Below are 70,831 nucleotides of genomic sequence, written 5' to 3'. Positions count from 1 at the left end.
CGGTCTATTTGCATATTAGGGTTATATATATATATATATATATATATATATATATATATATAAAACCTAGAAAGTCAGGTCACTGCTTAAAAATGTTAGCAGAAAAACACACAAAACTACACAATAAAAAAACAAGGACAGCAGAGAAGCTATCAGCAAAGCCCCAGCTGTCATTTACAAGATGTGAGTAAATAAATAATCTAGCTTTGTGTAAATTCTTATTTTTTAAATCCTCACCTGAGGATATTTGTTCCATTGATTTTAAGAGAGAGTGGAAGAGAGAGAAAAAGACAGAGAGAAACACAATGTGAGAGAAACACATTGATTGGTTGTCTCCTGCATGTCCCCGACCAGGGCCCAGAGAGGAAGGAGCCTGCAACCAAGCCCTTGACCAGAATTGAACCCGAGACCGTTCTGTCCACAGGCTGATGCTCTACCCACTGAGCCAAACTGACCAGAGCTAGCTTTGCTTCATTTCAACCAAAAAGAGATAGTGCCCTGAACATGACTGTACCAAAAACAATCAAGAAAGAATTGCAACAGAATGGAAATCGTGCAAGCAGAAGTTCCTTAGCAGCTACAATGATTTCCCAAAAAGGATGAATATGCTAACCTAATTTGGAATTGATGTGTGCGGTACTTTTCCTCTGCCCTGGGGATGGTTCAGACGACCCTGGAAATATGGATGGAGGAAGGAGACTGCGAGGTGAGTTTTGGATTGTATATAAATGGGAGTGTTCTCCCAACAACGTGCCCTAAAATTTCTTGATTCCTCTGAACACCTGGTGTTTCTTCCCACCAACAGGCTACTGTCAAGGTAAAGTAAGCCTGTGTGCTCTGATCAGCATCACCTGACTTGCTTTCCCCATCAGAATCCCTACATGGAAGTGTCTCCAGAATGAAAGATGACAGAGTTCATTCTCTTAACCACATTTCTAACCTGGCCACGAATGCTTATCATTGTGGTTATCACTGTGGCAGCCTGCTATCTCTCCTGCTCTTCCAGCCCCTTGTAGCACTAGAGGTGGAGATGGCCCCAAGAAGGAACTAAAGCAAGATGTTCAACAGCCCTAAACGGATTATCTTAGCAACAACAAGTTAATTCCTCTGTCCACCCCACCTTTTCCCATTCCCCGGAGGCACACACTTGCAATAGTACTTCTAGCACTTTCTCCCAGTACTTACCTCCATACTTCTAAATAAAATAACTAAACAGACAAAAATGTCTTCCCTTATGGAGCTACAGTCTAGTTGAGAAAAGATATATGAAAAATAAATCAAATATATAGTATGATGAGGTGGGGGGGGGTGGGAACAAAGCATGGGAGTGGAATATCAACATCGTGGAATGGAGCAGAAACGTTATATACGATGGCCTGGAAAGGCCTTACTTAGATGTGTCTTGTGAGAAAAGACCCAAAGGAGGTGAAGGAGCTGATTCCTGGGGTAAGAGACCTCCAGGTTTCCATTAGTGACCAATTAATGCGAATCCCACCTGTGGCGGAGGTGTGTCTGGTCAGTTCATTGAACAGCAATGAGGCCAGTGAGGCTGGAGTGGAGCCAGCAAGTGAGATATGAATGAGAAAGACAACCATTGTAGATAGCAACTTCAAAAATGGCCAAGTAATCTCCTATAGGACCGACATTTCTATATATAATAGTTGTAAATTCTGGGGAAATTTAAAATTTTTTATTTAAATAAATAAACATTTACCTGAAGGCACTGAAGAGGAAACACACACACACACACACACACACACACACACACACACACATGCGTGCGCAAAAAAAAAGCCTATTAGTTAACATGTGGGGGAAGAGAACTGGGTGAGTTTCCATTTTCAGATCTTTTAGTCTAAAGGCAGGCCTCCTAAAGCTAAATAGAAAATCCTCATTCTTTCTCTGACAAAGGACCAGAGAACAACCAGCAGCTAGAAAGTGATGGGGAAATGTCAGGGGGAAAGAGTGTCCTAGAAAAGGATCCTTAAATTCTGCATAGAAACTCCTCTCAGATCCTTGGATGATGCCTGAATCACACATACATGAAACAGATTTAAACAACCTGGCTACAGACAAAAATCTGAACTGAGATTTGAAATTCAGTCTGCATTTGCATCCAATCAGTTAATTGCCTGCTTGAAAAACACCTCCATACTTTTCAGAGAACTATAACAGAACCTAGAATCTCTACAACATAGTCTTCACAACGTACAAGATATAATCCCATATTGTTTGACAAGCAAAGAAACAGATAAATGGTGCCCATTATAAAAAGAAAAATACAACACGATCAATACTATAAGTTGACCCATATGTTGTAATTAGCAGAAAAAGATTTTAAAACAGTTATAGTAACCACACTCATTGATGTAAAGAAAAATACTTATAATGAACAAACAGATAGGAAATCTCAGCAGATAAACAAAAACTATAAAAATAAATCAAGTAGAAATTCTAAAATTGAAAAACACAATATCTAAAATTATATATTAACAGTAGATGAATGATGACAGAGGAGTCAGTGAACTTGAAACTAGATCAATAGAAATTATCCAACCTGAAACACAGAGAAAAAGTGGGGGAAAAATAGAACGGAACCTCAGGAACTTGTGGGGAAATATTAAAATGTCTAACATACATTGAATCATGGTTGTAGAAAAAGAGAGAAATAATGGGGCAGAAAAATATTTGCCAAAAATGACTGAAAATTTTCCAAAATTTGGCAAAGCACATAAACGTAAAGATTTAAGAAACTCAACAAACCCCGAATAGGATAAATATGAAGAAAACTATGCCTAGGCAAATCATTATCAAGTTGCTGAAAACCCAAGATAAACAGAAAAGCAGCCAGAGAAAAATGACCAGTTATACACAGGGGAACCACCGGCTTCTCATCCATTATTTTGAAGAGCAGGCGACATTTTCCGTGTCTGAAAGAAAAGAAAAATCTGGCAGCTCAGAATTCTATACCCAATGAAGAGAGTCTTCAAGAACTGAGACAAAAGAGCTCATGGCCAGAAGACCTACACTACAAAACAAATGACGTGCTTTGGGTTGAAGAGAAATGATAACAGATGGGAACTTGGGTCTTCAGTGAAAAAAACTGCACCTCGAGGCCCAGTGCACTTCCTGGTTGCCGATCAGACAGCTATGTGGTGGGAGGGCGGCACATCCCTGAGGCCACGGGAGCTTCACATTCTGGAGCCTGCCAGACCTCACCCAGTGCATGGCCACTTGGCCCGGCCTGGTTTGCATCCTTGATGATAAACTGTAATTATAAGTATAGCACTTTCCTGAGTCCTGTGAGTCATTGCAGTGAATCATCGTACCTGAGGGGGCCAGGGGACCTCCCAAATTTGTAGCAGGTTGATCAGAAGTGAGGGTGACCTGGGTACCCCCGTGCTTGTGGCTCGTACTTTAGGGGGTAGTGGGAACCTCAGAATTTGTAACCATTAGATTGGTGGCCTTATAAAAAGGAGAGTGGGATCTCTCTAGGGGGGCCTTCTTGCTGTGGGCTCAGATGTCCTTTTCTCAGAGTGTGAGTGTGTGTGTGTGTGTGTGTGTGTGTGTGTGTGTGTGTAGAGAGAGAGAGAGAGAGAGATCTCACTCTACTTTTTATCAGGCACCAATCTATTGGGAGGCTCACGGGGGAGTCTGTTTCCTGACCTGTGCACCTTCCAGAGCTGCATGCTGTGGCTCATGCCCCTTCATCCACCTTCAAAGCCGCAGCATAACCTCTTCAAACCTCTCTCTGCTTTGTCATCACGTTCCTCTCCTCTTCTGGTCAAATCTCCCAGTGCCTCCTTCTTTTTTAAAAATGTATTTTTATTGATTTCAGAGAGGAAGGGAGAGGGAGAGAAATATAGAAACACCAATGATGAGAGGGATCAAGTCAGCAACCAGGGCATGTGCCCTGACCTGAAATCAAACCGTAACCTCTTGGTTTGTAGGTTGATGCTCAACCACTGAGCCACACCGGCCGCGCCCAAGTACCTATTTCTTAGCACAACTCTCCTGCTGCTCTCAACTCCCCTGGTCTCAGCCAAACCCAGGACAAGCCAGCCGCTGTTCTTATGTCCCCACAAAGAATGGATGGGTCCCTCCCCGGCCTCTGATGCATCTTACACACACTTCTATTTTAACATTTAAGACATTGTTGTCACCACTCACATGACTGTCCTGCTGGACGCCTCAGGGCAGGACCCGTGTCCTGTCTCTCTGTTACGAGTTTGACACCCAGCACATAGTAGGGGCTTACCGTTTGTTACAAAAAAACAAGGAGAATCTGAAAAACTCATATCCATCCTTCAAAGCTCTGCTCAGACTAGGCCCTGGAGCCTTTCCTGATTGGCACAGACTGAGTTCCTAGTAACCTGTCCCTCCTGTACAGTCTCGGGGGCAGGGACAGGACCTGCTTCTTCCCAGCAACCCCATTCAGCACAGACCAGGCCTCCAGCGGCGGTCAGTAAAGGCAGAACTGGATTGCCCTTTGCGTCTGAGACCACAAGGAGGGCACCGTGACCTGACTGGTCAGCCGCCCGTGTCACCAGGCTGAAACCACCACGGACTGGCATGCTGGGTGTTTGCTGAGGAAGGGAACCCTGAAATAATCCAGCTTTAAAAGGAAGCACACCCAACAGGTATCCTATTTATATGAAAATCAGCTCCGTTTTTAGGTGTCTGCCCTCCTGCCTCACCTCCCCAAGGTGGGCCCAGCCTCCCTCCCATGGGTCCCTCCACACCCCACCCAGTAATCATGGCCCTACCTGCCCCCACCCCTCCCCTGTTTGCTCTCTGGGGTTTCCCTCGATTGCAGGGTGTGAGCTTCCAGACGCCCCAGAGGCCTGCCTCATGCCTGACCCCAGACTCCCTCCCTCTCGGACCTGCCCTCCTAGTCCCTGAGTTCCCAAAGAGCAGGCAGAGCCAGGGCCCTGGGCCCAGGTGGGGAGGGCAGGACAGGAGTCCATCTGCTCTGGGCCCCCCACACCCAAAAACTGAGTCAGAGCAGGCAGATTGCCGCTGGGTGCCCAGGAGCCAGGCCCTGGTCCTCCCAGGGCTCTGGCAAACCAGCAGGACCCCACTCCCCAGTTCGACAAAAGTTGGGGTCCACTTGGCACGGGCTTTGGAGTCAGGCACCCGGTCCTGCTCCAGGCTCCACCAAGGCTGCCAGCGTTCAGACAACTCGCCTCCCGCCCTAACCTCTCCCAGGCTCGGACCCTCCGGGCTGAACAGACACATCCACCCGCTGAGCTGTCTGTTGAGAGTAGCACCGTGAGGCTGGGCCCCCCACCCTTGGCCAGCCTCTCTGGCATGAGGCTGCCTGGGAAACCCCAGAGGGTAAGGGATTCACATTGCAGAACAGCAGCCAGATGTTTCCCTTGTGCTTATCAAGTAGCAACCCCCAGGCCCCCCAGCCTTGGCCATAAGCCCCTCTCCAATCTCACCCTCACCCTCACCCACTCCATCAGCTCCCTGCCCCAGAGACCCCTGCGGCACCTGCTCTCTGGCAAGGTTCCCGCTGCTCATGGAGGCCCGTGGGGCAGGGGTGCCGGGGAACCCTCCACATCCAGCAGCTCCTCCAGCCTGAAACCAGATTCTGGGCAGAGAGCAGGGCAAGCCCTGGGTGGGGGTTCGTGGGAAACTTCGGAGCCTCCCTCAGCTCAGCGCTCAGGCAGGCACCCAGCTCACCACAGCTGCGGTGCAGAGAGCCAGGCCTCTGCTGCAGGGGCAGTAAACTGAGAAGCCTGCAGCTATAAATGTGAAGTGGCCAACCGCAGGACGCTGCCATGGCCCCATGGGGCCTGCTGCCAGCCGCCCTGGGAGCCGCAGGGCCCCGGCCAAGCCTCCCAGCAGCCAGACCTGCCTGCTGCGTGTCCCCATGTAAAAGTAAGCTTTAATATATGAAAAACATCATTTTATTAGGTAGGATGAATCAATATTGTCAAGATGTCATCTCTCACCTAAACCAATCTATAAATCTTTTCCTCCAATTCATTCATTCATTCAGTCATTTATTCAATATTTATTGAGCAACCACTATGTACCAGGTGTGTTCTAGGCACAAAAAACAGATAAAAATCTTGGCCCTTGTGGAACTTACACGCTTAAAGGAGGAGGAGAGACACATAAAATAAAGGACTAAAGGAGTAAATTATATAGTATTTTAGAAGATGAAAAGCCCAATAAAGGAAAATCAGGGACAGTATAGAGAGTGTGGGGCAGGCAGGGGAACCGTAGTCTAAAATAGGCTGAGAAGGAACATTGAGCAGAGATTTAGAGGAGGCAGGAGTGTTCTCTGCCCGCTCTAGGAACGCTGAGGAGAGAGTGCAGCTAATCAGAGCGAGTCCCTCAGACAGTTGGCACTGCCTGCCCACATTTTTCATTGTCACAACCAGGAGTGAGAGGGTGCAGGGTTGCCATTGGCATCTGGTGAATAGAAGCCAAGATGGTGCTGAATACCCCACAGTGCACAGAACTGCGCCCGTCAAAAAGGAATTTTTAGGTCCCAATGCCAATAGTGCTGAGGTCAAGAAACCCAAGAGAGAGAAATAAACAGTAGTAGGAGAGAGAGAGCCAGAGGGGTAAAGGCCAAGCAGGGTTTTTTTGGAACTAGAGAAAGCTGATTCAGAAATTCTTATGGAAAAATATGTGAGAATAGCAAAGGGGAATAAATTAAAAAGGATAAATAGTAACTAGCTTCACCAGAGCTTAACATAGACTATAAATTCCTGTGACAAATGACTAATTTCCTTAATATATAAAGAGTTCTTACAAATTAATAAGAAAAGGCCTTTAAAAAACACTCAAAATGAGAAAAAGACAGGGAGTTTACAAAAAAAGATACACAAATGGATTATGAATATGTGAAAAATGTTCAATGTTATTTGCAAATCATGAGATGGCATTTTGCAACTATCAGATTAGCAGAGACTGAGAAGTTTGATCGCACACAGAGTTGCTAAGGGTGTGGGAGAGTAAGGTCTCAGGCACAGTTCTTGAGAATATATCCTGGCACTACATCTTTGGAGAGCAGTTTGGCAATATCTGTCTCATATGTAAATACACATACTCCCTAATCCAGCACTTCATTTTAGGAAAGTATTGTCCTCACATAGGTACACATGGATGCAAACACAGATGTGTTTATTACAGTACTTGTGGCCCGGTGCACGAATTTGTGCACATTAAATGGAAATTAATTAGAAGAAATATTTTAATATCACTATTCACCCTTTCTCAATAATAGAAGTGTCAACCAAATTCACTATCGATAATGACAGATGGAAACACATGCTTGTGATTGGCGCCAGCAAGAGCTTTATATGTATCACGCATGCGGGCATCAACTTAGCCTTTTATAGATGTAGAATAAACTTGCTTAATTAGGCCTGCTTTCTGATTTAGCTAAACTTTTTCCAGCCCAGTGAAGCACCCCAAATTCTCTTTCAGGTAATTGTCAGCAACACAGCAGTAAATATCAACACAAAGCAGATTATTATTGTAGATCACGCAGGGAGAACAAAGGGTGAAATATTTAACTGCAGCAGTGTTTGACTATATTCTGCACAATGAGAAAACCTGAAGTCATTTTCAAGGTCCACCATTTCTTACTTCTTTTCAGTGAGGTCAAGTTTCTAACCTTTCTAAATCTCCGTTTTCTGGCCAATGAAAAGAAAATAGAATTCCCCAGGTATCCTATCTACCTACTCTAGGACTTTTGTGAGGATCAAATGAGGCACTGGAAAACAATTCACAGACATTTGGTTAAAGTGTAAAATGTTTCTACCTGTGTTCCTGGGCTGAAGAAACTCCAAGGAGGCTAGTTGTTAGGGACGTCATTACCCGGCACCCACAGTGACCATTCCTGGGCTGGGCTAGGCTGGGCTGGGCTGTCGGCCGCATTTTGTGTCATGGGGTCTTGGCAGCAGTGGCTGCAATTTGGTGGAGTGTCACTTTAGGGGTGGTGGCAGGGCCTGTGTCCCACTTGGGGGAAGCCGAGTGTTGGTTTGTCAGCACCAGGTCCCTGGTGCTGGCCAGTGTGGGTGATGGCAGCTCCTGCTTGAGCGTCTGCCCCTGGTGGTCAGTGTGCGTCATAGTCAGACGATAGGAGGGACACTTACCATATTAGCCTTTTATATATATAGATTAGCAAAAGGCTGGAAACTACCCAAATGCCCATCAGTAGGCACTTGTTTCTTATATGGTATAGACTCACAATGGAATGCTACGCAGCTCTTAAAAAGACCGAGGCTTACTCGTGGGCATACATCCAAGAACAATGAAAACATGTCCTCAAAGAAACTTGTTCAGACAATTTAATAACATCTTTCTTCATAATAGCCCCCAACTGGAACAACCCGAATGCCCATCACAGGAGAACAAACAAATTGCGGCATATCCATACAATGGAACGCTCCTGAGCAACAATATTAAAAGGAATGAATGGATACACACTACAACAGGAACGGATTTCAAAAGCATTTTGTTAATCATACACAAAAGAGTAGGTACGGTAGGGTTCCCTTCACATGAAGTTTAACAGGCAGAACTAAGCCATGGAAACAGCAATCAGAACAGCGGCTGCCTGGGGAAGGCGCAGGTTCCTGGAAGGGGCAGGAGAAGTTCAGGGGGGAAGGGGATGGAAATGGGGTGCTGCTGACACAATGGACACAGTTGTCTACGTCACGGAATTGCTCACAGGAACTGCATTTAATCCTGGCTCCGTTTAACAACAAAGTTTATTGACTTAAAACAGAACCCACCCTAGTCAAACTTCCTATGTCCTGAAATGGAAGGACCTCCAAATAAATTTAGCAGGGTTGGGGTGGGGGCATGGGGTGGGCGGTGGAAACAAGGGCAGGAGGTGTGTACGGTGTGCTCCCATCTGTAACAGAGGATGTGTACCTACTGCAGAAGCTCACACACGTGTACCGTCGCTGGGAGGACGCGGAAGGCACTGCTGACGGTGCCTGTCTTCCTGGAGGAGGGAGGCCTTAGGTCTGAAGTGGGAGGGACCTGTCTCAGTACTTTTTGTACTGTTAACATTTCTTTTACCCTGCTCATGGTTTTTTAAATATAAACATTAGGGGGCGGGGGCGTGGATCCAGCTGTGCCTGGCCGTGCCACGGCTGCTGATCACGGGCGCTCGGAGGGTGCGAGCAGTGAGGGGACTCCCGCAGGGCGGCCTGCCTGGGGCTCCGGGGGTGGGGGGAGTGGGGCAGGGAGATGGATAAACTGACCTTCATCTCTGGATGCCTCTTTCTCGATGGCCGCTGATATCTTCGCCATCGCCAGCAGCGCCAACCCCGACTGGATTAAAGCCGGGAGTCCGCACCGTGGGCCTTGTGCGACAGTGTCAAACCGTCCATGGACGAGACCTAACGTGCATCCCACCTGGGCTTCCCCGGGAGTGGGTCCCCACACTGTTTTTTATCATCATGGGAGTCATTTCATTGACTGTCACATGTGGTTTGCTGGTGGCTTCCCACTGGCGGAGAGAAGCTACACAATATGCTGGATGGATAGCATTCCCTGGAATGATCCTTTTCTGTGTGGCTGCCCTGATATTTCCAATAGGATTTTACATCCAAGAAGTCGGAGGTCAACCTTATAAATTACCCAACAACACAGTAGTTGGGTCATCGTATGTACTTTTTGTCTTATCAATTTTTTTTTTAAATTGATAGGACTTGTGTTTGCAGGCAAAGTTTATCAGGCTGATGAATGTCTCAATTGCTTGACATTTTTATTATTTTTTATTTTACTTAAATTTTTTATTTTTGGATGGTGGGGAGGACAAAGGCAAGGCATCTGAGTAGTCCTCACTTAGAAAGATGTTAGGTGAAACTGATGCTGAAAAAAAAAAGAAAAAAAGCTTTGATTTGTTCTCACTATGCACTTTGGATTTTTTTTTTTTAAGAGAGCCTTTTCCATAATCACATACAGACAATATTGACTAACCTCCGGAGCATATTTTCAGGCCGTCAGGTGAGGAAGAATGCTTTCTGCTGAAAAGCATGGGGCCCTTTGTGCCTCTGTGGCTCCATATTTAACGTCTAATGATTCACTTGAGGAAAAAAATTCAAAGTATTTATGAATCATGGTGGACCAGAGGGATACAAGAGAAGTTCCTGTGGGGCTGGCCTCACCTCCTAAGAAATGAGTGTTCATAGCTTCCTTGTAGTCGCATGAGCCTGTGGCACCAGAGGGGACTGCCATTGCGTTACTGCACCAAGAAGCCAATAGATCAAAACTTGTTGGCTAAAATGTATGTAAAAATTCTGAAATTCCCTATACTCTGTGTACAAAAAAAAATAAATTAATTAAACACTAAGAAACATGTTACTGGGGTGGGTGGGGGAAGTGTTCCTAATATTTATATAAATATATATAATCTATATTTTTGCTGAAAGAAAATTAGTTTAAGCCTGGCTAGTGTGGCTCAGTGGTTGAGCATTGACCCAGGAACCAAGAGGTCACCTGTTTGATTTCCCCATCAGGGCACATGCCCGGTATTCGGGCTTGATCCCCAGTAGGGGGGTGTGCAGGAGGCAGCCTATCTGTGATGTTTCTCTATTATCGATGTTTCTATCCCCCTATCTCTCTCCATTCCTCTCTCTCTCAAAACAAAACAAAACAAAAAACAAAATATATTTTTTTAAAATTAGTTTAAGTCTCTTGATAGGCTAACAGGATGTTCTGAGATTGAATTTGAGTATTCCCCTGCCCTCCGGAGCTGAAGCAGGGCCTACATGTTGCTCTGGACAGGCCAGGGGTCACGGCCTGTGTCTCTGAGGGTGGAGGGGGTGTTTGGACAAGCAGATCCAGGAGAACATTCCTTGGGCTGGGAAGTGAGAACGAGAGCCCTGAATCACGAAACCAGGGGAAAGAAACGGAATATCTGATTGCAAGGATTTCAGCCTGAAATGAGAAGCTTTCTGTGAAGGAATGTGAAAACCCATCCCATGGTGAGGAAGATTCCTCTTGATGGATTTAAAATATGAAAAGACGCCTCCCTGGTGGGTTGGGGGACAAAGCATTTAAGAGGCTGTGGGAGTAGGGGGAGAGGGTTCTTAGGTAAGATTAGGATGCAAGGTCTGGTTCTTAATTGATCTTTTGGTCTTTATTTCTACAAACAGGAATGTGCCATTAAGGGCCTTACCCAGGAATGCCCGTATTGATTGTGAGAATTGGACTGCGCTACTGACATGATTCCCTGCTTGGAGTCCAGAGCAAACACCTCGCTATCCATTATTTTCGTTGGTGTGTGAGATGGTAGGGAGGAGAGAGAACTTCACGTGTCCCAGGAGGTGCCCGGCTCCCTGGTTCTGCCAGAGGAGGAGGTGCAGGCCCTTCCCTAAGGAAGTTCTCAGTTCAGAGGGCCAGGGAAGGATCCCAATTGGGGGATCAGAGGGGAAGGAACCCTGGGTCCTGATCTTTGGGATGCATAGGATGCGTGTGGGTTCCTGACAACACAGTTGAGAGCAGTCCTGGTTAGGATTCTGTGTTCAGCCAACCTTGGGCCCAAATGTCTGATCCAGATGCCTTAGAGCCGTGGTCAGCAAACTGCAGCTCGCGAGCCACATGAGGCTCTTTGGCCCCTTGAGTGTGGCTCTTCCACAAAATACCACGGCCTGGGGGAGTCTATTTTGAAGAAGTGGTGTTAGAAGAAGTTTAAGTTTAAAAAATTTGGCTCTCAAAATAAATTTCAATCGTTGTACTGTTGATATTTGGCTCTGTTGACCAATGAGTTTGCCGACCACTGCTTAGAGCAAGCATGTCAAACTCGCGGCCCCCAGGCCACATCGTTTATTTGGCCCATGTTAGCCTTTGAGTTTGACATGCTTGCCTTAGAGAGAACTGAAGGGCCTTAGGCTGAACCACTTTACAAAGTGTAAGAGGCAAGATAGGTCCTTAGGAAAAGATCTGAAGGTGTTTTCAGCAAATGGCTAAGACCCAGATGGACATAGGGTGGGCTGTGCAACAGAGTCCCCCTGAGACAGCGTGGGGACTGCATCTGGCCCAAGCAGATGGAGGATCAGATGGGGTAAGAGAGACAAGACTTTCACATTCTCTGGTCCAGCCCCTTCCTGATAGAAACTGAGGCCCAGAGAGTGGACTGACTTGTGTCAGATGTCGGGAACAAGCTCAGTTCATGACTCAGACTCTAGCCTCCCAATCCAGTGGGTCTCCTGGGGAGTCCTGGCCTGGGGAACAGGAAGCAGAGCTGAAGCGAAGCCCTTGACCAGACAACCATGTACTCTCTTCCCTCCTAGGAACATGTTTCTACTGAGTTCCACGGAAAGGGAGCCACTCAGGCAGCCTGGAGTAAGGGCTCCTCTGAAAGGGTCATAGCACCCGAGCAGGGACATTACCTACCCAATAGCTCCCCCTCTTTTTTCCTATCAGAACCCAGGTTTTGTAGTGTGTGGAAATCTCTTCATTTCAGGAAACATAGGCCAGTTCCCCAAGCCCAAGAAATGAGTCCTAATTGACTTCATGGTATTCCAATAGCATTTCAATTACCCTTTGTCAGTGACTGGTTAAGGGTGGGCATATGACCTAGTATCTGGCCAATAAGACATGAAGGGAATTCTGTAGGTGCTTCTGAGAAAGATTTCTCTTTCCTAATAAAAGGGAAAGATGAAGCAGACACTGTCTTGCCCCCACCCCACGCCTCTTTCTTCCTGCCTTCAATATAGACGTGTATGTAGCCATGAGGGTCAAGCATGACAGTAGAGAAAGGCAAAACACCCTTAGAATGGCAGAGTGGATGGTAAAGCCCAAGCCCTTGGTGGCCTGAGTGAGCAGCTGGATCAACATCAGCAGCTGTCTACCTCCAGAATTCTTGTTAAGTAGACATTAAATGCCCTTATGGTTTAAGCTACTGTTAGCTGGGTTTCTCTCTTACTGGTAGCCAAAAGCAATCCTGATTGGCACTGGCCATAACTGTTAGTGTAACTCCAACCAACTTCCAGAGAAGTTGTATAGAAATAGCCTTTGGTCAGCCTCCCCAGCCGTGGGATCTGCTCTCCTGAAGCGCCCACCCAGCTTGCTTGACAGCCCTCAAGCACATGGAGTCCGGTAGAGTCCTCCACCCATTGCTCCATCCCCACCGGGCGTGGCTGTGAAGGCCAGTCAGCAAAGGGAAGGCTTTCCCCAGGGGAGCTCAAACTCTAGAAGGACGAACTCCAAAGGGACGCTGCTCTAGGAAGTTCACAGCTGTATCCACTCTGAGCCTTCAGGTGAGGGAGGACCTAGATCCCCGACTGTGTTCCCAAAGAAGCCATCCTTCCCATACCTGGAGTGTGATCCCAACTGTGTGGGGTGGCAGGAAGACCAAGTCCCAGAAGAGCCAAGCTGACCTGCCTGGGAGAACAGGGGGTGCCAGAGGGCCCCAGCAAGGAGATCCCAGTGAATGTTGGCCCAGACAACAAAGGGACCTAGGAGTTGAAGGAGGTGCTCTAGAGAGCTGGGAAAGGACTCTGAACTGTCAGTTCAATGGAGCAAGGTAAGGAGGGGAGCTGATTGGCCAGTGGTGTACCATGGGTGATGTCATCCGGAAGTTATCAGTTCAAATCCCTCATCCTTGGGTGTTGGCTTTATACTCCTGGCGGTTCCAGGAGGCTCTGAGTCCCACTCTCACTCCAGCAGCAGGAAGCTTCCAGGACCAGACGGTCTGTCCCTGGGCTGGGTTGTCCCTTCCAAGTGACGGGAGTGATCTGAGGCAGCTCAAGGTCAGCAGCAAGAGGTGCAGGCTCTGGAAGGTCATTTTTCACCTCCCAAGCTGGGATCTGATCCCCATTTAGATGACCCTGAGACTAAGCAAGTGGACATCAGAACCCAGTGTGGGGCCAGCTCAAGGCTGAGCTGGGACAAGAGCTGTCCTCCTGGTCCCTGTGCAGCTTGCCCCTCTCAGAGGTAGTGGCAGGTCCCCCAGAAAGATGGAAGCCAGCTGCATCTTGGGAGGTTCCCTTTATTTCCAAACCTACCCTCCAGCCACCGGTTCCCAGCTAGAAGCCGAGCCTGGGTCTCTGTGGGGTGAGGGCATCATCAAGTCACTTTGGGGTGTCAACCCCAAAGCTCTGCTGTACGGTGTTCCAGAAGCTTCAGGAGTCCTCAGGAAGGCGGGGCTATGGCTCTTCCTAAGTGTAACTAGATCGTAGCCCAGTCAGGGAAATGCTCCAGGTCAAATATGACCCGTCCCCAGGTGTTGATCGCCAGAAACACACAGAGGATTCCAATTATGTTCATCATTGATCCTGCTTTCACCTGGGGAAGATCAGGGCCAAGAGTCAGCACCCGCAGGTCAGCGGGATTCAGAACAGAGGTGAAAGGGACACTGGGAACTAGTGCTCTTGGAGAAGGGGCTGCAGGCTGGTTTGCTGGGCCCTCATCCCTGGGCCATGCTCTGTGCTCACCCTACCCCACAGACAGAGCAATTTCATAGCCAGTGTCATCGGTGCTCAAGCATCCCTGGGAAACAGGCATGATGGCGGGTTGTCTGCCTGCTTGAACATTTTCAACACTGGGCCTTATGGAGGGATATGAGGCAACACCCCAGGCCACTCAGAGAAATATTGGGGGAGCCCAGGTCTGACTTTAGGGCCTGTGCTCACCCCAGCACCTTTGCGTCCCCAGAGCATCTGCTGGTTTCTCGAGAACCTCCCTGGCTCTTTCTGATGCCAGGTCTTTCTTCTCGCTCACTAGCCACTGCTTCAAGCCCTGTGCAGTTTTTTCACTGGGGATTGGAAATGAGTTTGTGGTTCATGGTTTCTTATTAAGAATGCTCCACAGACTCCCAAAGATACCCAGCGGAGGCTCTGAGATCACTCACACCTGACCTGCCTGAGGGAGGACCCTCCCTTCCTGCCTGTCCCCCTCTGAGACCGGCCCCTTCTACTGGCAGAGGCGATAGAGCCCAAGTAGAACCTAAGAGAGTTCCTCCTCCAGCTGCATCTGTTTCCAAAGCCCCATCTCTCCCAGGCACTGCCTCTCCCTGTCCCCGCTTCTATGTCTGCAGACACCTCTGTCGGTCAATCTCTGTCATTGGTATCCACCCCCTCGACCCATCTCAGCCTTGTCCCTCCTGCCAGTCCTTATGGGTTCTTGCTAGTTGGTGAAGTCCATCTTGGCCATGTGGGACCCAAACCCCTTCCAAGTGCTCAGCGAGGGCTCCCCTGGTGGCTGCTCAGCCAACTCCAGGTGGGAGATTCTATCACCCACCTCTCAGCTTTGGGAGACAGAAAAGTAAGGTGATTTCAAAAAAGAGAGAAAAACTGCACATAAATGCAAATAATGAGGATGGGGCTGGACTTTGGGTGGTATTCCCAAATTACATGACATCACAAGTCATTAATAAATAGGGTGTCCCTCATGACAAAAGCATCAGAGCTGATAGGAGTAAATAGAAGCAGCTACATTACCATGTCAGAAACCTTGAGGTGTCCGTAGGCAAACACGATGGCGTTGGGTGGGGTGGCCACAGGCAACATGAAGGCAAAGGACGCACTCAGGGTGCAGGGGAGCATGACGTACAGCGGGTTGAGGCCAATGGAACGTGACTGGGGGGAAACACAGCACTGCAGTGTCACATATACAAGCCCTGGGACCATCACTCTGAAAGCATCCCCCTCATGTACTGTGCGAGTTCCCACCTCCACGCCTTGGTCCTTCTGGGGGCTCTACCCTCTGCCATGCCTCTGGTGATAACTCTGCTGGACCCCAAAGGCTGAGCTCAGAGCCATCTCCCCGGGAGGCCTTTCTGAACCCCCTCTATTCATTCAACACATAGCTCTAGGGCACCTACCTCGTGCCAAAGACCATGCTGGCCACTTAGACTGCACTGAATCTGGAAGTGTTACTGTAGCCCACCTTGCACACACCTGTGTGCCCTGCCACAGACCGCCAGAGCCTAGAGGGCAGGGACCACATCCACCTATAGATACATTGGTGTATGCATGTGTTGTTGTACACATTTGGGATCATTTTGAATATGGAATTTGGTATCCATCTTTTTTACTCTGCAGCTTAATATTCAGCCACATGTAGCAAACAGCACCCAGCATAGAGTAGACAGACATTCATTAAATATTTGCTAAATAAATGAATTATATCATAATATAACTCATAATATTTGTTAATACCTATCAAAATTAATAATTAGCATGCAGACTTACAAACACACGAGGGCAGACACATATGCAAAGATGTCCATTGCAACATCATAACAGCAAAACACACAGGAAACTGACTCAGTGGCCATCAGCAGCAGGATGGTTAAATAAAATATGTATATACACAATGACTAGTTCGCAGCTGTAAGGAAAAACTGACTGGTCTTATGTGCTAGCATGGAAAGATCTCCAAGACCTATTGTTAGATTTTTAAAGATTTAAGGTGCAGAACAGGATCATAGAATGATACCATTTGTTTAAAAAATGTGTGTGTGTATATAATACATCTACAAAGATACCTGAGAAGTTAATAACAGAAGTTGTCTCTAGGAGGAAGCTAGAGGCGAGGCCCTATACTCTTTGGTATTATTTGACATTTGTATTACATTTTCAACTTTAAAAAATTTTAGTCCCGGCCGGATGGCTAAGTTGGTTGGAACATTGTCCCCTACCCCCAAAAAAGATTGCAGATTCAATTCCCAGTCAGGACACATACCTAGGTTGCAGGTTTGATCCCCAATTGGGGAATGTATAGGGGGGCAGCCAATCAATGTTTCTCTCTCACATCAATGTTTCTCTCTCTCTGTCTCCTTTCCTTCCTCTCTCAAATCAATAAACATATCCTTGGGTGAGGATTTTAAAAATTATGCACATTTCCATTTTTTTAACTGCCCTTTAAGACTCTGATTTTTAAAAATTGGTTTGATAATATTTCATTGTATGAGTATAGAACTTATTTCATCAATCCCCTATTATGGAAATATTTTATCATAAATAATTCTGTGACATGCATCTTTATAATACAGTTGACCCTTGAACAAGATGGTTTGAATGTGCGGGTCTACTTACATGTGGATTTTTTTAAAATAAATGTACAGCCCTGGCCGGTTTGGCTCAGTGGATGGAGCGTCAGCCTGCGAACTGAGGGGTCCCAGGTTCCATTCTGGTCAAGGGCACAGGCCCGGGTTGTGGGCTCAATCCCCATTGGGGAGCTTGCAGGAGGCAGCCAATCAATGATTCTCTCTCATCATTGATGTTTATATCTCTCTCTCCCTCTTCCTTCCTCTCTGAAATCAATAAAAATATATTTTTAAAAATATTAAAAATAAATGTACAGTAAACCCTCCATATCCCCAGGTTTCCCACCTGTTGTGGATCAAATGGGAATCCACAATGTGGAGGGCCAAACATATGCATCGCTCTACGCCATTTTATACAAGGGACCTGAGCATCTAAGGTGTTGGTACCTGAGGGAGGTCCTGGATCCAATCCCTCGTGGATACTGAGGGGCTGTAGTTAAGTTCTGGGGAGTCCAAAGTTATACATGGACTTTCTATTGTGCAGTGTTATTCAACAATCAACTGTATATGCTTGTAGACATCTCCGATGGTTTCCTAAGACATGTTCTCAGCCTTGAATTGCTCAGTCAAAGGGTGTGAGAACAGGTTTCAGGTTAGGGCTCCTGTGGGTCAACAGGTCTCTGGAAAGGCTGCACCAGGTTCCATTCCTTCTGGGAGAACCTGAGAGGTCCCAGTCAGAGGCCCAGTCTATTTCCTGGTTCCCCCATTTGTCCTGGCTCTGAGTACCCATGGTGTGTACGCCCCATGTGGTTCTGTGACCCAGCTGGAGGAACACCACCTTCCCTTCTTCCACAGCTGGGCCCTGGGGCAGGAGCGTGAGTGGGCTTGGAGGTAGCTGGAAGGAATCCTACTTGGGCTTCTGGCCCTGGGAGGCTTGTTAGGAATGCCCCGCCACCCCCACCCCCGTGGGTTCAGACCTCCTTTTGCCTGGCTTGGGGCCCTCTGGGCTCATTGCTGGGGCTGGAGGTGACAAAGTCAAGCCTTTGCTAGAGGAGGGGATGCTCCTTGGCATAGGTCTGAGCAGCCTGCTTAGGGGAGGGGGAGATGAGCCACCTTGCTATTTCTAACACTTTCATCTTCACTTGAATTGAAAGGAACAGCCACTTGGGTTTGCTTTTTATACACATGGACACCTTGGCAGCCAAGGAGAAGTTTATCAACTGCAATGCTGTGCTCAGGTTTTGTAAGTCTGTCTCCCAACTCCAGAATGGCAACCTCAGCCTCTCCCAGGCTTGTTTGCAATCTACAGAGGATTTTCTCAGCCATCATCTTACTTGACCTTCAGCACAAGTGTAGGAGGAAAGAAGATAAATGACATGTTCTAGGATCCCAGGACCTGAACTCAGGTGTCCTGACTCCAAGGCCCCAGCTCTTCTTGTACAACCTTGAGGTCAGTATTGCCATGTCATGAGTGACAGGAGAAAATGCACAAAAAGATCACAGCTGATTTTCCTATTAGCTCTGCTTTCTTCTAAGTCCCAGCTCAACAACATGCTTGACCACAGTGTACTGATTCCTGATCCTGGGTCTCAACGCAAGGCTTCTGGGGGTCTTTAGCCATGCACTCGCTTCCTTTCTTTGGACTCTCCACCTCCCCAGAATTTCCTCTCCCCCAAACCAACTCCAAGCCCCACCTTCCCCAAGACCTCTTCCTGGTGGATCCCAGCCAGTGGTGTCCCCCTGCTCTGCAGTCCTCCTGCACACCTGTGCTATATTCTCAGAGACCCTCTATCATTCCCTCATGGCATTGGTCCACTCCTCCTTGGCACTATGCTTAGCACTTTGGCCAGCATGGCGGATACAAAAAAAAAAAAGAACCAGCAAAGGATTGAGGGCAGGCTCAGGGTCATCAAAGGTACACAAGTCCTATCAGATCCAGGTCTCAAAGCCTGGTTGGGCTCTGGCCCCTGATTTCACGGCCTTGCTAAGAACTTAGGACATAGTCATGTGTGGGTAGCTTCTTATGAAATAATGGCTGAGGATACCCACCTCCCAGCAGGGTTACTTACCATGGAGGCAAAGATGGGCAGGAAGAGGCTGGCGGTGGCCACGTTGCTTGTGCACTCAGTGAATATAGCAACGAGCACAGTCAAGATCAAGGAGATGGCAGCTGGGGGCAGAACGTGCAAGGGCTCCATTTGCTTCCCCATCCATTCAGACAGCCCCGAGGCCTGGAAAGCACCAAGAGGGCAGTCACTGAAGGGCTAATGGCTACAGTTCCTCCAGGGCCTGGAGAGACCCTCATCTTTCTCTAAGGGGCTCAGCCTCTCCCCTCCTTCCTATTTTCTCTGCATACATTCCACAGGTGAGCTCATCCATGCCCACAATTTCAATCTTCATCCTCATTCTGCTGTGTCTAAAATCTGTATTTCTTGCCCATTTGGTCTACTATCCAGATTTCAACATCCATGCTCCTAGAAATTTCCACCCAGATGTCCATGAATGTGTCAGACTCAACATGCCCCAACCTGCATTCATCCCCTCTAGCCCAGAGTCTATAGCTCCTCCTGGCTCCCCAGCTTACATGGACTCACCATCCACCTGCTGTCCAACTTAGAAGACCAGGAGTCATCCTGGGGATCTCTGTCCCCCTCATTTCTTCCACCCAATCAGTCACCAAGCCACCCAAAACATCTCATGTCCTTTGTCTCCTCTCAGTCTCCCACAGTCCTTGAAGTTCAGGAGAGAAATCTGAGACAGGAATTAGGATCTGGATTTGGTGCTTTGGGCTGAGAAGAGAGTGTCCAGGGGAGAGAATGAAAAATGAACAGAGAAGCTACCAAGGACAGAGCCTGGAGGAATATTCATATTTAAGGGAGAACAGAGAAAAAGTCAGTAAAGAAGCCTGAGCAGGAATAGTCAGAGTTAGAAGGAAACCAGGAGAGAATGGGATCTTGGGGACCAAATGAGGAGGGAGTTTCAAGGAGAGAATGGTCCATGGAGTCCAGTATTGAGACTGAGTTGGATGAAAGCTATAGAGTGTCTATGGGTCTCCCTCAACCCAGCCCTGCCCAGGCTTCCACTCCAGACGTCAAAGTGATTTTCCCCAATTGGAGTTCTGACGAAGTCACTCTCTGGCCTCAACCCTTCAGTGACTGCCCCCTGAATTCAGTGCCTGCAGAACTAAGTCCACACTCCCTATCTTCAATTCAAGACCCTCATGGAGTGGCTTCTGGGAGCCTCAGTAGCCTCATCTTCTATTCCTCAGCTAGGTACCAACACACATTCCTTTACCGATGTGTCACTTCTTCCCAAAATGCTCTTCCATATATGTGCCCCTCCCTAGTCTGTGATGGTCCTGTGAACAGGACCCTATTTCAATCTCCTCTGTAAGTCCCATGCCTGGACTAACAGGGCCATAATAGAAATGTTTGGTGAAATGAATGAATGCTAGATGGATGAATGACTGGATAGAGAAGTGACTAGATGGATGGATTTGCTCATCCAAAAATATTGATGCACCTGCCATGCACCAGGCTCTGTTCCAAATGCTGAGGAAACAGACTAACAAGTTAGTCCCAGTCTATCACATTCTATCCCTGGGTGAATGGACAGATGGACAGATGCACGGATGCATGATGGATGGAGGATAGCTGGCTCATCACTCTCTCTGGCTCACTTCTTCCCTATTATGGAAGGCGGAGAGGTAAGAAAGTTACATTTTTGCGGTGGTTTTTCCCAAAGGCTGATCCTTTCCTTCTATACTGCTATACACTTAGGTAGAGAAAAATTTAAACTGGCAGCCCTATTAACAAAGAGTTCAGGAAGTAGAAGAACCAAAGGTAATGGTGGAGATCTACAAGGACTTAAAAGGAGGATTTCCCTAGAAGAAATCAGAGTAAAGATCCTTATTGCCAAATCCCCAAACTCAGGGTCACCTATATTCACTATTTCTGCAATCACTCAAAGAGTATTTCTCTAGTCTAGGCACTACTCATGGCCTAGGGTTCCAAGATAACAGGATAGAGCTCCTGTTCTTGAGAAATGTTGAGTGAGTGGAGGGGACTGACACAGAACCAGCCCAGAGTGCAGGGGTGCAGGGGTGCAGGGGTGGATTAGTTCGTTGGCCACCCTCTCTGTGAAAGAAGGAGACCCTGGGCAGCCCACAGCTGGGGAAGTTACCTCGCATGCTTTAGCCAGAGCAAATCCGCCCCCCAGAAGCAGCAGAATGCCCCAGGGAACTTTCTCCTGGGTCACCTTCCAATCCAGCAGTGCAGGCGGATAAAACGGAGTCTTCCATTCTGAGAAGAAACAAGAAAAACACACGTACACAACCCAGAGCAGCCTTATGAAGCCCAAGACATCTGATCAGGGGAATAAAAGCCTGTTTGTACAATGAGTACCATCTCATACCTACAAATTAGCTAAAATTTACAATAATTACTAAACCCATTGCTGGTGAAAATACGGCAGACCTTTCACACACTCCTGGTAGCATTATAAATTGATATCTTGTTGGTTTGGCTCAGTGGATAGAGCATCGGCCTGGGGACTAAAGGGTCCCAGGTTCAATTCCAGTTAAGGGTACATGCCTGGGTTGTGGGCTCAATACCCAGTAGGAGGTGAGTAGGAGGTGAGCAGGAGGCAGTAGATCAATGATTCTCTCTCATCATTGATGTTTCTATCTTTTTCTCCCTCTCCCTTCCTCTCTGAAATCAATAAAAATACATTTAATAATAATAAATACATAAATTGATACAATCTTTTTTAAAAGCAATTTGACATCACTCCTAGAAATTTATCCTGAAGAAGAAACACCTTCAAAGAATAAGCTATATGCCCTAGCTGGTTTTGCTCAGTGGATAGAGCATCGGCCCGAGGGCTGAAAAGTCCCGGGTTTGATTCCAGTCAAGGGCACGTACCTTGGTTGCAGGTTCCCCGGCCCTGGTCCAGGTACATGCAGGAGGAAACCAGTCAATATGTCTCTCTCACATCGATGTTTCTCTCTATCTCTCCCTCTCTCTCCACTCTCCCTAAAATTCAGTGGAAAAATAACCTCAGGTGAGGATTAGCAAATAAAATAGACTGGATGTTATTCGTTTTTTAAAAAGCTATATACATGAACACATTAATTATAATAATGAAATTTCAAAAGAGCCAGAATGTCCCATAATGGGAGAATGGTTACAGCCCCTTGACTCAATGCAATGCATTATTAGGGAAGATAAGTTTGAAGACTGGGGCAAGAGCAAGAAATGTCTATAGAGAACATGAAAACAGAAACAACAAAGCAACAGGATTCAAATGGTGTGTTTTGATTATAGTCATATAATATGCATGCTTATTAGTAAATACTGGTAGGAAGAGAGAAACCAAAATAATACTGATGGTGTTATGGGAAATTCAAAACATGTTTCTGATGTAATATTAATATGATTTTAAATGTTTAAAAAGCAAAAGAGATTTTGCACTAAACAATACCCAAGGAGGGCTTGAAAAATGCCTTCTGCCCAGACTGTGCAATCTTGCCAGTCCTCTTTGATGGAGTGAGCTTTTCTCCCTCCTAAGCCCAGGGACTCCTATGGAGAGCCTTTGCTACCAGGCCCCCAACCCTGATGAATGAAAGGCCAACATAGCATTACCTTCTTCTGTCTGTCTCCGGAAGTTGAACTTGGGCTTCTGCGAAGGCACAATGAATAGCAATATGGCCATGAAGATGGCCACGGTGGCGTCGGTGATATACCTAGGTGGGGAGAGCGCATGGATGAGCCAACTCAGCTGCAGGAAGCCATGCCACAAACCTGTGCCTCGTCTACGTGCTCCTGCATGAAGAAGCAGGCTCAGCTGGGCATAAAAACTGGCACCCCAAAGGCCAAGGTCAGGAGTAGTGCGGTAGACTAAATCCTGGCTGGAAACCAAGACCCCCCCATCCTTGGCCTGGCTCTGCTACCAACATTGGGTGACTCTGAGCAGCTCACTTCACTCTCACTTCCTGTGTTGTCCCATGGGTAGACATCATGACCTCTTGGCCAGATTCTCGAGAAATCTGGGTTCACCAGGTGATCACCAATAGACCTTCAAAATGGAAACAGCAGTAATAGGCAGCTACCTCTCGGCCCATATCTCCTGCCTCTTCTAGGATATGCAGGTTTCTCAGCCTTTCTTCCATCTGACCACATAACAAGAGAAACTACGTATACCCCTTTTGCCAAGTCTCTGCCTAAAGAAGCATCTGGACACCAGATGAGAGGGAAAAAGATGATGGAGGAGAGATTTGGAAGCTAAAGCTCTGGAAGCCCCACTCTAACCCAACAAGTCTCTCTCAATCACAGCTCTGGACACCAGCCTGGCCAAGGACTTTCTGCTCAGCCTGTTGGGAAAGGAGGGGCCACAGGGACATACTGTATCTGTGGGCTTGTCCTAAAGACTAATGAGGAAAAACTGAGTCAGGAAACCAACAGAGTGCTCCAGAACTCAACTACAGAACAAGAGAGGACATGGCAGATGCTGCAAAACCAAGGACTTACTTTGTCTTCCCCTCCACCCAGGTGATCGACACCCAGCCGGGCACGAAGCCGGGGTCCCGGGAGAACCACAGGAAGACCAGCAGGAAGAAGCAGAGCAGGACGTTGGCCTCGGCGAAGGAGAAGGGTCCCAGATTCCTGTATTCCTCCTTCAGCATCTCGTACGTGGCCTTCTCACTAATCTTTCTCTCCAGACTGAAGCCCTTCTGAGAACTAGAGGAGGCAAAGATAAGAGAAAAGTGGAGCAGACTGGTTGGCTCAGGGGCTGGTCAGATAGAAAGCCTGAATGTTGAGCAGTAGAGCATGGCAGAAAGGCCTATTATGGTGCTGCCTAATGTCTGGGGTGGAGGGTGCTTGAGTACAGCCCTTCCCCGCTCCATCTCTCTCACCTGCCCACCATACCTCCCAGGACCTGTTATGTGTGCTTAGCACATGCCCAGAACTGGAAGATGCTCCCAGAGGAGGTCTAAGATGACACAGGTGAGGTGGCCAGTCTGGGCCAGGTCTCAGGGGCAATTGAGAAATGAAAGGAGAGGATGGCCAAGAGGGTGGGAGATTGAGCAGAATGAGGGGTGGGTTGGGCAGGAGCATCAGAAGCAAAAATAAGTAGAACTGAAGCCGCCACTGGCACTGGGGACCTGGCAGGTGTCCAGTTTCCTGGACACCAGCTGCTCCTGTCATCTGGCACCTGGGGAAAGGCCATGAGAAGTTCTGGAGCAAAAAAGGGTGGAGCCAAGACTTCCTCGAATGCTCCCCAAATCGTTCTCCTCCCACGGTGGCCTGGGGCAGCCTTCAGTGGTGCCAGGATGTTGGCCCCCATTATCAGGTGGCTCAGATGGACACAAGAAACAAGCAGACTGGGCCAGGCAGGAGCAGGGTGGGTGCTTGCATCCCGAGGAGCTGGAGGTGTAGGATCCGGACCCAGGAGACAGGCAGGCAGTAGGCATACCAATGGCAGGAAGGAAGCCAGCCCAGCCCTGATCTTGGATGGGTTCCTTAGGCACCAGTGCCCACTGGCCAACATGGCCTCCTATGATTCCCTGCAGGACTTCCCTAGGGGGTGCTGGCATGAGGAGGCAGGAAAGAGGAGGGATTCTTGGGAAAGGTATAGAGGGTACCTTAGCCTTAGGGAGGGGCGAACTGGGGCCACTGGGGCCCAGGATCCAGGCCCTGAAGGATTCTCTGAGGAATCCAGGCACATGTTCCAGTGCATCAGCCTGAAGGTGGTGGGCTGGCCAAAAGGACTGTCCCTGGTTAGCCCTTCTCATGGGCAACCTTCCTGGGGCCCCAAGACAGACTTCAGGGGGTGATGGAATTGGTGCCGAGGGCAGGGGGTGATGGAACTGGTGCCGAGATGCCCATTTCTGAAGCCAAGGCTGGATGTGACCTACTGTGGGGGTGAGGTGATGAGGGTGCATGCCTAAAGCACAGATCAAGGGAGGTCAGGACACAGGGGTGCCCAGGGGCTGGGAAAGGAGGAGGCAGTGATGGGGTCTCCTATCTGCACAGCTTGTGGGGTCTCTGTGATGGACCAGGGCCAAGGCTGGGTGTCCTGAGAGTCACCTGACGGAGACAGCCCTTAGGTCGTCCAGCAGGGGGATGACTCCTGGTCTGGAAGGAACATCTCGCCCCCTTGGCATGGGAGAGTCTGTTTGACCAAGAATCGACCTGCTGCCAAGTATCATCCTTGAGGCTCCGGGGCTGGGCCAGAGGCTCCAAGTTTTCAGGACAAGGGCTGACTCGTGCTCCAAGCTGTCCAGCCCATGTCTGATGCTGGGGACAGTCCACATGAATATAGACTCTGGGGGCTACACTGCACGTGCAGTTGTCCGACACTGGCACCCCACAATGGTGCAGGCAAGCCTTCAGGACCCACTTACGCTGAGCAGTTTCACCCTCATCATGGGTTAACCCTGTCTGGTGACCACTGGGCTGGCCCGAGATTCAGGCAAGTGGATCCAGTTTGCCTGGGAGAGCCCAAGAGGTGGGACGGGTACAAAGTGTCCTTCTACAGTGGGATGGACACTGTAGATGATGGACACTTCAGATGATGCGGGTGAACTGGTACAGCGCCAAGGAGAGGTGAAGGGACCCTTGAGTCCCGAGTGCCTATGCTGTGGCAGGGGTCCAGAAAGCCCTCACGCCTAATCCAGGGGTCGCCTGGTTAGGAAAGTTTGGTGTAAGGCAGCAGTAATACCCCACTAGTCCTGGGTAGTCCTGGGGCAGGCGGGGAGAGGGAGGGTGGTAGCCCCCTTGGCTGGAAGTGGACAAGAAACTCACCCACAAACCCAAAAAGATCGTTTTCCTGGATTAGCCCAAAGGCAATGGCCCTGACATTGCTCTCCAGGACCAACCAGATAAGAGAGCCAAGTGAAGGCCAGTGGAGATGGTTCCACAGCTGAGACAGGTGCTGCCTGTGGTGAGGTGGTCCAGGAGGCATGTCTCCCATGTGCAAGCCAGGAAGAGGGTTCTCAGGAGGAACCGAATCGGCTGGCACCTTAATCAGGAACTTGCAGCCCCCAGAACTGTGCGAAATGAATGTCTGTAGTTGAGCGCCCAGTCTGTGGCACGTTGCTATGGCAGCCGGACCTGACAGACAGGGATGTAGGGATGTGGGCACAGGCTCTGGAGCCAAACTGCCTGTGTTCAAAGCTCAGTCCCACGGCTTCCAAGTTACACAGCCCTGAGCAGCCCTTTCCCCTCTCTGAGCCTCAGTTCCTTACTTATAAACTGGGAATAATAAGAGCACCTACCTCCCAGGTTGATGTGAAGATTAATTAATATAGGTAGAGTCATTGAAGTTGTGTCTGCGACTTAGTAAGCACTCAACAGATGTTGCTCATTATTATTCCTATGGCCCCATTAGAGGCAGGGACACCACCTGCAGCCTACGACAGCTTTGGGGCAGGTCTCCCGGACCCACTGGTCCTGAAGCAGGTGTGAAAAGCAGGGCAAAGAGCTTCCCTCAAAGCCAGGCTGTGCCCCAAGAGCCCATGGGAGCAGCTTCCCTCTCACGTGAGGCCTGCACACGGGTGGCATATGAGGATGCCCACTACTATTATTATGTTGTTCCTATGACTACTTTGATTATATATATAGATTTCTTTTTAACTGCAGTTTCCAAACCAGTTCCTCCTTCAGAAGAAAACTTACAAAAATCCCATTTCCCCCCGGTTAACTCCCTGGGTTTGGGGGCACTTTTGCCTCTCGGCTCTGAGATCTCCTCCCTGTGGCCAGATAGCCCCTTGTCTTTGGCTCTAGCTGCCTGTGATTTAAGGCACGGAGCACACGGCTCACAGCTAAGCACTTCCCATACTCCTGTGAGAGGGTCCCCTTGGCTCCATAGATAGATATGTGTCTTTTAAAACCACAGCAGTGTTTTTTAGGTATTTGTCAGCCACACACCATGGTTTCTGTCCAAAGTCTGGCTGCTGTCAAGGTTGACTCTTGGTGAACTTGGGTTGGGGTGTACTGGGAAGAGGAGGGTAAACTTCCCAGATCGTGCACGCTGCTGGGAACGTGGCAGGTGTTCAGGAAGAGTCTGGACATGGGCCGGTGGTGTGCTGTGACCCGACCCAATGGACACATACAGCCAAGTGGGAGTTGGTCCAGAGTATCGATTTGCTCACGGGGACAAGATTCCCTTTAATTGCTTTGACTCACGTTGATGGCACTCTTTCTCCCTGGCCAAAAGCCAGGCTGGAGGCAGGGGACAGAGAGGACTTACCACAGGCCCCAAAGGAGCTCAGGTCAGGGGTCAGGGATCAGGGGCAGCACTGGAACATGGCTACAGGTACCGAGGGTCAAGGCCATGGGGTGCCCAGGGAAGCCCAGAGGAGCAGGCGAGGGATTCTTCCACAATGGAATGGGGTGGGGAAAGTCAGGAAACGTGTCCCTAAGGAAGCAGCACTTGAACTGGCCTTGAAGCCTAAGGAGATTGAAAGGTGGGGAGATAGGGAATGGCATTCCAGAAAGAGGGAACAGCATGTGCAAAGGCATAGTGAGCAGACAGAGGTGGCCAAAATGAGAGGACAGACTAGCAGATGATGGGGGTGTGGAAATGGGGCCAGACAGGAAGAACTCTATGGATTCGCCTATTGGTTCTTCTGCAAGGGCGTGGCAGGTTAGAGTCTATTCTGGAAGCAGCTGAACTTACGTGAATCCCAAAAATAAATACTTGAGCCACAACCAGGCGAGCAGCAGCATGATCAGCATGTTGGGGAAGGCAAATTCAAACCAGGAAGCGAAGTTCACGATGTCTTTGCTATCAGGAAACAGTCTGGAGAGAGAAACACGGGTCCACACCTCTACCAGATGCTGAGTCGCAGAGCAAGCAGGTCAGGCCGGGTGGGTATGGGATGACCAGTAGCTGGACCCTGAGAGGTGGTCTGGAGCAGAGTCTCATCCTCCTGAGGTCCGGCCATCCATGCCCACCGCTCGGTATTACCCTAATCATTGGGGCCCCAGAACACAGCCATGCCCAATACAAGCCAGAGGGGTGAACAACTGACCCTCATGGGGGTCCAGACCCTGTTGAGAAGCTCATGAAAGTCACTGCCCTTCCCTCCAGAAAAACACAGCTTTGTACACACGTACTTTGGTCAATAGCATCAGGAGGTCCACAGATGCCCCAGAACCCTCACCCTGTGGGCTTCTACCAGGGAAGACCCCCTTAGGAAAACAATCTCAAAGGCCTCCCATGGTGGGACCAGACAGGGTTCCGGGGACTGGAGGAGGGTCTCTTTCCCTCCAGGCTCCGCCTCCCACCCCCAGACTTGCTCACTTCAGCCCAAGGGTGTCAAACTAGACACAGAGCTTTCTGCACTCAGCAGGAACTCCAGGGAGAGCCCGAGGCTATCATTACAGAACACATCACAGGATCAGAATAGTCTGCTTGTGGACCTCAAGAGTCTGCTTGGCCAGGCTCCAGGCCTGCCCTCCCACCTCCTAGCTGCCCTGCCACCCCACCTGTCTTGTCTGCACAGGACGGGCACGTCATACTTCTCTCCTTCCCTGTGCTCACTGCGTCTGTACTTTCCTTCATGCATTTACATGACCAGCCTAGAACTCTCCAGGCATCTGCTACCTCAGCAGACCATGAGTATCCCACAGACAGAGCCCAGGTCGCCCCCACTTCTGTGATTCCAGCCCCACCCAGCACAGGGCCAGCACACAACTGGGTCCTCAAAGCCTGTGTCCCTTTGTGGCCAAGGAAAGTTCCAGACCACCACTGTGGTCTACCTGGGGCCTCAGAAGGGCACAGGTCACTGCAAGGGCAATGAGAGGAACTGTAGTGCAGGAGCTGGTGAGGCAATGAGTAGCCTGACCTCTAACTCTTTATTTAATCTCATGATCCCCAATATCATAGGGCCATTATCATTCACAACCAAGGTCAGTGAGCCAGTTTTGAGGAGAGCATCTATAGGGGTGACTATTTTCTGCAAGTTTTAAACAAAGACCCAGCATCTAAAATGATGTTGTCTCTTCCCACAACTTTAGTTCAGGGTTCAATCACACGACCTGTCTGAGCGAAAATACTGCACCCAGGAGAGAAAGCAGCCAGGCCTGGGGACTGTCATCGGCTCCTAACCTGAGGAGTTCTGAGCAGGTGCAGCAGAGGCTGATGGGGGCACAGCCTCCCGCACCTGCCAGGCCCCAGCTCCGGGGCCCAGCTCAGGAGATGGGAGAGGAAGTTGAGTGCATTCAAACCAGGGCGCAAGTCATTGTCCCAGAAGGCATGGCCAGTGACTCACGTCTGCATCTGGCCCTGGAGCACCACGTTGGGTCCTGTCCCGGTCAGAGTGGCAGTGCCACCGATGCTGGCCGCGTAGCATATGCACAGGGTCAGGGCCTTGCACATGTTCTTCCTGTCCCTACTCTCCGGCAGCTGGGTATCAGGGTCTTCAAAAATCACTTGGCTCCCTGTAGTGACACACCTCCGTAAGCAGACAGCCCTGGGGGCTGTGGCTCAGCTCCAGCTCCTAGCTCTGCTGTTGACCTGAGGTGGGGATATGCTGGCTCTGCAGGCTCCCTCCTGGGTCCTCTCAGCCCACAGCCCAACCATGTCATCTGGCCCTGCCTGCCTCCCCTGTCACTTCCCACTGCTTCCCCAGGCTTCTCCATGCCCAGGGCAAAGGCAGCCACTTCAGACACACGCCCTTCCTCCCTGCTCCCTAGCCTATGCTCCAGCTGATCCCTCCCTCCAGAGGGGTGTCCAAATCCATCTTAGATGTCCGTGCCTCCTAGCAAGCCTCCCCCTTGTCTGAGCTCCTTTGGTGTCTGGCTTATGGCATCCCACGGCTTCCCCCAAGTCAGAGGAACTGTGTGAGGGGCCTCATTACCCCACCCCACCCGGCTCCTTGAGTCCAAAATAAGGGTGTGTCCACTTCATCTCAGCAGCCCCAGGACCTGCCCCAGGATCTGGCAATCGGGCCATCAGAATGGGCCCTGAGTTCCCCTGTGCTGGGCCCTGGGGATGGGGTACAAAGAAGGCAGAGAATAAAACGGGCTCCCTCTGAGTTCCCTGAGCTGGGTGCCTGGTGGGAAGCAGCGTGGACAACCACCCCCATGCGTGTGCGAGCAGAGAGCAGATGGGAGGTGTGACCTGTGCAGGGGAGGCCTCCCCGAGGATAAGTAGGAAGAGAAATGGGTGAGGACCCCCCAGTGAGTGCTCAAAAGATGCTCAAATGCATAATCAAATGAACAGCTATTGATTTCTGTGATTGGAAAGAACCAAGGGTTGAAACTTGCTATACAGTAAGCCATTCTAAAGGACTTAACTTTCGTGCAATAATTATCTTCATAAAAGTTACAAAAAACAGTACTTCCTAAGTACTTCTCTGTATGCCTGCTTAAATGTGGGCTCTAGGAGTCAGGAAGGTTGCCAAAGCTTTTGGCAACAGAGGGGATGCCTGCCATTGGGGACCCCGGCAGCACCGGGCCAGGAGCTCACCTGGCAGCTCACCGGAATTGCCCTTTTCTGCAGGCTCCAGGGGCCTCATGCTGCCTTTGCTGGCTTTGCGCTTGGAATGCATCTGCTGCAGCACGGCCTCCACAATGGGCACCATCATGGCTGTGGTGGCTGTGTTGCTGATCCACATGGAGAGGAAGGCGGTGGCGCCCATGAAGCCCAGCATCAGCCTGCAGAGGAGGAGCAAGAAGGGAAGCAGAGAATCCCCATCCCCACTGCCCCAAGCCCTCAGGGAGCAACAAGGGTTACGCCCCCTTGCAGAAATGCCAGGGGTCAAGGCCAAGGTGCTGAAGCCAGTTCAAGACTGGGTAGTTCAGGAGAGGATTACACTTGGAGTCCCTCCCTCCTCCATCCTGTCCTTCCTTCTGTTCTCCCTCCTACCTCTCCCACAGACATTACTGATGTCTACTCTACTGGCTATGGGGTATGGGGAGGGGGCACCAAGAGGCCTTTCCCAGACCCAGTCATGGGTCTGAGGAGCTCCTGTCCAGCAGGGGCAGCACAGGCATCCAGAGGGTGTCAACCCAGGGTGGAGGTTGGCCCTAGTGTGTCCTCAGGGTGTGCTGGGACAGCCCTATGGGCAAGCAGCCCCAACACCCCACTTCTATCTAGAAGATTCCCACCCACCCCGGACCCTGCTTCTCCTCTCATAACAGAGTTAGCCTTGAGGGGTAGGGTGAGCCTGGGAAAGTGGGACCTCCCTCATGGCTGACCGCCCCCACTGCCTCTCTCTGCACACACACCTTGTACTCCCTCCACTCTGCAATGGACCAGATCAAACAGTACTCAGAAAACATGTTCCCTTCACTTATAACACCTGTCCTTCCACCGCTGCCTCACCTCTGCCATCTGCCTAGAGCACCCCTCGTGGTTCTTCTAATCAAAGTCCCTCCTCTGTAGCCTTCCTCCCGGTGCCCACCAGGCAGGGGTGGACACACCCTCCTCCTGCCCCACCAACACTCATCAATGGCTAGATTTGGAGGACCCGTGCCCATGTCTGCTCTTCCCTTGGTGGTGAGCAGGGAGGGGAAGGGCCTGGTTCTTCTCCATGGCTTCCACACACCCCGCACAAGGCCAGGAACAGAAGGAGCTCAGGGAGGGCTGGATGGATGGAACAAAACCGTTCTGGGTCTCCATACCCCTCTCCGGCCAGGCCTCTCCCCGGGGCCACTAATCCTCCTGGAGAAGGGATCTGGGTGCTGCACTGTCCATGCAGGCTGACCTCACAGACACACAGAACACAGGCTTGGGTCCAGGCTGGAAGGAGGAGCTGAGTTTTCATGAATGAGGCTTTGACCTGATGCTTCAAGGCACCAGGGCCTCAACATAAAGGTCTCCCCTGGGCAGGCAAGTGCCATGGAGCTGGAAACCACGCTCAGAGGTTGACAGGAAGGAGCAGAGAAGCCTGCGTGAACTTCCTGTATTTGGAACCAAAGTCCTTCAGCTCTCTCAGAATGAGGACCACCTGCTGGTGGAGGAATGCTGGCCCCTCCAAGGATGCTGAGAGCAAGAATTCTGAAGCCACCCAGGTCTCACACTTCTAGAAAATGCAATGGTTTTTTATTTGACCCTGTAGACTAATCACGGGAGGGGATCGATACCACATCGGGTAACAGAGACCAGAGAGTCGCAAAGCTTTCTGCTCAGTGGAGCCTGAGGTGCCAAGGGAGCCAGGCAGCAACTCCTGGGGGTGCACCAGGCTCTGTGTGCGCGGGGCCGTCACAGTCCCTGACACATGGACATCTCTGGAGGGATTTGCTGTGAAGTAACCAACCGCTGCCTTCCCAGGGCTGGGCTGAGCACGCCGTCATTTAGGGAGCACATTGCCTCAAAAGAGAGGTGCATCCTGGGGTTTCTACTAGAAATGAACTCAGGGGCCAAGGCCTCATTTCTCAGCATTTCACCCCTCTCTGTCTAAAATGCCTCGTCTATAGAACCTGGGTGGAGGAATAAAACCCAACTCTCAGAGTTGTGGTGAGAGATAAGTGAGGAGATAGATGAGCTCCCAGAGTCATGCCTGGGCGCTGCAGATGCTCAGAACCAGGGGAATCTGATGATGTCAACTCCATGGGTTGGTTGGAAGCTGCCTGTGGTTGGAGGGGAGATCTTGGAGACAGGGAAGAAGCTGAGGTTGTGAGTGGCATGGGGAAGATGAGGTAAGAAGCTTCTCTACAGAGGCTAGCTTTGTGGGTGCGAGCTCTGGAAGGAGGACCTTTCTGCTCCTCCTGAGTGGGGTGGTTGAGCCATCTCTGGCCGCTTTCCTCACAAATGCCCTATCAGGCATGGCTGGCTCCAGCCTCCACCCACCTTGCTCCCTGTGGAACCCTGCAGCCCCTCCCCCAGGAAGTCCTCTTTACATGCAGGGGCCCTTGCTGACCAGTCTCCTCTGGATTCAGAGATCCCTTACCTCCTGCCACTCACCACAGGCCCCCACCATTGCCCATGCATCTGGTGTCCTCAGCTAAGATTGTCACACACTCCACCCAGGGGTCCACCTGCCTGCCAAGCCCAGGTAAGCCCATGGGTAGCCCTTGCCAGTGGGTGACCTGGGCTGTGCCACAGCTCCTCCCAGCCCTGGGGCCCGCAGGGAGCCCCGTGGCAAGAAGAGAAGGCGTAATTACCGTGCAGGCTTGGTCCCCACCCAGAGGAGTGTGCGCAGGGCGATCCTCTTGTGCAGGTTCCAGCGCTCCACGGCCACAGCCACGATGAGGCCTCCCAGGAACAGCATGTTAGTGTCCTTCATGTACTGGACACACACCTGGAAGGTGGTGGCACGGAGGCCCCGTCAGGGCTGCCTCCTGGCCACACATTGCTTGGCCCGGGCCCACCCAAGTCCCCAGAGACAGGCGAGCAGACCAGATGCTGACGTGGGGGTCAGTTTGGAGTGGAATGCAGGGTCAAGTGGAATGTCTCCATGCCAAACAGAATCCACAGGAGCTTCTCTGGTCCCCTGGCGCCTACGCTGCTCAGAACGAGGCTCTGAGGAGGAGCCCAGGGGAGAAGCAGGAAGCCACCAGGATCCTCTGGGGTCACTCACCTGCTTGGAGTCCAGAACCTTGAGGAGTGGGAAAAGCAAGGCAGGCAAGAGGGCGGTGACAGCCAGAGGGATGACTTCTGTGCACCAGTAAATGGCCATGATGATGATGACGTAGGCACACCTGGCAACCTGAAGAGACAGCCCTGAGGCCTGGGCATGCTGATGCCGCCTTCACCTCCCTAGGTGGTTTCATGTGCCAGCACTTTTATTAGAATCATTATTAACCACCCAGGCTCTACCCTCTCCCTCATTTCAACCCAGCCTACTACATCAACCCCAAGACCTATAGCTTTTAGCCCTTTCTTCTCTGGCCTCTTCCTCCTCCTGCCTTCACCCCGGGCCACTGCCTTTGTTCAGGACACACTTCCTCCTGCCTGGATGGCTGAGACCATCTTCGATTTGACCTTTCTGCTTATGTCACTAGGCACAGAGGCTCCCTTTTACTCTTTGGCAAATCTGATCATATCACCCCCTCTTTAAAAGCCCCTTTTTGCCTCCAGGACAAAACCCGAATGCCTTAGCATAACTTAGGAGACCCTCTGAGATGGAGCAGGTCCTGTAAACCCCTCCAGCCCCGTCTCCTTGCCTACTCCCACCCCGAGTTCCAGCTACCCCAGGGCACTGCCCGTAACTGAGCCTCCTCTTACACACCCGAGCCTGGTGGCAGTCTGTTTCTCCTTAGGCGCCTTCCCCGCCTCCCCCACAGCCTGGGTCTGTGCCTGCCTCTGTGTCTGCTCCCCCAGCCAGAGCAATTGGCACATGCGGTTGCCATTGTTGTTTCCTTAATGTCTCACCATCAGCACCACCACCACCCCACCCCCACCATCAGCACCACCACCCCACCACCTCCCCACCCCCACCATCAGCACCACCACCACCACCACCACCACTACCACCACCCCACCACCACCAGAGAACAGGAAGCACCTGAGACCAGAACCAGGGTTTGTGGATTCACTCTGTCCTCAGGCCTGACCCTGAGGAGATGCTCAGCAAATGCCCATTCAAGGAATGGACTATAGTAGTTCCAGCTATGACAACGCTGCTGGAGAGACGCACCTGTCCACTCTCACTGCTTAGCATCACCCTGAGAGCACGTGTTACGTGCACAGGATGTTGTGTGAAGACAGAAATTCTTTGTCTGGATTGTGTTAGCAGTCATAAAAAATAAATCTTTCTTCGGCACCCCATGAGAACCTCAGGACCCCTTGCCCTGTCTAGTGTGGGGTTTTCAGCCTTTCCACTGCGGACATTTTGGGCTGGAAGATTCTTTGCTGAGGGGTGGGGTACCCTGTGCATTATAAGACGTTCCACCGTGTCCCTGGCCTCCACACCACTAGCTGCCCTCAGTCTCCCCACCTGTTAAAACCACAGGAAGGTCAGCCACGCTGTATAATCATTCCAGGGAACATCACTCCCGCCAGCAGAACTAAAATCACAGCTCTCTCCAGTTATGACAACACCAACGTCTCAGGCTTTGCTGATGCCCCTGCTTGGGGGGTGCAGGCATCAATGCTGATGCCGCCATGAGCTCAAGGCAGGACCGAGGTGTGGGTAGGAGCCCAGACTCCACACCAGGCGGACCTACGAGTGCCCATTGTCTGCCATTGTCTGGCTTTCAGCAGTCACTCAACAGTGTCATTGAGCAAACACTCGTCTCACTCCCAACCCGGCCCCCTCCCTGCTGGTTCCGTGTCCTCGCCTGTAAACTGAGGGGTTAGGAGTACCCTTTTAACAGAAAGTGCTGGGTGAATTTTTATTATCTAAACTTTGACACAACCGGTGGCACCTGTAACCAATTTTCACAGCGCAGTTCCCCGAGACGCCAAATAAACCAACGGAAAAGACAGGCTTAACTGGCCCCTCGCCTCCATCCACTATCGGGGCCCAGAGATGCCCCATCGCGGAGGCGGACCTGACCCTCCTGGTCTAGAATGCTCCGCAGGAGAGGCTGCACAGGACGGGCTCCGTGAGACTGGTCTGAGGAGAGGTGGTCACCAGGCGAGTGAGATGGACTCTGCCCGAGAGCTGCCTGCTCCCTGCGGGTAAATAAGCTCAGAGCGCTTCCTGCCGCAGGAATGTGGCTGGCAAGGCGCTTAAAGCCCAGACAAACGTGTAGTGGGATTTTTAAAATATGTTTTTTTATTGATTTCAGAGAGGAAAGGAGAGGAAGAGAGATATAGAAACATCAATGATGAGAGAAAAATCATCAACTGGTTGCCTCCTGCACATCCCACACTGGGGATCAAGCCCTCAACCCAGGCATGTGCCCTCACCCGGAATCGAACCGAGACCTCCTGGTTCATAGGTCGGCGCCCAACCACTGAGCCACGCCGGCCAGAGGTGGGATTTAAAAGTCAGCAGCCAGCATGTAGCCTCGCATGGCTCAGAGGCTTCACTAAAATCACAAGAAAGAGGGAATGAAGTCGGGTTCTCTTGCAGATTTGGCTTCCTGATACCCCAGTACACCCCCAGTCCTCCAGGACTGCCCCAGCGTATCCCCGAAAGAACTCCTCTGTTTCCCAAAGCTGCCTGGAGGGACAGGGGACCCCGGGGTTTCCTGTCTGGGCTGAGAGTGAAAGGGCTGGAAGAGGGAGTGAGGAAGGAGCAGCCAGCAGCCACAAAAGCCTTCAAAGGGCTCGGGTCTCTGCCAAACAGGCTCCACACAGCCCAGCGCAGCCTGGCGGGGGCTCCCAGCACCGCCCTCAGCCTGTGGCCAAGGCCATTCATTCTCTGCCTCCCTCCCAGGAGCGCTAGGAGGCCAGGGCCTTCCCTGCCACCCTGAGTCCTGCCACCCAAGGCGTGAGCTCTGGGAACCTGACCGCCTCCTGCCTCAGCCACAGCAGGCAGCGCGCAGAGCAGACCCACCCCGACCTGCCTTTCAGCCCCAGGAGGATGTTGACTCAGCCATGGCGTCCAGGGGTTCCGAGTTGGGAAGAAAAGTGGGCCATAGATAGGGAAACTGAGGCTCAAAACAGGGCCAGAGAGTGACAAAGACAGCACTCAGGATCCACTTAGGTGCCTGGCTCATCTTGGAAGCCCCTTCAGCTGGGAAGTCCCCCTTCACTAAGGAGAGAGAAGGAGAGAGAAGGAGGGAAAGGCCAGGCCAGGGCGCTCTAGGCACCAGAGGCACCAGGAGCCAGGGGAGGGGCGGGATCTCGGGAGATTGAGGCCAGGCTGAGCCTGTGGGTGTTCTGTGTGGCGAGATCCGTGCTAACGGCTAGGCTCCGTGCTTGTTGGGACGGTTCTTGTGTCCTGGGATCCGTAAACCCCAAGGTTGGGGTGCCCCTTGGAATGCGTTACAGGACACCTCCCATCTGGCGCCCTGAGCTCGCAGGGAGCTGTGCCCGCCTCGGAACCCCTGCGCTCCCACTCCGTGGCCTGCGTTCGGAGCCCGTTGGTGGGACCGGTAGCCTGGAGTCCCCGGGGCTGCAGGGCGATGCAACTGACCTTGGTGGGCACCAGAATGATGAGTGGCAGCAGCAGTATCGGGGTGACGAACAAGATCACGAAGGACTTGAACTTGGAGACATAGCTCAGTGCCGAAGCCATCGTGCTGGGGGGAGAAGGCGGGAGAGGCAGGTGAGGCGGCCAGAGGCTCCGCGGGCTTAAGAAGGGGCCACAGTCTCAGGGGCTGGTGGAGCGCCGGCAACTCCGCCCCCCACGGTGAGGTCGCCGCGAGACCCCCGCGCGGGGCCATCTCGAGGGGTCCGTGGGGCCCACCTCCCCTAACTGCAGGCGCCCGCGGACGCCCGCGCGCGTCGGACCCGCCTCCAGGCACTCTCCAAGCCCTGCCTGCGCTGCCCTGGGTGGACAGAGGCGCGCCGCAGGGCTGCTGAGCGCGATATGATCAGTCATTTATTCCATTGACTTCTGCGTCCGCAGGGGTCCCAGGTGAAAGTCTCCACATGCCTTGGGGTCTCTCAGATCTGTCTTCCCAATCTCTGGCCCCTTTCTTCCTCATTACTTCCGCCCCTCGCACCCACATCGCGGAGGGGGTCTCGAGCAGAGGCGATGGCCATGCCCCGCGCAGTCCGCCCCAGGCAGTCCGCCGGCGGGCCTCTCCTTCCCCCATCTCACTCCTGGCTTCCCGAGGCATCCGGAGGCGTCCGTGCTGCTTTGGGCAACAGACCTCTTTCCCCGCCCCACCCTCTCCCACCCAAGGCATTAGGCTCTCTTGGGTGATCGCAGAGGAGGCGAGGCTTCCCCCCTCCCAGGGCACTTAGCACTATGTGTGCCTATATACGTACTGGTGTGATTTTTATTTAATGTCTGTTTTAGTCAACACCATATGTTCAACCAGCACCTTTTGCAGCGCCTGGTTCCGTGTGTGCACTCCAAACACGTCCTCTGGGCTGTGTGAATGCATGCATGTGAACCACTTCAGTGCAACAACACAACTGCCTGACAGAGAATATCACACGCTGAGAGCCTGGGCTCTGGAGCCAGCCTGCCCGCATCCTCTCCTGGCCCTGCCTCCTCCTGGCTTTGTGCCTTAGACAGGTTGCCCTCTTGGGCTTCTTTATTTCATAAATGGAGAGACTAACACCAACTCTGGTTTCAAAAGGCTGCTTTGTAAATTACATGGGTTAATGCTCAGCGAGTGCTTCACACAATGCTCTGGCATATAGTAAGCAATCAGTAAGTATTTCCTTTTGCAATTAGACGACAAATATAATAAATACTCTGAGTGGCAGGAGCAATGGGGGAACCTTCACCCAGGAGGCAGCATTTGAACGGAGACTTCAAGGCTAAGTAAAAATTTGCCAGGTAAGCAAGCAGTGGAAGCCAGTCAACATCACCAAATGGATAAGAAAGCATTAAAATTGTTGAGGAAAAAAATCCCAAGATAATTCAGGAATACTGGAAACTAAAGTACAACAGCAACAACAAAGAAGCTAAATAAATGGAGAGATTATAAATTGATGGGAAGACTCAACATTGTAAATATTTTCATTCCTCTCGATCTATAAGTTCATTTCAATTCTAAATACAACCCCAAAAGAATTTTTATTTGACAAGCTAAATCTAAAATTCAAACTTTTAAAACAATAAATTTTTATTGATGTTAGAGAGGAAGGAAGAGAGAAAAAATACAAACAAACATGGATGTGAGAGAGAAACATCGATGAGTTGCCTCCAGCACACACCCTGATCAGGGATGGAACCCAAAACCTGGACATGTGCCCTGACCTGGAATCGAACAGGCAGCCTTTTGATGCATGGAGGACCACACTCTACCAACTGAGCCACACAGGCCAGGGCTAAAATTCAAACTTTCTTTTTTTTTTAGAGAGAGTGGAAGGGGGGAGGTGAGAGACAGAGAAAGAGAAACACGAATGTGAGAGAGACGCATCCTTTGGTTGTATAGCCATCGGGTCAGGGATCAAGCCGGGGACCAAGATGCTTGCCCTTGACTGACTGGAACCCAAGATCCTTTAGTCTGCAGGCCAACGCTCTATCCCCTGAGCCAAACCAGCTAGGGCTAAAATTCAAACTTTTGCAAGGAGCCAGGAATACTTAAGACACTTCTGGAGAAGTGGAGAGGAAATTTCGCATCCGAATTCAAGATCCACAAAGCTATCGTGATTAATGTAATCATCAACTATTGGTAGGAGGACAGAGAAATAGATCAGTAGCATAGAATAAAAAGCCTAAAAACAGACCCATGCTTACGCGGAAACTTGATATGCTAGAGAGATTGCGTGGACTATTTGATGCCCACTGGCAGCTGCTGGACCAATTAGTTTTTAGCAGTAGAGACATCTTTCTTTCACTAAAAATATTAATCACACAAGAAAAGTTTGTAATTATACATAATAATTCAATAAAGTTATTTCTTCTTTTTCATTCGAGTCTTTTAATGATTCCTAAAGGCTGAAATAAGACTTCAATTTATGCATGCAAATTTGCTTACAAAAGAAATGCTCTGCTTTTATCATACTCCCCCTTCACAAATAGCTTATAATTTAGCCACATATTACTGCTCATGGTAACAAATGAAGTAATGAAAAGGAGCATGTCAGTTTAAGTCTTGTAGTGATTAACTTATCATAAAGAGGATTAATTCAGTGTCAATCATTTTATCTCAATGTGGCTAGTTTTAGTAACCTATCATCAGAATGTGTTCTATATTTTATTTCTTGGGTTTTAAAAAATAATATTTCTCACAATATGAATCCAAACACTAGGACGTATTCCTTGAACTTAAAAATAAATAATTCCGTAACAAAAAATAGGGACATATATCAATCAAAATTATTTTAGAATATCACAGTACACAACTGTGAGGCAATTCTCATTTCCATATGAAAAATTAAAAGAATTATCATCTTAAAACTGATGTAGTAAATGTCTACTTTTGGTGTAAGATTTTTAAATTAGGTGTGTTTTAGATCTTAGTTTCAATATGCTGTTGTTAGTTTCTGGTCAGAATTAATTGAATTTGATATGCCATCTCCCTCATAAAGTCAATCTATTTATTAATAAAACTATTAAGCAAAAGGGTCAATTTCCAAAACAGTTAGCTTCCAAAAATACACCCAATAATTTTTATTGATAAATAATTAGTATATAACATATTAGGTTCAGGTACACAATATAATGATTCTATATTTGTATATATTGCGAAATAATCAGCACAATAAGTTAGTTATCTATTACTATACATAATTACAAAACTTTTTTTCTCATGATGAGAACTTATAAGATCAACTCTCCTAGCAATTTTCAAATATACAACTCAGCATTATTTGTAAAATCACCATGCTGCATATTATATCCCCTTGATTTATTTATTTTATAATTGGAAAAGTGAAACTTCTTAGCCCGTCACCCATTTGCCCACCCTCCCACCCTGCCTCTAGCAACCACTATCTGTTCTCTGCACTATGAGTTCTCTTTTTTCAATTCCACATATAAGTGAGATCATCTAGTTCTCATCTTCTTCTGTCTGACTTCTTTCACTTAGCATAATACACTCAAGGTCCATCCGTTATCAAAAATGGCAAGATTCGTTCTTGATCCATTTACTCACTGGTGAACACTTAGGCTGTTTCCATATCTTGGCTATAATGCTGCAGTGACCCTAAGGGTGCATATATTTTTTCCAATTAATGTTTCCATTTTCTTCAGATAAATACCCAGAAGTGAAATTGATATGATAGTTACTTTTTCTTTTTTTTCTTGAGAAACCTCCATAGTGACTACACCGATTTATACAGGGTGGGGCAAAAGTAGGTTTACAGTTGTGACTATGCAAAACAGAATTTCTTCTTGTATTAGTTATTGTATTGTTTTCCATACAAACAACTGTAAACCTACTTTTGCCCAATCCTGTATTCCTACCAACAGTGCACAAGGAACCCTTTTCTCCACGTCCTCTCTAATACTTGCTTTTTCTTGTCTTTGTGAAAATAGCCATTCTGACCGGTGCTTTTGTTACCCTTGCCTTTGGCGTCTTGACCAAAAAACTCATCACCAAGATCATATTTGGGCTGGGTGCATATTTCTACGGAGAGGTTTGCTCCAACAACTGGCGTCACTTGTTTCCACACTTTCACTTGGAAACACTGTTGTATTTTAAACAAGTTTGGGCTGCTAAAAAGTCAGGGCCTGATTTGCTCAGAGTATTGGAAGTTGCTATTCCAAGAAAGCATTGGTCAGCTTTCACTAGGTGAGACTTGCAACCTAGTACACTGGGCCTCTAGTATGCATATAAGATATTCACTCCCCGCTGCAAATCCGCTAGGAGTCAGTGGTTTTTGCAACTCTGCTCCTGGCTGTGGGTAGACTGTGGGCAGCTCCATGCTCTTCTCACTCAGCACTGTGGGTCAGCTTCACAAGCTCTCTCATTCCAAGACTCAGCCTGGGGAGGTAGACACCCTCAGGCGCCAGGAAGCAGGAGCAAGAGGGCTGGTGGGACTTTGCAGCAGGAGCAAGAGGGCCAAGGGAAAATTAAAATGGAATTCTAAAACAATCCAAAGAAGGCAAGAAAGGAGGTGAACGTGACAAAAAAAAAAAAAAAAACCACAGGAGACATACCAAAAAATGACAAAAGTTCAACAAAAATATCAATAATTATGCTAAATGTCAATGTACTAAGCACTCCTATTAAAAGATGGAAGCAGAGTGCCTCCCAACCTGTTGCTTTCTGGGGAAGGACTAGATCGTCCCTTCCCATTGTTTGCTCCAGCAAAACAACAGGTGTTTACCTATCCCAGTGCAATGGTGCTATTCCTCTCCCAGATACCCAACCTTCAATCTACATCTCACCCACCCTCACACCAGCACACACACACACACACACACACACACACACACACATACACTCATACTCCCTCAGTCTCACCTTCCCATGCAGGTGACCTGACCACTCCCACTACCCCAGTTGAAATGGATTGAATCCCCGCCCCCACCTCACTTCCATTGGTGAGATTATATCTTGGTATTTATCAAGTTCAACTACATTCGTTTCTTTCCAAGCCAGCTTCACTTCCCTAGTCTGCAAATTCTCTTAGGGCAGAGACTTTATTTTATTTTTGATTGTGATCCCTGAGCCAGGTGTATATAGGCCAATTGTTTGTTAAAGTAATTAATTAACATACAAAATAAAGTGGAAAATAGGATGGGCTAGACGCTACCTACTATACCTTATAATAACAAATATGGATAAGGGAATAATTCAACCCCGATCATGCCCTCTACTTTGAAAAATAATATCCTAAAAAAAAAGGAAGAAAAATAATACCCTACCAACTTGGCCTGGTACCTTATTTTTCTTCCTAACCAACACTGACGTATTGGCTCAAATATATTAATACTAGAGGCCTAGTGCATGAAATTCATGCATGGGTAGGGTCCCTAGCAGCTGCCAGCCAGGGGCGCCTCCCTTCTCCCCAGCTGCCTGCTGCCACGGCCACCGCTGGCCCCACCCCCTGGTCGAACTCCCAGTAAAGGTGACAATTTGCCTATTAAGCTTTTATTATATAGGATTCCTTCTCTGATTCATTTTTTGGAAGAAATAAGTTAACCTGCCAATTTTAAAAAGCTGATGACTATAACCTCTCCTCTGAATAAAAAAGTAAAAACCCCTTTACGGTTTCATGATATATGCTAAGGAATAATAAACTTTTATTTAGCTTTGTCTTTTTTCTGTTCAGTTATCAACCTTGATGTACCCCTGGCTTCTGCATGGAGCACATGTCACATGAATGAGATAGAAAAGCAGTGATGAGCAGCTGAAGATTTAACAATCAGCTCTATGGGGTTTGGGAAGGAATGCTCTGATTTGTAGTGTTTGCCAATTTCTGTGGTGTAAATACTCCCATCATCACCATTTCGAGTTACCCACGTGACCTCCCGCATAGAAAATTTGGAAGAGCTGGGCACAATAATACCTCAGAGCCAGGGCAAGCGGTTCAAGAAGCTCCAGCACAGCATTGTGAGAAAGACCACACGACGTCAAGAGCAAGGAAGAAACTCACAGACTCAAAGAGGACGCCTTCCTTCAAGACGTGAATATAAGTTTCCGTATTTAAAAATTGAAAGACACTAATTATTCTCTAAAATGAGGTGTGAGTGGCCGCGCTTCACCATGACTCACTCATGCATTGTAAGTTCGCCTCCGTTTCTGATAATAAAAATATGCTCGGGGTCTGAATTCTTTCCTCTTTCACCCCCAAAAAGGTGACAACAAAAGATTTGATGGACATGGTCATTTGCCTTGTGTCCCATGAGATCTGGCAGCCACTGAGGTAGCTGTACCAAGACTGAGATCTAAAAAATCACCTGAGCCCTAGCCGGTTTGGCTCAGTGGATAGAGCATAGGCCTGTGGACCAAAGGGTCCTGGGTTCGATTCCAGTCAAGGGTATATAACTCGGTTGCAGGCTCCTCCCTGGCCTGGGCCCTGGTCGGGGCTCATGTAGGAGGCAACCAATTGATGTGTTTCTCTCACATCGATATTTCTCTCTGTGTTTCCCTCTCTCCTCCACTCTTTCTAAAAATCAATGGAAAAATATCCTCGGGTGAGGATTTTAAAAAATAAATTTAAAAAATAAATATAATTTAAAAAATCACCAGAGAGAAAAGGCCCCTGAACACTGTCCCTGAAATGTCCCTTTGGGGACAAAGAAGGGAGCTGTGATTGCTGATTGGATGGGAATGGTTGGGCGAGTGGGAGGCGGGGCTTTAACCAGGAAATAGAACTGAGAATGTGTGGAAACAGACCTCTGGCAGAAGGACGGGAAGGGGAAGTACTTGGGACCACAAATGCGGACAGAAGGCCAAGGAGCTGCTGCTTCTTGCCTAAGAGTTTAATGACAAGGTTAGGTTCCTCCCCTTTGCATGCCAACTAAGCAGGAGCCAGCAGGGCATCCCCTGGCTTTGCCACCCAGCCAGGCCTGGAGTCCGCCCCAAACACAAGCACAGCTATCCCCAGGCGTGCATTCCATCCGGAGACTAGTCATTTGATGCAATTGCATGTGGTCGGAAAAACAAACTCCCACCCAAACATGCTGTCCTGGGGGAGACTGCAGTCTCTATGATCACGCCTCCCAGGGCTCAGGCACACTCTGACCGCAGGATCCTTCCAAAGGCAGGGCCGACCGACAGAAGTGGGCCCAATTCCACCATGTAATTGTTGTCTGGGAGGCGAAATACCTCTGTCATTACATCATCTTCCTCAGCACAGCGGTCCCTTGAAAGAAGAAAGCCTAACTAAGATCACATTCACACTCAACTATTCAAATAACCTTCTTTTAACATTCTCTCCACCTTCCGTGACCTTGTACAGCTTTCACACACAATTCCTCATAATACACACAACGTGTTGAGGTGTGTATTATCATCCCTTCTTCCTGGTCCAGCCCAGAGTTTCTGCTTTCCCTCTCCCTCCTCCCAGTGGAAGGTAGCATTGGGCAGCCCTGTCTAATCGGTCTGAGAGATTGGTTCCCCCCCTCCCCTGACCCACAGGCCTGACACAAAGAGACTGAAACTCCGGACAGCTGCCAAGCGGTAGCCACAGTCGTCTGCAGAGGAATTCTGAGCTCACAACAGGGCATTTTTCATCTAGTTTTTTATGGGATTGGGGTTGGGGGGGGCGGGGGGGGTGTGTTGGCGACCGGCCAGAAACGGGTAGCAGAATGATGCAATCATACAAGCCCAGAGCACTGATTCAGATGGTGGTGGGAACCGGGGCAGGCCTTTGTACAACCAGAATGTGCCTGGTTACACACTCCAGTTAAAAATAGCGATGGCTCAGAAATTTTACATTTTCTGTAATATTCTAATCGTTTTAAAGAAAGCATATGCATGCACTAGTTATAAAATTATGTTCTCTTTAAAATTCAAAAGAAAAGGGCCACCGTTGCTGCTCTGAGCACCCCTGGGTGCTGGCGTGGGGTTGGGTGGGGGAGATTGCTGACTTCTGCTCTGATTATCCCAGATGCGCATCCTTCACCTCCGTTCAGGTCGACCAGGGTTTGACAGCCACTACTGCACAGCACAGCACAGCGCCTCGCTGCCTACTGGGCACACAGCATGTGTGACCCTGTGGCTGAAGGTGATGACTCTCAAATCACCTGCACCCGGGGTTGGCTGCGAGTGAGTTGAGGCAACAGACAGACAAGCAACTAACCATAACCAGAGACAGAGGAGGTAGGTCCTACGTCAATGATAACATTGGAGTTGACCCTGAAGAGCCAGTGAAAGTTATGTAAGGAAGGGTGGTGCAGGGTGGGGCAGTCTGCAAAGAGGAAACATCTTGAAAGAAAGTTAAGATGTAGAGGAAAAAACTCACGGTGATTTCCAAGTCCACGCCTACAGCCCCCGTCACCGATTCCTGTCCTCCAGGATGTCTCACCTTGGCACCCCTCTTTACATCTCGAGTTCTGGGGGACTCTCAGCCAGAAACAATGTGAGGGAAAGCTCCGTTTGTGTGTGTTTTTTTTTTTCATTATTGCTGATATTCACAAGACTGCCTGGAGATCGGCAGGAGTGGGAAGTAAAGGTCAAGGGGTTAAGGAATGTGTCCCAGTGATGAGGCAGGGCATCAGGATGCTAATCCAGCCGTCCCCATCCCTCCTCCAGCTGTCAAATACAGTGGATGGTGTCTTGCTGACGTACATAGACCCCTGAGTCAGGTCACCCTGGTTCAAATCCCAGCTCTGACATTCACTGTGTGACCCTGAGCAAAGTATTAACCTCTCTGTGCCTTCTTTTCCAGAGGTGCGAAAAGGCACTAATATTTCTTATACCGGGGCTGTTGGGCAGATTTAAAAAGATGATGCCTGGAAAATGCTTAGTACAATGCCTGGAACGTAGACAATGTCATTATTATTACTGCACACTGTCTTTCACTCAGTGCCTGAGTGAATTTTGGAGTCCGACAGGACGCTGGATGTCCAGGCCTTTTCCTTATCCCGTTATCCTCCTCAGAAAAGCTGCTCCCGTCCCAGGTGCGGACATCACCAGAATTCTGTCGGCCTTTTTGTACCATCGCACAACACGTGGTTTGGAATCCTGTTAGCACAGCTGTCTGGGGTCTGGGAGAGCTCTGAGGACCCGGGGGGATGGGTGGGGGGGAGTGTACACCAGAGTGGAGGATTGAGCCGGTGAGCGGGGGATGGTCTGTAAGCAGCCTCCACATCTGCTCCCACTCTCCGGAAAAACATCTGGCAGGCCAACACCCTCTCTTCCTGGTGCTACCCCGGGCGGCCCAGGTGAAGAGCTTGCCTGCTCCTTGGCTTGGGGTGGGCTTGCTTATGAGCTCACCCACAGAGGTTAGGAGAGCTGGGTCCTCAATGAATCCTAGACCCTCCCAGCCTCTGTCCGGGGGCAGGTCCCCTTCATCCCTTACGGCTCATCCAGGGACAGGGTAGTGATTGGAGGGAGCTCAGAGTCTCCTGGGATGTCCACCCGCTGACCCCAGCTCTCGCCCTGCAGCAACCCAGCCCATCTTTCTTCCATGAGCACCACGTGCCGGTCCCCACTCTGCGCACCTCCACTTGCGGAATCTGCAGAAGCGCCTCTGCCCCGTTCTCTAATTCTTCCGATGGGAAAGCCAGGGGCCAAGGCCCAAGGCCCAGGCCGGCTCTGGGATTCAGAACCAGCCTTCTCCTCTCTGCAGGTTAGAATCACCTGGCACCTTTCAAAAACTCCCAAGTCCCAGCCACGTGCTGGACCAATGAAATCCCACTCTCTGGGATTGTGCAGGCTTCCGGGTTTGTGTGGGTTTTTTTGGAAGTTTCCCAAGCAATTCCAGGGTGTGGACAAGTTGGGAAGCCACTGTCCTCCCACCCCAGCACCAAGGTGAGTGGCCAGGCCCCATGCTAAGTGCTTTAACTAAGCACTGCCCATCTGTGCCTTCGTGATCTCTTTTTTATTTCCGACTCTCAGGACATCAGGAGCGGCTTCATGCATCAGTGAAAAGCTGCTCTGCATTTATCAGCGACTGCTTGCTAAAGCTGAAATTAATTAAAATGCTTAGGTAAATATGCAAAACCACAATCAGAATTCTCTAACTACACATTAATATCTTCACTGAGTTTATAAAAAGTAAAAATGAATGTTAAAGCTAATTAAAGATGGACTTGCCAAGAGACATATGGAAAATGCTCAAAGTCACTGATCATCAGAGAGATGCAAATTGAAATGACAATGAGGTATCACCTCACACCTGTCAGAATGGCTAGCATCAACAAATCAACAAATGACAAGTGTTGGCGAGGATGTGGAGAAAAGGGAACCCTGGTGCACTGCTGGTGGGAATGCAGACTGGTGCAGCCATTATGGAAAACAGTGTGGAGTTTCCTCAAAAAATTAAATATGGAACTGCCATTTGACCCAGTCATCCCACTTCTAGAAGTATATCATAAGAAACCTGAACTACCAACCAGAAAGAATATATGTACCCCTATGTTCATAGCAGTACAATTTACAATAACTAAGATCTGGAAACAGCCCAAGTGTCCATCAGTAGACGAGTGGATAAAAAAGCTGTGGTACATTTATAGCATGGAATACTATGCAGCTGTAAGAAAGAAAGATCTCTTACCCTTTGAGACATCATGAGTGGACCTGGAGAGTATTATCCTAAGTGAAATAAGCCAGTCAGAGAAAGACAAGTATCACAGGATCTCAATCATATATGGAATCTAATGAACAAAATAAACTGAAGAACAAAATAGATCCAGAGACATAGAAGCATGGAATAGACTGATGAATCTCAGAGGGAAGGTGTAGGTGGGTGGGGAGAGACTAACTGGGGAACTTATATGCATATATACATAGCCCTTGGACACAGACAATAGTGTGGTGAATGCCTGGGAGGGGTGGGTGTGGGATGAAGGGGGTTAATTGGGGGGGGGGGAACATCTGTAATACTTTCAACAATAAAGGTAAACTTAAAAAAAACTAAATAAAGTGGAACAACAAATCAATCTTCTGGGCTTGATTTTTTTATGAATAAAATTCTGGGAAACAGAAATATACATTATACCCCCTCTAAAAACTTCAACATGTAATATATACTGAGTGGCCAGATTATTATGATCTCTGAACACATAATAATCTGGCCACTCAGTATATATACATATATATTAGAGGCCCAGTGCATGAATTCATGCATTGGTGGGTCTGGCCAGCCTGGCCAGGGGGAGGGGACATGGGCAGTTGGCCGGCCTGCCTGCTGGTCAAACTCCTGGTCGAGGGGACAATTTGCATATTAGCCTTTTATTATATAGGATATAGACTGAGTGGCCAGATTATTATGCATTCAGAGACCATAATAATCTGGCCACTCAGTGTATAATGTCCAAATGTTTCTAGTGGAAACATTGCAGGTATTTGTAAGTTTCTCAATCCCCTGAGCAATTAGATAGACTGTTTTGTCATTTTCAGTAATCTAACAAGTTGTAGCCTGCTTCTCCCTGTGAAAAGAACACAGGAGACAACACAAATGTCCTCTAGTCACTGGAGGCAGTGATGCGTGTACAATTTGGGACATGTGTTGCTGTTAACAGAACTTGGTTTCTTGGACTCTCTGGAGTCAATGGGCCCATCATTTGTAATTGTCTGGGTCGTGGACTCCTTTTGAGTGTCTGCTCCAAACGGCGCTCCTCCTCGGGAACAGGCACAGACATACTCACGTGAAAGCAATTTTGCACACAACTTCTGGGAGCGCCTGGTCTCCTCAAGTCCTCCAGGTCCCCAGTGGAGTCCAAAACAATGAGGAAACAAAGTCCCAAAGGCTAAGGTGACGCAAGCCGCCCGTTAACAACACCATCGGGATTCAAACTCAGGTCTCCCGCCCTTAAGGCCATTCCAGGAGCGACAAGCCTAGGGCGCTTTGCCTGGGTGCAAGCCTGATTCTGCTGCCTGCCTATTGCTGTGCGATGCGTAAGCTACACCACCCCTCACTGCTTTGGTTTCTTTTTTCTTTTCTTTTCTTTCTTTCTTTATTTTTATTTTTATTTTTTTTTGAGAGGGAGAGAGAGAGAGAGAAAAGGTTTGATTTGTTGTTCCACTTACTTATGCATTCACTGGTTGCTTCTTGTATGTGCCCCGACCAGGGATCAAGCCCGCAACCTTGGTGTATGGGGACGACACTCTAACCCAGTGGTCGGCAAACTCATTAGTCACCAGAGCCAAATATCAACAGTACAACGATTGAAATTTCTTTGGAGAGCCAAATTTTTTAAACTTAAACTTCTTCTAACGCCACTTCTTCAAAATAGACTCGCCCAGACCGTGGTATTTTGTGGAAGAGCCACACTCAAGGGGCCAAAGAGCCGCATGTGGCTCGCAAGCCGCAGTTTGCCGACCATGGTTCTAACCAACTGGCGACCCGGCTGGGGCCATGCTTCGGTTTCTTAATCTGAAGACGAGGATGATGAAAATCGAACCTTCCTCGCCGGCTGGCGCCTTGTTAGAGCTCTAGGGGTGTTCGCTGTAACTGTTTACAAGTAAGGAGACGCTCAGAGAGGCGGGCTGCTGTCCTAAGTCACCCAGCTGTGTATCGGTGCTCACCACCTGCATCCCCAGTTCCTCCCGGACCCTGTTTTCAAAGTCGTCACCAACCAGGACCAGAGAGGGGCAGAAAGTCCAGGAGCGGCTCTCAGGGAGCAGCTTCAAGTTCAACACAGCAAGCTATCTCTCTCCTGCGGAGGAAGGACCAGCGACCGGAGCAGGAGAGCGGGCAGGTCCGTGCTCGTGGAAGGGGATGGACAGACCCGATGCAGTGAAGCTGGCCTGGGACAGGGCGGGGCTGCTGCCCAGGGAGGCCTGGCCTCTGGCTCCCACCCCCAGGGTTGTAGACACGGCCGGTGGCAGCAGCAGGGGTGCGAGCCCAGGTGGGGGAGGCGGCAGGGGCAGGCTGGGCTGGCCGGCTGCAGAGGGGTGGCCGGGGAGTGTCCAGCCACGGGAACCTTGGGGCAGCCCCGGCTGAGATTTCTGAAAACCCCTCCCCCCAGAGCTGTGGGCCGGGCTGTTGGAGCACTTTCAGTTTTGTTTCTGCAAAAAACGAAACTCAGCAGGAGGACTCCGGAGACTAGACCATGGAGGGAGCCTTCCAGGTGTGCAGGAACTGGTAAGGAGCTGCGTCCAGCGGCCACCCGAGCCTGCCCAGGGAGCCGGCGGGCAGAATGAGTCTGTTTCTGGAACGAGGAGAAAAGGGTCCAGGCATAAACTCCCAGGGAGGGAGGGCTGGTGCTGGGGCCCCGGGGAAGGAAGGCTTACCCCCAGCAGATCTCTGGGGAAATGGGGTGAGGAAGTGGTCAGCATTACCTGACAGCACTGGGCCACACTCGCCCTCCACCCCTCCAGACAGAACAGACTTTCTGGGACGGTCCTGGAGCCGAACAGCCAGGCTAATTGTCCCTGATGAGCTACTCCTAATGTGGGGTTCTGATCATATGGTCTGCACACCAGTCTGAGACCAAACCCTCCTCACCTTGAGAAGGAGGCTGAGCAGAGTGCAGGCCCACACCTCTAACTCATGAAGGGCCTCACTCTCGAAGCGGCCCACCTGTGGCAGGAACCAGCAGGGAACCTTCCCAGAGAGCTTTGCTCCAGCCAGACCTTCCTGGCGCTTGGGTGTCTGAACCTGCTCAGGAAGAGGAGCTGAGGGGACAGGGCAGGGAAATCAGAGGGGGAGGGACCAGGCCAGGCAGAGGGGGGAGAGTGACCAGGCCAGGCGGGGGGGGGGGGGGGGGGACCAGGTCAGGCAGAGGGGGGAGGGACCAGGCCAGGCGGGGGGGGGGGGGGGGGGGGGGAGGGACCAGGTCAGGCAGAGGGGGGAGGGACCAGGCCAGGCAGAGGGGGAGGGACCAGGTCAGGCAGAGGGGGGAGAGGGACCAGGCCAGGCAGAAGGTGGGAGGGACCAGGTCAGGCAGAGGGGGGAGAGGGACCAGGTCAGGCAGAAGGGGAGAGGGACCAGGTCAGGCAGAGGGGGGAGAGGGACCAGGCCAGGTAGAGGGGGAGAGGGACCAGGTCAGGCAGAAGGGGGGAGAGGGACCAGGCCAGGTAGAGGGGGAGGGACCAGGTCAGGCAGAGGGCGGGGAGGGACCAGGCCAGGCAGAAGGGGGGAGAGGGACCAGGCCAGGTAGAGGGGGAGGGACCAGGCCAGGTAGAGGGGGAGGGACCAGGTCAGGCAGAGGGCGGGGAGGGACCAGGCCAGGCAGAAGGGGGGAGAGGGACCAGGCCAGGTAGAGGGGGAGGGACCAGGTCAGGCAGAGGGCGGGGAGGGACCAGGCCAGGCAGAAGGGGGGAGAGGGACCAGGCCAGGTAGAGGGGGAGGGACCAGGCCAGGCAGAGGGGGGAGAGGGACCAGGCCAGGCAGAAGGGGAGAGGGACCAGGCCAGGCAGAGGGGGGAGGGACCAGGCCAGGCAGAAGTGGGGAGAGGGACCAGGCCAGGTAGAGGGGGAGGGACCAGGCCAGGCAGAGGGGGGAGAGGGACCAGGCCAGGCAGAAGGGGAGAGGGACCAGGCCAGGCAGAGGGGGGAGGGACCAGGCCAGGCAGAGGGGGGAGAGGGACCAGGCCAGGTAGAGGGGGGAGGGACCAGGCCAGGTAGAGGGAGAGGGACCAGGTCAGGCAGAGGGGGGAGAGGGACCAGGCCAGGCAGAAGGGGGGAGAGGGACCAGGCCAGGTAGAGGGGGAGGGACCAGGCCAGGCAGAGGGGGGAGAGGGACCAGGCCAGGCAGAAGGGGAGAGGGACCAGGCCAGGCAGAGGGGGGAGGGACCAGGCCAGGCAGAGGGGGGAGAGGGACCAGGCCTGGTAGAGGGGGGAGGGACCAGGTCAGGCAGAGGGGGAGGGACCAGGCCAGGCAGAGGGGGGAGAGGGACCAGGCCAGGCAGAAGGGGAGAGGGACCAGGTCAGGCAGAGGGGGGAGAGGGACCAGGCCAGGCAGAAGGGGAGAGGGGCCAGGCCAGGCAGAGGGGGGAGGGACCAGGCCAGGCAGAGGGGGGAGAGGGACCAGGCCAGGTAGAGGGGGAGGGACCAGGCCAGGCAGAGGGGGGAGGGACCAGGCCAGGCAGAGGGGGGAGAGGGACCAGGCCAGGTAGAGGGGGGAGGGACCAGGTCAGGCAGAGGGGGAGGGACCAGGCCAGGCAGAGGGGGGAGAGGGACCAGGCCAGGCAGAAGGGGAGAGGGACCAGGTCAGGCAGAGGGGGGAGAGGGACCAGGCCAGGCAGAAGGGGAGAGGGGCCAGGCCAGGCAGAGGGGGGAGGGACCAGGCCAGGCAGAGGGGGAGGGACCAGGCCAGGCAGAGGGGGAGGGACCAGGCCAGGCAGAGAGGGGAGAGGGACCAGGCCAGGCAGGGGGGGGAGAGGGACCAGGTCAGGCAGAGGGGGAGGGACCAGGCCAGGCAGAGGGGGAGGGACCAGGCCAGGCAGAGGGGGGAGGGACCAGGCCAGGCAGAGGGGGAGGGACCAGGCCAGGCAGAGGGGGAGGGACCAGGCCAGGCAGAGGGGGGAGGGACCAGGCCAGGCAGAGGTGGGAGAGGGACCAGGCCAGGCAGAGGGGGAGGGGCCAGGCCAGGCAGAGGGGGGAGAACAGAGGAAGGACGGTGAGGCAGCCTTGGTCCCATCGCTCTGGGGGGTGCAGAGCCCAGAGCTTGTGCACACCAAGGGAGGGAGTCCCTCCCACAGGCAGGGACTTGGGCGTATTTGGGCCTTTCGGGACACGGGCACTGAGTCTCCTTCCTCCCAAGCTCCACAAGCAAGGGCTGGTTGATGTGAAAGGAGGCATTTCCAGGTAAACAGGAGGCTTGGGAAACACCCTGCCCAGGAACTGGGAGGCTCAGAAGCTTACACTCTCTGGGGCCTCTGAGGCAGGACTGGGGTCCCCGTGAGGGTTTGTGCAGGTGAGCCTGCAGGCAGGGGACAGGTGGACGCCTCCGGCTCGCCCAGTCATGGCAATTCTGAAAGCAAGCATGGGGGTGCCAGGGCTGGGCTCCCAACTGCTGCGGGCCAGGCAGCGGAACTCTTGAAAACAAGACAAAATCTTTGAAAGAAGGTGATATTTGTTACTTCATTTTTTAAAACAGTTTTCCAGAGGTATAATCGACATACACGGTGTTTACGGTACATGTGTAAAGTGCACCGTTTCATGCGTTTGACACGTGTGTATACCCGTGAAACCATCACCACAGTGAACCTGTGAACCTACCCAAGACTTCCCTGGGCCCCTTTGCCATCTCTCCCACCTGCTCCTTTCCACCCACCCTCGCTGGCCCCGGGCAATAGAAGAGCTTGGAGCGCATCCTTACCCTTTCTGATTTTGCGATGTTCTGATTTGGGACCAACGGGGGGCCACAGGGACAGTGACATCATCTTCATATGCTCAGTGCTCGAGGCCTGGACATTCCTTAACCCGCGGCCCTGGGTGGGAAGTAGGGCTCCATGTTTTATACCCGCAATCAGCCTGACTTCCTCCCCCTCCGTCTGGCAGCAAAAGGAGGGTGGCCTCTGCCCACCTGGCCCTCCACGAGGCGCACTGCCTGCTGTTCCTGGCCCAGTGCCCCGAGTGCAAGGAGCCCGTCCTCCAGGCGGAGATGGATGAGCACTGCGAGAACGGGCACCAGCAGGTGAGGCGGCCCCGGGAGGGACGCAGGTGGGTGCTGCGCGGCGAGGCTGACTCGGACCCTTGCTGCGGCCACGGGCCTGGATGCCGTGGGCAAGTCGCCGAGCCCTGCATGCCTCAGGCCCTGTGCAGTGGACACAGTCACTCTGCCCGACTCCTAGGAAACTGAGTCTACCCTGCTATTCCCGTGCTCAGCCCTTTCCCTACAGGCCTATGGTTTAGCCCAGGGGAGGGGGTCTCCGTTGCAGGAAGGACTGAGTGTACTTTTGAGATTTGTGAAGAGGAGAAGCCGGAGAGGAAAGCTCGAGAAGGCAGTCACGGCCAAGGCTGGCTTTTCTTTCCTGCTCTTTCATGTCACTCCTTCCTGGGGCCCCTCCTCTGTCTGTCTGAGATCCTCAGGCTCAGGCATCCCTTTTAACTCAAAGCATCCCCCCCAAAAAAAATACTTCTTGAACATGGGACTGTGCCCCCCGGGGACTGAGGCGAGCACACCTGACCCGGCGCCTGAGGGCTCACAGAGCCCAGCCTGCAGCGTGTGAAGCGGAGGTGGAGGAGGCCAGCAGGTGCTGGGACCAGCGTCTCTCTCTGTGCAGGTCGGGTGCGCCATGTGCCAGCAGACCATGCAGAAGCAAGTGCTGGCGTTTCACGAGGTGAGAATCAAGTGCAGGTCATCCTTCCCAGGAGCATCCACGCAGGGAGGAGAGGGAGGGGAGGAGGGGCCGGTGGTAGACTTCCCCCTGACCTCTCTCCTCCCGCAAGGAGGCTTGGGAAGCAGTGGAGAATCTGTGCAGCAGAGGGACACGCAGCCTCCGGTCCCCCGGATGCTGGTCAGAGGGCTTGCTGTGGTCGGTGACCCAGGAGAGCTCAAAATCCCCAGAGGGGGTCCCTCTCTGGCCCATCCCGTCAGCTTTCTTATTTGCTCAGGCCCCTTGGGAAATCGGCCCATGTCCCCGCCTGGGCTCAGCCACTCCAGGCGAGTGACCTTGCCATCCTGCCTGCCTCCCCGCAGACCAGGGAATGCCAGGAGCGCCCCGTCGTGTGTAAGTTCTGCAGGGCAGCCGTGCGCCTCAGCAAGCTGGAGATCCATGAGCACCACTGCGGCAACCGCACAGAGCTGTGCCTGGACTGCGGCCAGCCCATCGTGCTCCGCACGCTGGCCCAGCACAGGGATGCCTGCCAGAGCGAGCAGGCCCAGCGCCAGACAGGTGAGCAGGGCGGGAGCCTCCTGGACGGGGTGCGAGGAATGTGGGCATTCAACAGGACAGGTGCCGTGTGTGGATGACGGCTGTGCAGGTCTCAAATCCATCTGGCTATTCTAGTTCTAGACCACGTACCATAGTGGTGGCCTCCTCATGTGTCTGCTGAGCTCTTCAAATGGCCGGCCCAGGGAGACCTAGAGGCAGGCGGTAGGGGCTTGGGGGCCACCCAGAAGGATGCAGAGGCAATGAGGCCCGGCAAAAGGGGAGCCTGCCTTGGAAGCCCCCTGGCACAATCCTAGCCTGGCAGAGATCGCCTGCCTCCTCTTACAGATGGCAAACCCATGCCCAGAATGAATCAGGAGCTTGCTAGAGGCAGAGGTGAAACTGGACACCCACGTTTCCCGGCATCAAGACTGGATTTTTTCCCACCAGCAGCAGTGGGCAGAAGGACGTTAGCTGGAGCCCCTGACCTTGGGGCTATCTGGTGACTCCCCGGTACCATTTCGTGTTCTCTGCACCCAGTCGTCCCTTTGTGAGGTGTGTTAGCAGAGGACACAGCTATCAGTGTGACAGATCTGATGTTGACTTCACTGGTTGTCTTGGTAACATGTGACGTGAGCCTAAAATCCCTGTACAGTACATCTCTCCTGGTAAACAAGCTACTCAAGGTGAAAATGGCAAAGGAAAACCTGGGATGCTAGTACAGATTCATGGACATTTCCTTCATTCCAGCTGGACTTTTACACCACCGCACAACTTCATCAACACAGCGCAACTTCAGCCAGACCACACAACACGATCAACAGAGATCTGTACAATACCAGTCTGAGCCCCGAGCTCAGAAACTGGTGAAATGAAAGAGCAGTCAGGCTGGACAGGGTTGGCATCTGTGCTAATGGCTCCCTCGTCTCTTTAGAAACCAGGAGAATGTCTCATCATCAGGGTCACGGGCCGCGCTGAGCGCACCTCTGCGGCCATAAAGGAGGTGATGTGGGTGACTCGGCCAAGGGTTGCCTGTGTGTCTGAGGACGCAGGCAGTGCTGGGCGGGCAGGCAGGCCCGGACGGTTCATACTTGTGGCAACAGGCCATGTACGCACTTGCGGGACAGCTGGGCTAGCCGTTGTCCAGAGCCATCATTTGTGGTGCTGTTGTTGTGTTTATTAGGGAAGAAGATTTCAGCTCCCAAAAACAATATCTGCTGTCATTATTGCAACCAGATGATCCCAGGAAATAAGTATTTACACCATATGGTGAGTAGCAATTAGTCGTTTTCTAATGGTGCCCGTGGCTTGTCTGTATTCCAGAAGGGTAGTATTCTGGGTCCAATTTTACATAGGATATGAGAGGGCCTCATTCATTTTTGCTTTGCTCAAAAAGGGATGTTGTGAATTGCTTTGGGCTAATTTATCATACATAACCGATCTCCATTTGTGCCAGCTCTCAAGGAGCCTCCCTGACCAGTCCAGCTACCTGATCACCTCTGAGCATCTTCAACCTCAGGGCCTGGACGTGGCCTCACTAGGACCTGCTTTATAACTGTCTGTCCCTTGTGAGAGTCTTGTCTATTAGACTGTGAGCTCCTTCACAAAAGTAAACAACTTTCTCCATCTTCCCATAATGAAGCTGATCTGAGGGCTGGGTACCAAAGGGGGACTCTGTAGAGGTGTGATGTGATTGATTGATTGATTGATTGATTGGATGGTTGATTGGCTTTGCCTGGGAACACTCACAGACTCTTCCCTCCATAGCTCTAAGCACTGTGGGTACATTGGTTGTGCCAAGTTATTCCACTTTTCTGCAGGATAGAGCATTCTCTCTCTGGGAAGACTTACCAGTGTTTCTCTCCAAGAAACTCGTCTCCTTTTCCTTGAGCAGAGAAATGTTTATCCTCTCTTAACCCTTCAATTCAGAGAACTATGACTATCAGAATTAAAAAAAACCCTAGGATGATCTAGATCTTTTTGTTTATTGTTGTAAAATACACATAACATAAAACGTATCATTAGTAACACTTAGTACATCCCCAGTGTTGTGAAACCATCACCTCTATCTAGTTCTAGAGCATTTTCACCACCCCCCAAAAGAAACCCTTTACCCATGAAGCAGTCACTCCCTACTCCTTCCTGTTTATAGTCCCTAGAAACCACTAATCTGCTTTCTGTCTCTATGGATTGGCCTATTCTGGACATTTGATATAAAGGGAATCATATAATATGTAGTCTTAGGTGATGGGCCTCTTTCTGTCAGCATAATGTTTCCAAGGTGCATCCGTGTTATAGCGTGTGTCAGTACTTCATCCTTTTGTGGTCTTCATGATCACACTACAGTTTGTTTATCCGTTCATCTGTTGATAGACATTTGGGTCACTGCCCCCTTTCAGCTCCTTGCTGTGTGAAGTGTGGTCCATGGACCAGCTGCAGCAGTATCCGCCTGGGAGCTTGTGAGAAGTGCCAAGTCTCTGGGCCTCCCCCTAGAAATGATAGCTCAGAGTCTGCTATTTCACAAGATCACCAGCATTTCAAGTTTGAGCAGCATTGCCCCTGCCAAGTGACCCTCAGCCTTAGCTGCACATGGAAATCTCCCGTACCTTTGTTTTCCTGAACACGGATGCTTATTCAGTTACATAAGTGGTCCATGTCATGTGTTTGACGCAGAAGATACTTGGGGAGCACAGAGTGAAGCTGATTACTTCCCTCCAAAATGTCCAGGCTGGCAACCTAAGAGCCCCTGCGCTTACTCTCAAACGTGGACCTGGGTTTGTGGTCAGAAACTCTGGATTGTAGTGCTGCTCTGCCACTGACTGGTTGCGTAGTTTCCCTGAGCCTCTCTCTTCTTTTGAGGGAAATGGGGATAATGATTCGTCTACTTCTTCATGAGAAGAAAACATCCATGACCACTCACCACCACACGTACGTTCGTGCCAGCCTCCACGCGTGCACACTCTGCCTTCCCACCCGTTAACCATAGAGGAGCGTTCTATGTTCTTATCTAACACTGGCTGTGTACTGCACCCCATTCTTCTCCACACAAGGTCATTGTCCCACTGCTCCAGCAACTGTCCCCTCTCTCTCCTGCAACAGGGAGTGGTGAAATGAGCTGCACAAGTAGGTAGCAACAGAGTCTCAGACTGTTCACTCCAGTATGTTCCAATATTTCAAAGTTTTTAAAGGGGTACTATTAATAAATACTTATATTGATGGTGCAATCTTTGGCCTTACATCAAAAGCATCTTCTCTCTCCCCCCCACCCCCACTCCTTTTCTAATTTGCAAATTAAGAACTGAGATCATTCATACCAGGTGGTTTTATGGTTCCCGGTCTTTCACTTTATTTTAACACTAGAGGCCTGGTGCACGAAATTCATGCATAGGTAGGGTCCCTAGGCCTGGCCAGCAGGGCCTTCCGGCTGCCAGCCAGAGCCTACCTTCCTGTTGCCAGCCAGGGCCTCCCTTCCCCAGCTGCCAGCCGCCCGCCGGGACCTTCCTTCGTTCTGCACCGCCCCCTGGTGGTCAGCACACGTCATAGTGAGTGATCGGTCTCCCAGTCAAACTCCCGTGGGGAAAATTTGCATATTAGGCTTTTATATATATAGATGACCCAAAAACAGAAAAGCAAAAAATACTTCTCTTGATCTTATTTCCTGTTAGCTACCATCTTCTTTCTTTGTTTCACTTTATAACAAAACGTTTGAACAAGTTGTCTCTAGTCACTGACTCCCTTTTTTGCCCATTTTTACACCCACTCCAATCTGGCTTTTGTACCTCCCCCAAAAAAGAACCTGCTCTTATCAAAATCAACGACCTTCACATCGTGAAATCCAATGGTCCATCCTCAGTCCTTTATGAGGAGACCACTGTTCATCACTCCCTCTTCTTCAATTCGCTTCAATTCGCCTCTTTCTGGACTTCCAGCATACCATACTCCCCTGGTTTTCAATTACCTCACTGCTCTCCCCTCTTGCTCCCCAACCTAGGGGACCCTAGAGTTCAGTCTCTGTATTCTTCTCTATCTGTACACACTATATCAATAATTTCATCCAATCTTAAGATTTTTTAAATGCCTTATGTAGGCAGACACTCCCCAAATCTGTATCTCTTCCCAGACTTTTCTCCCAACTCCAGACTTATATATTACTTCCTACTCTGCATCTTCACTTAAATGCTTTATAAACAACCCATTTAAAATTTTAACCCATCCCCATCCCACATTTAATGAGCCCTTTACCTTTCTCTACTGTTTTCTTTTCCAGAGTATCTATCAATTTCTAACATATTATCTAATTCACTTCTCTATGATAGCCCTTGTTCATTGTCTCCTTCACCCATTAAAATACTAGCTTCACTGCTCCCCTTCATGCTACTGCTTCCAAGTCACAGATACTCTACTTTCTAACTCTTTTAGCCATTTCTTCTGGTGTTTGGCTCCATATTTCTAAAGCACCTTCTCATACTGCTATTCCTTTTTTCAATTTTAGATAAAACCTATTAACACAATGACTTAGGGATGTGGATTTCATTTTATTAAACCACCTATCCTATACACACCTCCAAGTTTCTTCTCTCTATCCTCCCAATTTATTGATATCACCTATTCTGGTTGAATCAGTAATCAATATCATGTTATTAAATAGCTATGTCACACAAACTGAAATTGCATTTGCTTTCTTCTACAATGTTTTGGTTTCCCTGGAGTTAATAATTGCTTCAATTTTTCATTTGCTTCACTTTCTAGATACTTCTCACTAAATCATCCCTAAAACTTTCTACCAGATTTGAAAACTTCCCCCTCAATGCAATCAAACACATCAAGTACTTTATTCGTTGAATTGTGGGGACATGTGGCTCCCCAGATCTGATGAGTAGCTGTCATTCTGGGAATTCCTTCCACTGTCTCCATTGTTAGAGTTTATTCCCCAAATTTTAGGTTTGGATTTTTTCTTTCTTGGTTTACTCCTTCTTTGGTAGAGTGTATCCTTTAATAGTTTCTTGAGAAAAAAAAGCATGACAGCTAATTTTTTAAACCTTATATGTCTGAAAATAATAGCTTAGATGGTTATAGAATCTATGTACCATCTTAATTTTTAATGGTATTACAAAAGTTTTCAAACAAATATGAAAGTAGGGAGGTAATATAATAAACCCCTGTGCACTCATCACCCAGGTATACCAACAATCAAAAGTTTTCAACATTGTTTTATCTGTCCCTTTTTTTATTTAAAGTGTTTTAAAATAAACCCAAGATAGCCTATCATTTCATCCGTCATCCTTTAATATACATCTTTAAAATAGTCATTTTCTTACTTAACAACAATGCCTTCATCATTCTCAAAAATATTAAAATAATTCTTGTCTACCATCTTTTTTTACCATGGGCGATGCTTGTTCCTTACTGCTGCTGCTGAAGCTTTTTCTTCTCTTGCCTTCTATTGGGTTGAGCAAATGTTCTTTCTTCTCTTCTACTGATTTGGCAATTTTGCATTCTATTTCTATCATTTGTTAGATACCCATAAATTTTAATATGAATACCTGGCTTAAAGTCTAAAATTAGTCATATTCTCTAGCCTTCTAAAAAACAATATATGGATTTGAGAACATGTTAACTCTAATGTTCTACTCTCACCTGATGCTGCCAGAATAATTTAGTTCCACCTTGGTTTCATACTACCCCTCTCTAGTCATTATTATTATTGTTCTATGTAATTCATGCCTGTTTGGATATACTCACACATTTTACCTTTTCCTTTGCTCCCATTCTGTGAATCCCAAGCTTTTCTTCTGGGGAAGAGTTCTCTCTTCCTGAACTACACTTCTCAATAGTTCTTTCAGAAAAAAACTGTGAGTAGGAAATCTTTACTTACCTAAAAACATACTTCTTTTTTCTGCATTCTTGGATGGTAGTTCAGCTGGATATTAAATAGTAGATTAACTGTTATTTCCTCTTAGCATTTTGAAGATTATTCCAACCATCTTTCAACCTCTTTGATTGTTGTTGATAATCCTTCCATGGAATTGTCATTCCTTTGTAGATATTTTTTTCTTTGGTCGATTTCAAGATCTTTTCACCTTTTGAACTTCTGAGGTTTCGCTGCAATGTATCTAAGAGAGGATCTATTCTTACTCAATACTGCTCAGAACAATGTGCTCAGCCAGAACCGGTTTGGCTCAGTGGATAGAGCGTCGGCCTGCAGACTGGAGGGTCCCGGGTTTGATTCCGGTCAGGGGTGTTTGCCTTGGTTGCGGGCACATCCCCAGTGGGGGGTGTGCAGGAGGCAGCTGATCGGTGTTTCTCTCTCATAGATGTTTCTAACTCTATCTCTCTCGCTTCCTCTCTGTAAAAAATCAATAAAATATATTTTTTTTAAAAAAAAAAAAAGAACAATGTGCTCAAATGTGGGGTTTTTCCTCTCTTCCTCAGGATTTCCACTACCTGAATCTAAATATATAGCTCTCTAATCAGTTGAGAAAAAGTCTAAGCTCTAATTTCTTTGAGTCCCTAATATTCCTTAACTCTCTCATGTTCTCCCCACTCTTCCTGTGGAACATAACAGATGTATATTAAGCCTTCTCATTCTAGCTGCTTGTCTCCTAACTTTTCACATTTTCTATTGATCACTCCTATATTCTGGGGAATTTCTTTAAATCTATCTAATCTTCTGTTTTTTTGCCTATCCATTGAGTTCAATGTCTGTATTTTTCATTTCTAGTTCTATTTATTTCTCATTTAAATTTGCCTGCTCTTTTTTCATGGGATCTTATTATTTTCTCTTGTTCTATTTATTTTTAATTCATTTATTTTACAGTCTATATCCCATAGTTTTATTATCTGAACTTCTTGGAGACTAATCCTGGTTTTGCTTGGGTATGACTCTTGCTTAAGTAGATTGCTTCCTTGAGTGTCTATAAGCCTTACTTGTGAGTTTCTATTTAGTGACTCTACCTGTGAGAATCCTATACAATGTAGTTTGAAGTTATATACCCTCCAGAGAACTTTTGTTATTGCTCTTGCCATACATTCCAACTTATAGGTTAATTCTTCTGCGTGGGTGTTCCCACACCATGAGACTAATGTAAATCTGAGCCCCAAACACAAAGATGGCATATACATGTGGTTCTGAATTGCCCAGAGCATCAGATTTTTTTTTTCCCACACTCAAACTCCAGCTCAAGGTAGACAAGCTTCCTTGCCACTTTTCTTATCCAATTAACTGATGTATGTATGTATGTATGTATGTATTTTGCCACCATAGTTTAGCCTTTGAGGTTCCGGACTTTCTTTTGGGAAACGGGAGTCTTACATTCAATTCCCCACCTTGTGTAGATGGGACTTTTCTCTCATCCAAGATTGACCCCACATCTCCCAAAGTGTCAGCCCAAGTGCTTCACGGGTTAGGTTTTCATCCTGGGCCATGGAGCTTTCTCCCTTTCTTACAAAGTCAGCTATAAACTTAAATGAATGTTTGCTGTGTTTTATCCAGCCTTTCTAAGTGTTCATGGTGGAAAGTTTCCAGGTTATCTAGTCTATTGTACTGTCCAGCCATTAAAGCCAAAGTCATTTTAAAATTTGATCTATTACTCACAATTGCAGGATAAATGCCATACCACCTCAGAGTCTGCAAAATATTTTCCAATTGAAGAGACAAGAAATTCTCCTCCATCCCTCCCAAGTCAGGCTGCTGAAGATCAAACTTCCACCGCAGTGAAAGATGTTCGCCCAAAGACGAAAAATATAAACAGATTTCCTCTTCTTTCTGAAAATTCAACAAAGGAAGCACCGAGTGGCACAAACAAATCCCTGGATCTGCCTCTGAAGCCCGAGCACAAGCCCTGGGTCGAGGACGACCCAGCCTATGACGTTCTGCATAGATGTCCTCAGTGTGATATCCTCCTTCCCCTGCCGACCCTCAACCGACATCAGGTACCAGCCCCTGTCCTCTCCTTACCTGGCTGTAAACCAGATGGACAGGGTTTAGAGAAGCCCAGGAGCTGCAGGATGTGTGTAGACCCTGCCACTGGAAAGGCCCTTCCCTGTCCCCTCCTCTGGGTGCCCAAATCCACTCTCTCCTGGCACTGCCCACCTGGTTTATCTGCCTCATCTCCCAGAGACGGGGCCCCCTTTGAAGGCAGAGCCAGCTCTTTCATCTCTGTGTCTCCAGTTCCCGGCCCAGGGGCTGACCACACCAAGTGCTTTAACAGTTGAGGAAATGGGTGAAGCAGAGGGCCTCCAGTCCAGCTCTCTCCCGGTGTTAGGTAAGGCAACAGAGGCCCAGAGACCAGAGCCTCATTCAGGATCCTAAATCAGTTGGTATCTTGCCTCCAGCAGATAGGAGTTGCAGCCTCAATATCCTGAGTTTTACCTCCTAGATGATTTTCTAGTCATAGTAAGAATTAGCATTAGAGGTAGTTAACCATTATGTGCCAGTGACAAGGCAGAGTTCTTTACACACAGTCAATCTTCATTATACATCATGGGCAGATATGTTATTTGTATTTTACAAATTAGGAAACCAGACTGAATTATAATTCCCCAGGATTATACAGTTAGAGAGTGGCAGGATCCAGCCTGGGATCCACGTGTATCAAGTTCCAAAACTTACGCTCTTAAGCTCCAGACTGGATGCTTCACTTAAAAAGAAAAAAAAAAGAAAAACCTTTCATTATTTGTTTTTCAAAATACATGGCATCCAAATACCATACAAAGATATACCAGACAAAGCTAATCGTTCCCCCACCCCCCCACCCCGCTCTCTCCCCCCTCCCCCCCCCCCCCCCCCCGCCCCACCATCCCAGTCCCATGTTCTGAGATACCAACATCAGCAGCCTGGCTTTACCTTTGCTCACACAAACCTGAACAAACCTATATGGGGTTTGAATTCTTTCTTTTCCCCATATATTATCTTCCGATACTTATTACACCACCATTTGCCTTTTTCGCTTAATAGGATTCACCCTCCTTACAAAAAGTTAGACCTAAATCTTTATTTTCTAACTTCTTTAAGCATCTATATATGCACATAAGCATAGAATTTTACAAAGATGGGTGAATTTCATACTTGCTGGAGTGTTATTAGTGCCATAGTCTCTTTTTTTGAAATTTTAAAATTACAGTTTACATTCAGTATTATTTTGGATTACCTTCAGATGTACAGCATAGTGGTTAGACATATTCTTTACAAAGTGGTGCCCCCAATATTTCAAGTACCCACCTAACACCATACATAGTTATTACAATATTATCGGCTGTGTTTCCTATGCTGTACGATACATTCCTGGGACTGTTTTGTGATTACCAATTTGTGCTTCTTACTCTCTGCACCTTTTTCACCCAGCCCTCAAAACCCCCTCCCCTCTGGCAGCCATCAGTCTGATCTCTGTATCTATAGTCTGTTTCTATTTTGTTTTTTCATTTATTTTGCTCTTTAGATTCCACACATAAGTGATATCATGTGCTATTTGTCTTTCTCTGTTTGACTTCTTTCACTTGGCATACTACCCTCTAGGTCCATGCATGCAGTTCCAACTGGTAAGATTTCCTTCATTTTTATGGAAGAGTAGTATTCCATTGCATATGCGCATCACCACTTTTTTAACCACTTGTTGATGGGCACTTGGATTGCTTCCATCTTGGCAATTGTAAATAACTCTTCAGAGAACATAGGGGTGCATATACTCTTTTGAATTAGTGTTTTGGGTTTCTTTGGATGTATACCCAGAAGTAAAATTGCTGGGTCATAAGGCAGATCCATTTTTTTTAATGTTTTTGTTTTAAATATATTTTTATTGATTTCAGAGAGGAAGAGAGAGGGAGAGAGAGATAGAAACATCAGTGATGAGAATCGTTGATTGGCTGCCTCCTGCACGCCCCCTACTGGCTTGGGATCAAGCCTGCAACCTGTGTATATGCCCTTGACCGGAATCAAACCTGGGACCCTTCAGTCCGCAGGCCAGCACTCTAGCCACTGAGCCAAACCAGCTAGGGCCAGATCCATTTTTTATTTTTCCAGGAACCTCCACACTGTTTTCCATAGTGGCTGCACCTACAGTGCAGGAAGGTTATCTTTTCTCCACATCCTCACCAACACTTGTCATTTATTGATTTATTGATGATAGCCATTCTGACAGGTGACATGGTATCTCACCGTGATTTTAATTTGCATTTCTCTGATGATTAATGATGTTGAGCATCTTTTCATATGCTTATTAACCATTTGTATGTTCTCTTTGTAGAAGTGTTTATTCAGGTCCTTTGCCCATTTTTTATTGGATGGTTTTGTGTGTTGTTGTTTTTTTATGTCAAGTGGTATGTTGTTTATACATTTTGCATATTAACCCCTTATCAGATGTATCATTGGCAAATATCTTCTCCCATTCAGGAGACTGTCTTGTTGGTGGTTTCCTTTACTGTGCAAAAGCTTTTTAGTTTGATGTAGTCCCACTTGTTTATTTTTTTCTTTTGTTTCTCTTGCCCAAGGAGATATGTCAGGGGCGGGGGTGGGGGGGGGGGGACATTGCTGAGAGAAATGTCACAGATTTTATTGCCTATGTTTTCTTTTAGGAGTTTTATGTTTTCAAGTCTTACACTTAAGTATTTAATTCATTATTTTAGGTTTTTCTTAATATGGCGTTAAGAAGGTGGTTTCTTTTCTTTCTTTTTCTTTTTACATTTAACTGTCTAATTTTCCCAACACCATTTATTGAATAGACTGTCTTTATCTCATTTTATGTTCTTGCCTCCTTTGTCATAGATTAGTTGACTTTAAAGGCTTGGGCTTCTTTCTGAGCACTCTATTCTGTTCATTGATCTATGTATCTGTTTTTATGTCAATGCCATGCTGTTTTGATTACCTTAGTATAGTTTGATATTAGGGAGCACGGTACCTCTGGCTTTGTTCTTCTTTATCAAGATTGCTGTTGCTATTTGGGGTCTTTTGTGGTTCCATAAAATTTTGGATTATTTGTTCTAGTTTTGTAAAAACCGCCATTGGTATTTTGATAGGAATTGCATTGAATCTATAGATTGCTTTGGGTAATATGGACATTTTAATTCTTCCTATCCATGAGCATGGTATATGCTTCCATTTATTTGTATCTTCTTTAATTTCTTTCTTCAGCATCTTACAGTTTTCTGAGTACAAGTCTTTTATCTGCTTGGTTAATTTTATTCCTAGGTATTTTATTTTTTGATGTAATTGTAAATGGGATTGTTTTCTTAGTTTCCCTTTCTGATAGTTCATTAGCCTATATAATAAAACCCTAATATACCAATCGACCCAAGGCGGAACGACCAGTCACTATGACGTGCACTGACCACAAGAGGGAAGACGCTCAACAAAGGAGCTGCCCCCTTGTGGTCAGTGCGCTCCCACAGTGGGAGCACCACTCAGCCATAAGCCGGGCTCACAGCTGGCGAGCTCAGCGGCAGTGGCAGGAGCTTCTCCCACCTCCACTGCAGGCGGACGGTAAGGAGCGAGGGGTCCCGGACTGTGAGAGGGATGTTCGACTGAGGCTTAGGCCTGCTCCCCCCAGGGGTCCCAGACTGCGAGGGGGCACAGGCCGGGCTGAGGGGACCCCCCCCCCCTCCCGTGCACAAAATTTCGTGCACCGGGCCTCTAGTGGGTATATAAAAATTCAACCAATTTCTGGATATTTATTTTGTATCCTGCTGCTTTACTGAATTCATTTATCAGTTCTAGTAATTTTTGGGTGGAATCCTTAGGGTTCTCTGCATACAATATCATGTCATCTGTAAATGATGGTTTTCCTTCTTCCTTTCCAATGTGGATGTCTTTTATTTCTTCTTATCTGATTCCTGTGGCTAGGACTTCCAGTACTATGTCGAATAGAAGTGGTAAAAGTGGACATCCCTGTTTTGTTCCTGATCTTAAGGGAAACGCTTTTAGTTTTTCCTGGTTGAGTATGTTAGCTATGTATTTGTTATGTATGGCCTTTATTATGTTGAGGCGGTGCCGCATTCTCTTAGTTCCCACAATTTGTTGTTCCCTTCCATACATTCCTTCGTCCTTATATAATAGGGTTGCCAAATTTAGCAAATAAAAATATATTACTTGAGACAAAAATAATTACAAAGTAACAGCATGGGTCATAACCACATACAAACATACACATTTGGAGTCCGATTATATATATTTCCTTGCAACTTAATGTTACGATTTAGCAACACCCAAGGACATTCCTCCCTCCAAGCTCTTTTTTTTTTTTTTAATGGCTGCATAAGAGTCCCTGGTGTGGGTTTCTTCAATCTGTCCATCCACCCCACTGATGATGACAGGCCTTTAGTAAACATTGACCCAACCCAACCATCCCCTCCCCCCCGCCCCCCCCCCCCCCCCCACACACACACACACACACAAGGCCCTTCCTAGCTCACTGGGCCCCATGCCTTTTCTCTGCCATCCGTAGCTCAGGGTTTGTGCTCCGGGAACTAAGGAGAGCAATACCCAGGGATACCCCAGGAAGTAGCACCCCCCATTTTAAACAGGTCAAACTTTTTTATATCCATTTCTTTAGGAGAAATGCTGGTGGTTAGCTTCATGGAGAGGAAAACACGGCAGACACTCCAGCTAGATTTGGAAAAGAAAAGGTACTACAGATTTAGAAGAGGTACTTGGTCTCCCGGCTGACTTTCTGTGGTAGCCTCTCCTTGGGAAAGGAGGTGGGTTTTATTCCTTGGGGGTTTTCCTATGGAAGAAAGGGTTTGGATTTTAACTGTTTCCCTCCTTTTGGACAGAGATGTTGGCTTGCCCAAGAGGTACAGATAAACCAGGAGAGAAAAAAAGCCTCCAGCTCTTCTGCCTGAGAATTCTGGTCAAGCATCTGGGCCCCATGGTCCGGACATGTCGGGGGACCCCAGCTTTGTCCATTTTAAATTCCCACCAGCAATTGGAGTGACCATCATCACTTCCCCACATTCTCTGGCCAGCGTTTGGTATTACCGTCATCATTTTTTCTAATTTTAACTATTCTAATAAGTACGTGGTCGTATCTTACTGTGATTTCAAATTGCATTTACCATAATGATGTTGAATATCTTTTCATTTGCTAATTTGCCATCTAAAATGTCTATTCGTGTCTCCTGCCCATTTTCTAAATGGAATGTTTCCTTTACTGTTGAGTTTTGAGATATGTGTATATTTCCTGAAGAATAAAAACACCCTCAGAGGGAAGGCAGGGAGGGGAGGGGGGTAAGAGATCAACCAAAAGACTTGCATGCATGCATAGAAGCATAACCAGTGGGCACAGACAGTAGGGAGGTGAGGGCCTGTGCCTGGAGGCGGGAGAGAGCTGGGAGAATCAAAGCGGGAGGGGGTGGTGAGGAGACGTGTAATACAACAATAAAGAATAAGAATAAGAATAAGAATAAGGAAGAATAAAAACGCCCTCCCTGTAAGCTTCTCGTTCACCTTTCTTTGGATTCCTCACTGGTTTCCCAAGAGAGGGCAGCCTGGGCAGCAGGGTCAGACAGCGCACAGGAGAGGGGAGGGCCAGGAAGGAGGAAGAAAGGGAGGGAGGGAGGGAGAAGGGAGCCTGGGCTGTAGGCAAAGCTGCCTGAGAGCCCTGGTGTGGGTGTTCTCCAATCCGTCCATCCACAGCCTTGATGAAGACAAGCCTCGAGTAAGCATTGCCCCAAGCCCCCCACAGGCCCCCCGGGGTTCACTGGTGAAGCCCAAAGGGGTGCCTTTGAAGGCTGTCGGTAGAGGTGGTTGGGAAAAGCCTAGAGATGCAACTGGCCGACAGTATAGCCTCCTTTCTCCTGGCCTTTGGGCGACCCGCTGGGCACCAGCCCCTGCCGGGAAGGGAAGGGCCGGGAAAGTGGGTGGGTCAGGTGCTGCCTATCCTCCCCCGCCCCCCGCTGGGAAGGGGCACTTCTCGAGCTTTGGGTGGGTCAGGGTTGCTTCGGGCTTTCCTTCGGGAGTCCCATCCAAGGGGGGGAAGTGGAAACCATGGCAGGTCACGTGGGGGTGGACTCTGACGAAGAGGTGCCTAAGCTGGGTCTCTCTGGACCTGACAGGACGCTGGGGCTGGGTCAGGACAGGAAAGGCAGTCGACTGCGCCCCAAGTTCGGGGCGAAACCTATTCCTTGCCCAAAGGTGGAAGGGCAGGGGTCATGCCCATCCTCAGCACCCCTCCCCCGGGTGCCTTCCGGACCTTCGGCTCAAGGACGGGTCTGGGCCGCGCTGGGTTGACCCGGCCACCCTAGGTCCGGGCCCCTGCGCCCAGCAGGGATGAGCAGAGAGCCCCGTAGCGGGGCGCGTCACAAAGGCGCCCCCAGCTGGGCATTCAGCCTCCGCGAGGTGGGGGCGCGGCCCGGGAGGTCGCGGAGTTGGCTTCGGAGCAGCAGCAGGCGTTCGCGGTCCCTGCAGCCCAGCGGGGCGCAGCCTGAGCAGGGCGGCGAGCAGGTCCCAGGTGGGTGCGGGCGCGGTGCAGGGAGGGCGCCGGCGGGGTGAGCCGGGACACCCCAGGCCCACGGGAGGGATGGGCTGCGGGCGCACGGCCTCCTCCTGGAAGCTTTCTCAGGGTGATGGGTGATCTGACTTCCCTAGGTTTCCTTCCCAGGTGGGCAGCTCTGAGAGAAGGTGGACCGAACCTAGGTTAGAGAGTCCTTAGGGTGGGTTCAAATCCCACCCCCCACCCCCACTTACTCCTCCATCTCACTGGGAGACTCTCCTAACCTTCTGACACCTGTTTTCCCATCTGAAAAGTGGGCTTGTTCACACCTTCCATCCAGGGATGTTGTACAAGTACCCTGGCACCAGCTTCCTGAGGGCAGCAGGCACTTGTGCCAGCCTTTACTTTGTGCCAGACCCTGTCCGGGGCTTTCCATATATCAGCTTATTTAACCCTCCCACAGGGGGTTGGGCATGCCCCCTGCCCTTCCTTCCGCCTTTGGGCGAGGAATAAGGAATAGGTTAAATACGTAATAGGTTATTACTGCTATTTACGTATGTGGAGCCGGAGGCACAAAGAAATTAATTAGCCTGAGGTCACACACAACAATTGACAGAACCAGGATCCAACCCAGGAAGCTACACCGCTTCTCACCGGTGAGGAGGGGCGTCCCAGGAATTACACACGACTTTGGGACCACGTGCAACAACTTCCCCAGGTCACCACATGTGTTCTTCCAAAGCCACCTGTGGATTAAAGCATCTGACAGTTCTTCTGACCAGTGGCTCTGCTAGGGCAAAGGCTTTCATTTAGCCTTCGAGATGGTTGAGCTTTTCTTGAGCACTTTTCTCCGAGCTGAGTGCTGTGGAGGCCCCTAGCCTTGGGCAGTCTGTGTGTGACGGAGGGATGACCCTATTCTTTCATTTGTTAAATGTTGAAGTACCCACTCAAAAGAAGAATGAGTCTGCCCCTGGCCTCAAGGACTGTGTGGGGCCCATGGGAGGGAAAGGCTTGGGTGCAGACCACAGGAAGGGATGGACAGTGGCGAGAGGGGAAAGAGAGCAGGCGGGACTCGGGGAACCCACTGGAGCCCTGTGTCCTGGGTGGGGGCAGACTTCTGCCAACCCCCGCCTCCCCCCCCTCACCTCCCCCCACCCCCCGCTTCATGGAAGTCTCTCTGGATCTGGAGATGGGAGGGCCAGCTGGAGTCAGGGTCCCACTTGTTCCGTAGGCGATGATGGGGTGATGAGGACAAAGCGGGGGAGAAGATCCCAAATAAAGTCCTCCACAGGAGCTCGCTGAACGACGCTCATTGCCACTGCGGTGTTGATGGGAGCTGAGGAGGCCGGCGCTCATCTAGGCAGAGTGGATAGGAGACAGACAGGGGCACCCACCACGGACAGCTTCTGTTCAGATGATGGATGTAGTGGGTGAGATAAGCAGAGTGACATGAATGATGCCTACAAATATTAAATACAGGAGGCCCGATGCACAAAATTTGTGCAAGAGTTGGCCTTCCTTCCCCCGGCTGCCGGCACCGGCTTCCCTCTGGCACCCGGGATCCGGGCTTTGTCCGGAAGGTCATCTGGTCTAATTAGCATATTATGCTTTTATTATTATAGATACTTTTTGGGGGGCAAGCAT

At 49.6% G+C, this 70,831-nt stretch overlaps 2 protein-coding genes and 1 pseudogene across 4 annotated transcripts; 2 read left to right on the top strand and 1 right to left on the bottom strand.

The window, feature by feature from the left end:
- The first annotated feature begins 9,225 nt into the window (after window positions 1-9,225).
- On the top strand, window positions 9,226-12,483 carry LOC307115368 (modulator of smoothened protein-like; annotated as a pseudogene). The gene is made up of 2 exons: window positions 9,226-9,706; window positions 12,409-12,483. The product of its transcript is annotated as a modulator of smoothened protein-like (transcript).
- A 1,671-nt stretch (window positions 12,484-14,154) lies between these two features.
- Window positions 14,155-37,058, bottom strand: LOC307115367 (Na(+)/citrate cotransporter-like; the record flags this gene model as incomplete). Its single annotated transcript, XM_079798593.1, has 12 exons — window positions 14,155-14,271; window positions 15,426-15,563; window positions 19,045-19,206; window positions 21,158-21,276; window positions 22,618-22,718; window positions 23,503-23,712; window positions 27,656-27,778; window positions 29,253-29,421; window positions 30,452-30,639; window positions 33,091-33,227; window positions 33,507-33,635; window positions 36,957-37,058. 12 exons carry the CDS (start codon window positions 37,056-37,058, stop codon window positions 14,155-14,157), a joined length of 1,695 nt encoding a protein of 564 aa, XP_079654719.1.
- Window positions 37,059-49,829: 12,771 nt separating this feature from the next.
- Window positions 49,830-68,153, top strand: XAF1 (XIAP associated factor 1). 2 transcript variants are annotated; one of them, XM_079796895.1, is made up of 8 exons: window positions 49,830-50,092; window positions 53,455-53,590; window positions 54,180-54,236; window positions 54,596-54,791; window positions 55,951-56,036; window positions 62,370-62,699; window positions 67,310-67,382; window positions 67,530-68,153. In XM_079796895.1, the coding sequence occupies exons 1-7, from the start codon at window positions 50,061-50,063 to the stop codon at window positions 67,364-67,366; spliced, it is 894 nt and encodes a 297-aa protein (XP_079653021.1). In that variant the 5' UTR covers window positions 49,830-50,060; the 3' UTR covers window positions 67,367-67,382; window positions 67,530-68,153. The 2 variants fall into 2 exon arrangements, with proteins under 2 accessions (XP_079653021.1, XP_079653022.1); XM_079796896.1 differs by having other exon boundaries at window positions 67,310-67,402.
- The last annotated feature ends 2,678 nt before the right edge of the window (window positions 68,154-70,831 follow it).

The sequence above is a fragment of the Cnephaeus nilssonii genome (genome assembly GCF_951640355.1).
Source record: "Cnephaeus nilssonii genome assembly, chromosome: 19".
Taxonomy (NCBI): Eukaryota; Metazoa; Chordata; class Mammalia; order Chiroptera; family Vespertilionidae; genus Cnephaeus; species Cnephaeus nilssonii.
The sequence above is the reverse complement of the archived record's forward strand: the minus strand, read 5'-3'. Positions and strand labels throughout refer to the sequence as shown.

Coding starts and splice junctions, on each gene's coding strand:
- XAF1 (XM_079796895.1), top strand. CDS start 50,061: ATGGAGGGAGCCTTCCAGGTGTGCAGGAACTG. Junction 53,591..54,179: donor GCGAGAACGGGCACCAGCAG/GTGAGGCGGCCC, acceptor CTCTCTGTGCAG/GTCGGGTGCGCCATGTGCCA. Junction 54,237..54,595: donor AAGTGCTGGCGTTTCACGAG/GTGAGAATCAAG, acceptor GCCTCCCCGCAG/ACCAGGGAATGCCAGGAGCG.